This window comes from Hetaerina americana, unplaced genomic scaffold (assembly GCF_022747635.1).
Source record: "Hetaerina americana unplaced genomic scaffold, ioHetAmer1.1.p SCAF_135, whole genome shotgun sequence".
Taxonomy (NCBI): domain Eukaryota; kingdom Metazoa; phylum Arthropoda; class Insecta; order Odonata; family Calopterygidae; genus Hetaerina; species Hetaerina americana.
In genome coordinates this window covers 652,103-724,191 of record NW_027286459.1, presented here as the reverse complement: position 1 = coordinate 724,191, position 72,089 = coordinate 652,103, and the positions used below count along the sequence as shown (strand labels likewise).

The window sequence follows — 72,089 nt, the reverse complement described above, 5'->3', positions numbered from 1 at the left end:
TCTTGAAACTTTAAGACGTTATAGACCACTGATAATTTTATGAATGTTAACAGGAGTGAGATGAAAGACATGATGCACAATTCTGTGCACTAATGAATAAACCTCAAATAAATTTCTAGGATAACTGAATTTTTATATTATCTGTTTTTGGTGTTTTTCTTATCCTTAGCCTATTTATTTACAATTGCAGAATATTTCATTCACATATATAATAAATACACTTGATGGTCCAGGGAGTAGATAGAGATTTCTACTGTTACTTTTTGCAAAGATAATATGTTTATAATAACTTTTTTGAACTGAGCAAGATTGAAAACAATCCAGATAAAGTACGGACTCCTATATAAATTCCTGCTCACTCAAAGGCTTCCCAGGATTTAAAGAAAAAATCTTTTTTGAAAAATGTTTAGCTTTTTGCATTCACTAAAGCAAACTCTTTTCTTTGAGAGAGAGACGAAGGTAGCCACTAAATCAATATGTAAAGGTCTATTCTTTTATCTTATGTAACTTGTTTAATCTGCTACAGTCTATTCTTTTATCTTATGTAACTTGTTTAATCTGCTACAGTACATAAATAATAATATTTTTGATCTAGGTTATAAGCCTTAAGATTGTGTGTTGTTACATCTTGTCTTATTCATGAGAGTTGTAAATAAATGAAAGTATCATACCAATGAATGTTTGAAATGCATGATTAGCAAAAGTTATTACTGAAAATTTGAGTTTTATATGTACATGTCATGAAACTATAATTGTAACTATATTTCTACCCAAATGTCCTTTCTTCATAATTAATTTGGTTACTGTTAATAATATTGTCCTCTAATATCAAACATTTCTAAGTCTTTAAATCAGTAATCTCCTATCGGCCTCGATGCATCGATTATTCATTTTTTATTTCACTTGCATTCCAGAATCGCAAGATGGAAAGCATGAACTGTAATATGATATGATCTATGATAAACCAACTGCTTATCTATTTGTCCAAAATATTTAAATCCTTCCATTAAAGGTTACCTCCAGCAACAGAATCTAAATAGAATTACTTAGCCATTAAGAAATTGTCATATTTGAATCATTGCTCTGCTTTTTTGGGTGACTATTTTATAGTAAAATGTACATTGCAATACATTAATAAGTGTCTAGATTTGAAAGGTAGATTAACAACAAAACTGATTGGACTGACATTAAGGAAGAAGAATAAATCAATACAATTTTTGAGATTTGATTGATTTTCTTTCCCTCCTGTGCTTTCTATATATTACATAAAAATTGAAAACATAAAGATTGACAATCTTCTGATATAACTTCAGAAAGTATTTCTTCATGATATAATTTCTCATGTATTTCTTTTTGTATTATATTTCAGCAAATATTGGTACTTTAGATCAACTTTTACCATGGAGTATGTAAAGTCCACAATAGCAAGAGGTTTTTCCCTTTGCCTTCCCTTTGGTGTATTGCACTGTCAATTGGCTTATATCATGGATGCTGCTCTTTAGACAAACATTCATGTTGTCACTCAACCTTAAATCCATTAAATTGTTGCTAAAGGCATCTAAAACCTCTCTCATTTTCTTGCTCATAATGACTCTCAACATTTCCTTTCTGTTTCATTTTACAGTTCCTGAAGCATCCTTATCCATCATATTCAGAAATTTCTATAGCTCAGTACTGCTTTAATACTGGTCAAGGTCTATCAGGTAACCTTGGGTCAGCAAACCTTTCTGAAAGCAAGGTCAAGTAAAATGTCCCTTATCACTCCTGCTATAAAATACCGGCATGAGATTTATATCCCTCCCTGAGTTCATAAAAATATTCTAAAGATATGCATTCTTTGCTTCAAAACGTTTGCATGATTAAATGCGAATACTTGACATTTTTCAATGTAGACCTTCTGGCCTTGATGACCTTTACAAAGCAATAACCTACATCAAGAGAAATATCTTTTGTGAGATTAGCTCTCAGATAATTTTTCATATATTAGTGAATAAAAGGCTTTATTTGGAATAACTTTTGGGAATACTGGTCAGCTGTTGCTATATAATTCAAATGTTTATGGTATTTTGTTGCATGTATTAATGGTACATTCTAGTGAATTAACAAAAAAAAGTCATAAGTCTTACTAATTTTCAAAAATAAATCAATTCAAATGGTCCTTTTATTAAAATTACATTAAAAATGGGTTTTTAAAAATGTACTTTGATGCACTTGTTTCAAATAAAAATGAATCAATGAATGAATAAAAGCAGTCAATCACTAACTAGTACTTGGGCCATTAATTAAAATTATTAAATATTGAAAATAGAAGGCCTGCAATCATAAAGAATAGGCTCAAAATAAAAAAATTCTAAAGCCCCACAGAATTCAGTAATTTAATGAAAATGTTTTAGGTAGACTGGAAGGTCTTCAAAATTGTGCATTAAGTCTTTGATCAAATTACTCCTAAAATTCAGAAAACTATTACATTGGTCCATAAAGTGCCAAACAATTTTAGTAATAACTAAGAAATCAATAAAAATACAGAATTTCAGACATCAATTCTGGACCAAAATCATCATTTCTATTGTCAGTCTCTCAGAGTTACTTTGGCAACAAAAAAAATATAACTTTTTAGTATATCACTATTTTTTTTAATTTTTTTTATTTTGTTCTTCGTGATTCTTGGAATATTGTCAGTGGGAAAAAGGTTTAATCTAACAATGGTAAGTGGAATAAACTCCAAGGTATGAAAATATTTTCCAAAATAATGCCATACCTATTATTTAATTTAATCATTGTTTGCATCTAGCAATGAAGAAAGAGATCATGAAAACATAAAACAGAGCTTTACTCAGCAGGAAGGTATAATATGATGTTTTACTTAAGTGAGTATATTTTAATTATCCACTTTCCCTGCCTTTCACCCATTTCCCTTTACCTGAAAATTTGATAGCTGTAAAAGATCATTTCATCATATTCTTATCAGTGCCCAATTACAACCTGAATGTGGTTACAAATGAAGAAACAATTCTTCAGTCCTCGGTGAAAATTTTGAATTTCTTTAATGCCTCTTAATCACTAACATAGAAAAGAGAAACAATCATTTAGCATTTCTTTGTTTAACCATTTGATTTTACTTCATTCATGCCGATAACATTAAAGTTACTGAATGTACATGTATTACTGTAAAATATTGAAAAGATAAGGGGCACTGTGTTTTACATATCAGAGGTGTACAAAAGTCGATAATATCAATGACTCCCTATTCTAATTTTTCATTATCTGTTCAGGGAGACAGCTTCTATTCTTTCCTTCTCTTTAGAATGTAAGTGGTTTGCTTCAATAGGAAAAACTGGATTTTGTATGTTAACCTTTCCGCCAGACTATGGGATTGTACTAAATCACAAGTAGATGATGATAGCATATCCCATGAGGCATATCCATCTGTATGATTTCAACGCTAATAACCTGATCTCTTTATAATAGCCCACCTGCTTTTCTGCTTAGGAAGGTTAAACCAAGGACCTCAGCATGTATATTTTCTTGGACACAAAACTCATAAAAGTCTTGTGAATTACTGTGTGAGGTTTTGAAAGCTTTAAAAACCTATTAAGAGCCTTAAAGTAATATTCTCTTCCCACCAATTTCTAGGTGAGATCAGATAGTATCAACTTTATGCTCAGCACTTCTAAGTTACAGCAATGTATTCACCTCAATATAAATTATGTTTTCCAAGCAGTTTATAGTTGGCCGCCCAAATTTTAGTCATTCATAAAATCAGACACCCCATGCAGACTTGAATGGGTAAATTTCTTCGTTAATTCCTTCATTTGTGCTCAAGTGAATGCCATATTTGATGGATGATAAGATAAATCTCAATTTGAGTAGTGTACACAAGAGAAACATTGTTAAAGTTTACACTGATGCGTGTTCCTCCAGCAATTTATGTTTAGTTTTTTATAGAACGAATTGCTCAAAAAGCTTGCTACAAAAGCAACATAATTAATTAATGTAAAAACAATTTCCATTCCCATTACAAGAGAGGGGTAATTGAATTTATACCTGTTTAAGTTGTCCTAGATATAGAATGGCTCCCTTGAAACCATCCAATTGCATTAGAATAAACTTTTCATATGTTTTAATATTTTAAACTGCGAGATCGCGTAAACACTCGAAGAACGGTATCATAGTGCCGCTCATATCCGCTCTACGACTAAATTCATGGCTATCGTCATTATAGGATAGAATATAAGCGAAGTAGAGCTAAAAATATTATAATGTTATTAAATAGATAATGCCGACAATTCATTAGTGAATGAATGATTATTCTACCGTGTAGACAACGTTTAGAAGGCATTTCTGAATCTTGCGAACCGGATCTTCAGAAAGAATGAACTGAATTTTGGCGAGTTGATTCATTTTGAGTTCTAAGGATACCTGATGCCATTCCAAATCTTTCCTCACATTATGAGTTATCGAATATTCTTTTATCCGCAATATGAGTGTATGTGTTTGATTGCGAGGGATCTGTGTACCTGTGTGAGTAATATTGTGATCATCTCTCACCAAATGATTCGTTCATATTAGTTAACCGAACACCATACGTATCGAACTACTGGAAAAACATAAGAAGATCGAAACCCATATTCCAGATATCCGATTGCGTGTGTTATGGACTGATCCCCTCATCATTATATTTCAGGTGCTTTTTCACGTAATACGTGTAAGAGATAATAATTTTTCAACCAAAGTTGTATGGTTAATCATCCAGAGATAATTAAAACTTTGATAATGGATGATAAAGTTGATTATGAAGTTTGCAGACTTTGTTTAAAAAATGACGAGCAGTCGATCGATATATTGGATGAAAATAATAGATTGGATGACTCGCTGAAAAATACTGTTGAGGATTTAATAAGTGTCCAAGTAGGTATAATCGTAATGTGTGGCATCCTATTTTTAATTATTTCTGGTGGGGGATTTTCGAGCATTTTGTTATTAATATATGTTTTTTTCAATATGTTTCAGGTTTTCAAGTCTTCAGCTTTTCCGTGGTTGGTGTGTTCTACTTGCCGGGAGAAGCTTATGAGTTTTCAGGAATTCAAGCGTCGAAGTGCCGTGTGTGTATATTTTGTCTACAATCGCATCCAAAAGATCTCCCCCCGACTTGCAACAAAAGACAGGATAACTAAAATAGATGAGGTCAGTTGTATTATTTAAATTAAACGATGTGATTGAACGTAAAATCTTTCTCCAAAATTATATGGTAAAAACCATTGTCGTACTTATATCTTCATGGTTATTCATTCGAAATGGTTTGGCCAGAATACTAATTCATGAAGTATGGAAAGAGGCATTGTGATTTTGCTATTTAACGCCTCGCGTGAAAGAGGCCGACATTTAGAATGGCTTCAGGCGTCAATTTATGGAAGTGTTTCATTTAAGGAAATGAATACTTGCAAATATCACATATATTTTTCATTGAACACGACCCGAGTTTCGCCCTGATGATGACTTTTTAAGTCGAAAACCCTGGTCGTGTTTAATAAAAAAAAGATATGTGGAATAACCAATTATTTATTTTCTGTTCTGAGAGGCCTCTCATTTCCACAGTCTTTTGAAGCCTCTCATTTCCACAGTTGTTTTCTGCCATCTCCAATTATTTGCTTGTACACTCCTGGCCTTCTTGCATCAAAGAGGCATGCCATTCCCTACAAAAACCCAGAAAACTTTCTTATATTCCCAAAAGACCTCTTTCTTTATTCAACCCAGTTTCTATAATCCCTCCCTATGACCTGTTGCTAGATTTCAAACTTGCTCCATCGGTGCCATGGATTCCCTTCTGTGTCCAACACCTTATTAAATGACTACCTTCCTATACTTTTTCCTGCATTTTTACAGGTAATGGTTTGTTGCAACAAATGTGCCGTGAATGCTGAATATGTGAGCATCACAACTTAGCTCTAATGCTATAAAATACTCACTGGTTTCTGGTGTACTGGGTAAAAGGGCAATGTATGGCTGGTCTAATAGTAATGGGATAGTCCTAAACAGAAGTAAAACTCAAAGATGTTGTTTTCTCCAAGGAAATGTGTTACTTATTATTTTGACTTAAATGTAAGGTGTTTGATATCCTTTTGGTAAAGAATTGAAAATATATCTTCTTTTAAGGCATCATCTTGACTTTTTTTTAAGTTGGATGAAAAAAATCATGCAGGTATTTGAAAACTAATATCAGTTGAACACCAGATATCAGGTTTAAAACACACTTTCAGTTCAGATGTCTAAAAACTGTTATATTGCTAGAGCAAGTTTCACTCAGTAACTTCTTATTAAAATATAAGCTCAGGTACATTATTTTCATTTAATTTAAGTATTTTCATTGCAGGAATGTCATAAGATTATGAAATATGTTATCAATGTAATTGTGTGCATTGCATACCTTGTATTTAACATTTTTCAATATTAATTGTGCATTGTGTATATAATATACTTATCTGTCAGTGAGTTTTGCTAGGAATAACCACAGAAGCTTCAATTGATAAGTAAGAGTTCATGTTTTCAAAATAGTAAAAATGTTAAAATATCCATGTACAATCATGAAAAATGTCTATGGTAGCTAAATGACCAACAAACGCCAATGTGTACCAAAGTGTAATTAATGCATGCATAGTTTTTCATCAAGCACATAAAAGAAATAATTTCTATCTCATGTTTCAGAAATGGCATAAACCTTGTTCAAGATTATTTTATGCTTTTCAGTAAAAACAAAGTACCCAACTCTAGTGCTTCTTTTCCATCTTTGGTGTAATGAAATTATTCAAATAATTCAGGATCAGTTTTAATATAAACATTTTGCACTGCTGACAAGAGGGTCTGATTCCCAGGACATCTCTTTTGGCAATTTCTCTGATTCACCTAAGATATGTCATTCTTAAGAGGATGACAAATGTCTTTCTTGGAGATTGCAGGTGGCACAAGAAAAGAATCTGACCCCCTTCTCTGTACAATACCCTGCTAATGGCTGAAATTTACATGACGCATCAAAGACACTTGCTTATGGCTTACACATGGGGCTTAGCATTACTTGAACTCTACCATGAATTACTAAACTGACCTTACTTGTGAATGCTGTTTTTATGGTTATAAGGAGGAGAATGATGTCCCAGCTCTTGATGAAAAGAATGCAAAAAGTCCAGGAAAGGATGTGATAGATGATGCATCAATTAGTTTGTTGGCCTTGAGTTGTGCTGTGGATTCTGTTGATCATTCAGTGCAAATGGTTGAGCTGAAAGACACCTGTGAAGACAGCAGTCTGCTGAATTGCACATCTAATAATAATTATAATGAACAGAAAATACAGGTGAGTGAATTAAGCAATGATGAATTTCAGTCATCATCAATGTTGTTTCATTAAGTTGAATATTATTGTTTTTAAATTTAACACTTATTTCTCAGGCAAGGTTATAAATTGCATCTTTATTCTGTTTGTGTCCTTTCAAATGAATCTGTTAAAGTGTTGGACTTCTTTATAATAATCTGTATTCAATGAAATATAAATAGTAAATGCTCAATAATTTACTACTGTCAATGACAAGTGTTATGAGCATCATGCAATAATTGACTCTCAAATGGTTCTCTTGCTAGAATGACATTAAAAAACTGGCCTGATGGATTTTATGCACTGATACTTTTATTATGAAATGTTTACCATCAGCTACAGTCTTAATGTGTTTGTTTTGCATTAGATTGCTGAAGATATCAAGGAAGAGGTTAATGACAATGCAGTCACTAGTTATGCCACTGACATGATGGCTGTGGATGTACAAGAAAATATGATCTTTGAAAAAGAGGAGGTCGACATTGCAAATGGATTTTCTCTTGTTCCTGAATCAGATGTAAATTTGTCAAACATTGCTTCAGCACAGGAATGTGGCAATCATTGGTCTGACAATGAAGATTCAGGGAATTCTGTGAGTCAACATACTTGTGTTGTTTGTGTTTTTAGCCATCTTGGGCATTGAATTCAGTGTCATTCTCAAAGTTACTTTGATACTAATTGATAATTTACTTATAATATGATATGGCTTGAAAGCATTCTCTGAAACAAGGAGTTAAGATGATTCATTTTATTATTTATAAAGGACCGATTTTAAAATTTACTTGATGAGGAAAGATGTTTTAAACAATTACTTGGGTCAGTTAAATCATAAATTAATTTGTGATGTCATTTAATTGCAAAAGGATATGATTTATGAATACTCAAGTATTATATAAATAGGCATACATTAGTTTAGTTTTCTAACCATTTTGCCTAGATCATTTGGCTCTACCTTCCATTTTCTTACGCTATCAAATGAATACACAAACTTAGGCCATAATAACTTTATTTTGCAAAATTTAGATTACATTGATTTTGTCTCCATTGAAGTACTATCCTTTCCTTGCTTATATCTTCTGTTTAATTTTCTATGGTTTCAAGTACCCTTGGAAATTCTCCTAAGTCAGGTTTTTTGCTTTTCTGGTCTTTTCTTGCCTTATTGTGTCTGTATCTTCCCATTGATGCCCCTCATGACATTTTTGCCTTTGAAAAATAAGAAAATGTTGCAGGAAAAGAGATGTGGCAAATATGGAAGATAATCATGGTTGGCGATTCATTGTTTTGCCAGGGAATTGTGAACTATCAATGCTGAATTTGCAGGTGCATTGTCAAGATGAAAGATCCATCTCTGAGATTTGTTTAAATAGTGTGCACTGTTGATGTACATACATTCAGTTCATCAGCTATCGTTTGGACAGTTTTTTAGCAATGGGTAATGGCAGTGAAATACACATTATCAATATTTTCATCAACACAGATAGTTGAAGGTTGTTCTGGACTTGCATCATCTGTTGTATCTAGTCTGCCATTTGAAAATGTTAACCCTCTTAGTGCGGCGGGGATTCCAGGGGTACTAGTTAAAGGTGCAAAGGGTAATTTGAGAACATACTACCTTGATCAAAAAGTTCCCGGAATAACCACCGTGTGGCGCTCCCATCGTTCCGATTTGAGTTCTGTTTTTTTTGTTAAATTGGTACATCTGTTGTTGATATTCCCTTTAAATCTTAGTGTCATAACTTGACATTTGCCAAAGTTACGTAGCCAAGAGTACATCTATCATTGTGTGTGTTGGCGATTTTTTACAATTTCAGAAATGGATTTAAATTTGCAAAAACGAACTTGTATTAAATTTTGCGTAAAAAACGGATTTAGTGGCGCACGGACGTTGGAAATGTTGGAAAAGTGTTTCGGCAACGATTCTCTAAAAAAAACGGTCGTTTACCAGTGGCACGAGCGGTTCAGAAGTGGTCGTGAGTCAATCGAAGATGATGAACGCAGTGGCAGACCATCGACATCGAAAGTCGGTGAAAAAATTGATAAAGTAAAAGAAATGTTGGTCAATAACCGCAAATTAACCATCAGAGAAATAGCGGAGGACTTGAACATTGCCTATGGATCCGCCCAAGACATTGTGGTTAATGATTTGGGTTTCCGTCGTGTAGCAGCAAAGTTGGTGCCAAAAGACCTCAATTTCATGCAAAAAAGAGACCGTGTTGACGTCGCAAAAGACATGATTTGCGAGGCTGAATCCGATCCCACATTCATCAAAAGGATCATTACTGGAGACGAGACGTGGGTTTATGAGTACGAGACGCAATCCAGACATCAGGCAAGTGAATGGCGTTCACCAAATGAGCCGAGACCAAAAAAACCACGTCGTTTTCAGTCAAAAAAGAAGGCAATGCTGACGGTTTTCATGGATTACAACGGTGTAGTGCATCATGAATTTTTGCCAGAAGGCCAGACAGTAAACAAAGAGTATTATTTGGGCGTTATGAGACGTTTGCGTGAAGCAATTCGCCGAAAGAGACCAGAAATGTGGGCAGAAAACTCGTGGATTTTGCACCATGATAACGCACCGTCGCACAGTGCTATCATTATTCGTAATTTTTTGACGAAAAATGCAACAAATACCATCCAACAGCCACCGAATTCACCTGATTTGGCTCCCTGTGACTTCTTTCTGTTCAATCGAGTTAAAAAACCATTACGGGGAACGCGTTTTAGCAGCCGAGAGGAAGTAATGGAAAAATCGCAGGAAGCACTGATGGACATACCGAAAACCGACCGTAACTTTTGCAAATGTCAAGTTATGACACTAAGATTTAAAGAGAATATCAACAACAGATGTACCAATTTAACAAAAAAAACAGAACTCGAATCGGAACGATGGGAGCGCCACACGGTGGTTATTCCGGGAACTTTTTGATCAAGGTAGTATATCACCTTAGGAATTATGAAGTTATTTGTTAAATATCCATATTTAGTTTTTTTATTTTAAAAGAAAATATTGTAGTTAATAATGATGTAATACATTTACATCATCTGAAAAATAAATGTAAATATTAAAGTATTACAAATTTGAAGAATATTTTTTTAGCAATAATATTTCGATTTATAGACCCAATACTAATATTTTTTTTCAAACATCTTTCAATAAAACTACAATATTTAAATATAATAAAGAGTCAAAAAGACATGTAGAAAATATTATAAATAAATAAAGAAAAACCAGTGAATTGTAAATTTTTTTTCAGCCTCTGCATAGTTCGATTTTGTTGAAAAGGCTGATCTCACCTGAGTCAAATTCGGACTTTTCCCCTTTCCTTGAGACTGCGGCAATGTGCTTACAATCTAAGGCCGAAAAAACAAAGTTCTAACTTACAGAGAACTGCTGACAATGTAATCCAACACACAATTGATTAGATAAGATGGACGGCAAGAGAAATCAAAATGATTACAAAGCGGTGCTCTTATTTCCATCGTCTCAACAAAGTCTGAATAAGCAGGTATATATCAACACCACGACACCATAACACATTCAAGAGATTACAGATGAAAACAGATTTGTAGCCTTTCAGTGGCTTTTCATAGTGGAAAGATTGCTCAGAAAAAAAACAAGCAAACAATTAGGCTGAGCTTCCCGACATATACAAAACTGAATGAAAAATTATAGTAATAAATATACTTTTTGAAAAGCGTTTAAAATTGCTAATAAAAAATTAAAAAAATACTTATGTAATTCTATGAAATTCAACCTATGGATAGCACAAAAACCATAGATTATCAAAGAAAAAACTATAAGTTGCAGTGATTTTAACAATAGCCTATGCAAGAGCTGATATATCAGCCCACCACACTAAGAGGGTTAAATATACTGAAAAATGGATATTTCATTCAGGGAATCATTGCTGTAAATAGCTGTAAACATGTTGTCTGGTTTAGTCTGTAATTTCAACAGATTCAGGCTTGAGGTCGTGGAAGTTCATCATAATGAAATAAGGACAATTTGCACTTTTCCACAGTTTATATCACATAAACTGTGGAAAAGTGCAAATTGTCCTTATTTCATTAGTCTGTAATTTGTTGATAACTTATACTACACTACAACAAAAAACCTGATTTTGATTCATTGCTGGATGATTTTCTTAGTTTCTATTTCTGACAAACAGTATAAATGAAGATATCAGAAAGGAACATAACTGGCACCATACACACAGCTTGATGGTATGCCAAGCACCCACAGATTATTGTCTCTCAGGCAACTAGCCCTGCTAGTGGGTGGGCCTATAGTCTACCTCATCTCTGCCAAATTGTACCAGTTCACCATTTATTGTAAAACCAACATATTTGATTTTTTCAGTGAAAAGAATAAAGAGTTTTGCAATTTGTTGCAACATTAAACTACTAGCCTCTTCAAACAGATTTGAACCTGACATTTAACTGAACTGTAAGCCCCTGTCAATCTCTGCTACTTCAGCCCTCCTTTCATCCAATCCAATATTCCTATCTTCCATATTCATATCATTACTTTCATAGAATTTATCCCAGTTCATACCACAGTCTTTAACCTTCCATTGCCCATTAATGTACTCTGGATTATTTTATATTCCTTTTTTCCTCATTTGGATTCCTTACCACTATCCCCTCCTCCCCTTCTCATATCTTTAACACATTGTAGTTTTTCACCCCTCATTCCACTTTATCTGAAGAAACCCTCAAAAGGCCTGCTTTATCAATTATCTGATTATAGTGTTGGTGAAAAGAATGTAAATACTTCTATCAAACATTGTTAATCTATAAAAATGCCTAGTTTTTATTTCATTTTCATGGTTGAACTCTATCATGCCCAAACTCTTGTTTAGTTAACTTTAAATATGGGCAAAGTTAATTTCAGTTGTTGCTATGTTCAATTCATGAGAGTTAAATTTTTGATGATAAAAATCAATTGGTTTTAATAAAGTAAATTAAAATTGAATGTATATTATTTAATATAATGTTATTATTAAGTAAATGAATGCAAAATTATTATTTCAGAATTATATATGAAATATGCTGCTTTTAAAAATATAAATTATTAAAGTTGTTAGAGCATTTGCTTGATATTTTGCAATGTCTTTAATGTCTTTATTATTTGTCTTTGATCTTCCAGGATGATTGGAAATTACACTTGTCCTCTGATGAGGAAGTAAACCTTAAAGAAGAGTGTGATGGTGACATTCCTCAGGAAAAAGGAGGTTTGGGAGGAGAAATGTTGGAGGTACAAGGTAAGGATGGCTCAGAACTCTGCTGTGTATTCGCTTTTGATACTTTGCGGTGATATTGAAATGTTGGGGATAAAGTGTTGGCTTGCCACAGAAAAGTGGTGGCAATATCTTGGTTACTCATAAAACTCAGTGAAGTGAAACAAGGAGTCTTCCAAAACTGCTGTTACAATCAAACAATGATTCAGTGAAACCTCACAATGCAGAATACTGCAATCTGATCTGATAATTTTTACCACTACAGTCAGTGCAATCTTTTTTCTGTCCTGCCTGGAAGTTTTTATTGTAAATATTTTAAATAAATTGAATCATTGATGAGCAGGTATTGTTATTTTCCTCTGTTTTCTCAATGCATTACAATATGAGGATCTTGTTTATGCTCAATGTCAGGTGAAGCATTAACATTTATCTGCTAAGCTTTTCTCTTTACAGATAGACTATTATGATTGAGGTGAATATGTAGTGTCACTCATAAAATTACCTTTTCTCAAAACTTTATTATATGCCTTTAACCAAAGGAAGGATAAATCATCATGCCAGAGGTGTCAATAGAACCCATGTATACTTACTTTTTCTTTAGATCTATTATGTGTCATCTATTTGTCATTTGTCTTATATATTTTTAGTTTTACTATGTCTATTGTTTGTCAGGGACTTTTTACCTTTTGTATTTGGGTCAAGTAGCAGCATTTTATTTCTATTAATTTTCTTCTTTGCCCAAAAAAAAGAATTTCCCATTTATGATATTTTTCCCTTAAAGTCTCTTCTATATTCCTCTTTCAATGCTCTGCAATATAAGTATGAAGGTGGTTTAATAAGTACCATGTTATAAATGAAGTAACCATTACTTCATAAACATTTTTTTTCTTTTTCAAAATAGTCCCCTTTTAGAAAGATACACTTCTATCAATGTTCTGGCCATTTTTTTAATCCTATAAAAATAGGATTTGTCAAACTTCAAAATATGCCTCTGTCTTGGTGATGACTAACTTGTTTGAGCTAACTCTTTTTCCCATGAGCCATTCCTTCATGTTTAAGGAATACGAAAAGGTTGAAGGGAGCCAGATTGGATGAATATAGGGTATGCGGACGAAATTCATAATGTAATTCATGTAGTTTGGTGTCGACAACTCTGGATGAATATACTGGTGCATTATCATGATAAAACAGCACCTTCTTTTTTGCCAAATGCATCCATGTCTCCATTTTTTTGTTAAAGTGGTCCAATTACTCACTGTAGTATTTCCTAGTGATTGTTGTTCCTTTTTCTAAAAAATCCAAGAGGATGACACCATTTGAAACCTAAAAAGCCATCGCCACAACCTTTCCAGCCAATCGGACCATCTTTGCCTTCTTTGGAGTAGATTCACCGAGAAAAATCCATTGTTTTCATTGTTGCTTAATTTCTGGTGTGTAAAAATGAATCCAGGTTTCATCAACAGTGATAATTCAATGCAAAAACACCTTAGGATCTTGCTGAAATTGCTGCAAACACTGATTTGAAGTATGGCAGCCAGATCAGCTAGTTGTCCCCCGTGAGAAATCGCGGCATCTATTAGGCGAACAATTTTTTCATTACCAACAAATATAAAGTGTTAATTGTTGTTCCGGTTGTCATACCCGTGGCCCCTGCTACTACAGCAGGTGCATAGGGTGGCATCAGGTAGATAGATGGAAAAAAGATGATTTGCATATTTATTTGAAATTAAGGACCAGGATTTTATCTTTCATTTCATGTGCATAATAGCTGTGAATTATCAGTGAAAAAAATTTCAAGTTTTCAAAACTGATACATTAAAACCATTTTTAAAAACTAGAGTGGAACAACAATTATCTGCCTATTATCAAACAATGTATGGACTTTCAGCGAAGAACATTTCCAGTAAAAGATCAAAAAATGCCTTGATTTTAATTTGTCAAATTTACTGCCTCACAATAGATCTTGGTGATAATATGCTTCTGAAAGTAAACCAGTTAAGAGAACACCTGTTTGTTTTCTGTGCAATGATATTAAACAGACTACAAAAAGAAATTTAATGAATCAATAAGATCAGCATTAGATAGTAGATTTGCTTGGTCCTGGGATTTCAGTGCACCTAAATTTGGTGCAACAATGATTACTACTTCTGTACTTGTACTGCTTCCTGCTGATTTCCAGTGACATCACATATCACTATTTATCATTATAAGGTTTCTCATCTTTATCACAGTTAAACTTCTTCGGATTGAGAAAATATAATGATTCCTTCAAAAACATTGTCTTCATTTTGCTTTTATTGATACTGGGCCAAATTTTCATCTATCTTTCCATCTTAAGTAGTTATTGTTGCCATTTTAGGAAATAAAAGGGATGCAACAATTTCAGAGCGTAAAAATCATTCGCCTTGACTGGGACTCGAACCCAGATCCCTCAATATCCGGTCGAGTGCTTACGTGTTTAAAGCACTCGACCGGATATTGAGGGATCTGGGTTCGAGTCCCAGTCAAGGCGAATGATTTTTACGCTCTGAAATTGTTGCATTAAAATGCACATTAGCGGATGACTCCGTTAAAAGTTACTGTTGCGGCATCTCCCGCAGTTTCTTTGGAATTTGTCAAAGGGAAAACACCATACGTGTTTAAGGTTGGCTTTTAACCTCGTGGACAGTGGCGCCTCGCGCACGACTACGAATGCATGTGACATTGTATGTACGGTATTTCGTCATAACATCTAGTTCCTTTAAAAGCCCCAAAATTTCAGAGTTTAAGAGGACGCCTCGGTAGCTTAAGTGGCAAAGCACTCGACCGGATATTGAGGGATCTGGGTTCGAGTCCCAGTCAAGGCGAATGATTTTTACGCTCTGAAATTGTTGCATTAAAATGCACATTAGCGGATGACTCCGTTAAAAGTTACTGTTGCGGCATCTCCCGCAGTTTCTTTGGAATTTAATAAAAGGGATATTTTCCATTCATCTCTAATATTTTCAATCCTGATATCAATGCACAAGTTAAATCATAGAGGAAGTACCAAACTTAGATCTGTTGAAAAAAACCAGGCATTGCATGTACAATAAATTGCAACATTTGCCTTGTCTAAAAAACAATATGAACTTAGTAATTTTCTAAGTTATAATCCCTGATGATGTCTCCAAATATATATAGTTACTTACGAATATGCAATCTCCAACAGAAAGTGATTTTTGAGATGTCTCCTGAGTTTCATTTCAGGTTTCACAGAGCCTGTCCAGTTCCGTGCAAGGCATGTGGACAGGTATTGTAGTGTTCTGAAATTATTTGCATTGAAGGCTTTTCTTAGCTCACAATAATAAAATATTACTGCCCATTGGTTTACAGGAGACCTATCAACAGCATTAAAAGCCTTTAAATGATGATAAATCTTAGGTGAGGCCCCTTTTTAAGAAGCTAAAAAGTCAATAACTACAAGATGTTTGACATGCATTAGCATGGCACTAGAACACATATCCATATTTCAGCTTCTTGAAAAACACTGGATGAATAAGGAGACCTCCAACCTCCATATGACTGTTGAAAGGGAATGTTTTTTCCACATGCCCCCAGGAATGCTTCTGAAGGCCATTTTGTTTGTGCCTTGTACACTTCTGTGCTTTTTCGTAGTCAATTCTTGTAAATAATTTTATATATACAAATATTTATATGGGAAAGGAACTGGCCTCCCTACTCTGACGTGTGAATTTCACTTGCTTTAAAATAGGGTTTAGTACTGAGGGAACTCTACTATCACCTACTTAACCAAACTTTGGGTCAATTACTGTGTTTATGGTTTCTTAAATATTCATATACTATCTGATGAAGACAAAAGTTATTCATTCCAGGACTAACCCATATCATTGCCTGACTCTTTCAGATGGTTGCCAAGTACAAGATGATGAGTGGACAGATGATGTAGGAAATCAGCATTTATGTCAAATTTGCAAGAAGTTATTTGCAAAAAGAGAACTTCTCAAAGCTCACATGATGTCTGTCCATGTTAAGGAGGAGAATCGACTCAGTTGTGACATTTGCTCAAAGATATTTAAGTGTGTAAGTGACCTCCGTGGGCATGTTACATCAGCACACATCATGAGAAAGGATCACCATTGCCAACAGTGTTCCAGAAACTTCAAAAAACTGAGTGAACTAAGAACCCATAGGTTGACACACAAAGATAAAAGGCTGTACAAATGTGGATTTTGTTCAAAGGGTTATACTCAAAATGGTAATTTAAAAAGGCACATGATGTCTCATACTGGTGAGAGGCCATATATATGTAATCTATGTTCCAAGGCATTTTCTCAGAAACAACACCTTGACATTCATTCCTTGACACACACAGGTCAAAGGCCATTCAAGTGTGAGTCGTGTCCAAAATCATTTATCCAAAAGTGTGATCTTCAGAGGCACATATGGACACATATTGGTAACAGGCCATTTAAGTGTCAATTGTGTACAAAATCATTTACTCTGAAACAAAACTTGAACAGCCACATGCGGACACACGCTCAGGAGAAGCCCTACAAATGTTCCATGTGTCCAAAGGCATTCAGTCAACATGGAGTTCTTACGAGACACATCTGGACACACACTGGTGAAAGACCATACAAATGTGGGCTGTGTCCAAAATCATTCACTCGCAGACATCTGCTAAAGAATCATTCTTTGACACACACTAGTGATGTCACCGATGATCAAAAGTATTTAAATGTATAAGCAACCTCACAAGACCAAGAAGCTACAATAAATAATTGATGTTCTTTATCTCCACATTAATTTCCATCTTTCAAAAACTGCTAAGAAGACATAAATGACTTTCGATAGAATTCTGAAGATTGATTAAAATACTCTTTTACTCTTCCCACTAATTCTCTCATTATGTCAAGAAGCCTTAAATATGTGCTTGTTTTAATTATAAATGAAAATGTAACCATTCACAGCAATTATTACATATTTACATGTAAATATGTCATACAAAAAAATTCAGTCTATGTAATTGGAAAAGTTGATATTCAGGCCAAGGTTTGGTTAAGTAGGCAAGGAGAGAGTTCACTCAGTAATAATGCCTGACTGTGAAATTTCCTTGTCAGGGATGGGAGGGCAGTTCTTTTTCCTGTGCCAGTTATGGTTTCCCATGATTATCTGGTGCATAAAAAATCATATAGCTTGCATGGAGCTTCAGATACCAAGAGTGGCTTCCTTGGGAATTGAGCCAAGGCCCTCCAGTCAGTATTTCAATCCTCTATCTCCTATTCTCTCAAAAAGTACTTAGAAGACAAATGATGTTTACTAATATGCTGAGAATTGATTGAAATACTCTTAAACTACTCTGACCAATTCCCTGACTATATCAACAAGCCATAAATATGGACCTGTCGTAATTTTGAATGAAAATGTAAACATTTGCAATAATTACTTCATATTTCCATGTAAATATTTCATAAAATAAGGGATTAATATTGAAATTTCTTTATTGATAAGACTTAATTCAGGCCAAAGTTTGGTTATGTAGGCAATATAAGAGTTCACTCAGTAATAATGCCTGTCTGTGAAATTTACATGTCAAGGATGAGTGTACATTTCATTTGCTTGTACCTGTTTATGGTTTCCAAGGTCACATAGCTTGTGTGGAGCTTCAGGAACTAAGAGTGGCTTCCCTGGGAATTCAGCCAAGGCCCTCCAGTCAGTAGTCCAACCTACTGTCTCCTAGACTTCCAGGATCTGCATTATTGGATGTAAAATGATAATATAATGAAAAATTAAACTACTATCACTTAAGAGTAAGACTTTTACAAATGTTTTAGATCCTCTATTTCATTTTTAAATTGTTCCCTATGTCAATGATTACCATATTGTATCATTCTATGGACATTCAGCATATGAGGTTTCCACTGACAGGTTGAAACTGTGGAAATTTTGGCAATGGCTTTAGAATTAATAATAAAATGCCAATTTCAATGTGGCATGAATTCAGTTCTTTTTCAATAATGTAAAAAGTGCTGCAAGCAAGTTATGAAGCAAATTTAATCTTATTGTGTAGCAACTCATCAAAATAAAAGTTCAAGAAGATCTAATTGAGTGAATTCATTTAATTTCAAATAATTATAAAAATAAATAAAATCACTTACAAGCATTTAAATTATGTCTATATAAAATTAGTATACCAGACTACATAAATCAGAATGAAATTTATTTTATAATGACAATATCTACAGTATTTTGAAATTGGTTTTTCCAAAATATTAATTCTGAAATTAATTCTAAATCAATTTGGTAGTTTCACACATAAATGCAGACTGTCAAAATGTCATTTTTATATAAACCCATTTAAAATAAGTCAGAGATATATGGCCTTGCATGGAAATTCTTAGCATAAATAAAGACCGGGAATAATGATATCATTGAAGTTTAATTTTTAAGATTGTTTTTTATAAACTAATAAGTGGTGAGGACATGGTTGAGTCCACCAGATCTAGCCAAGAAATTGCCAGGAGAAGAATTTTACTTGGAGGCTCTTAATGGGCAAGGAATGCCATTAGTGAATCATGTGATTATTCAAGGACCTTCTGGGATTTTTATTTTTCAATGCTTCCTATGTTTTCCAGAGCAAAAAGGAATTCCCTGCAATGCATCCAAACCTTCTTTATCAGGTGGCCTATGACAACAAGGTCAAGTTCTTCCTCTTCTTAATAATGCAGATAAATTTATCAAATAAGATAAAAAGCAATTTTCTTCTTAAAATTTTCTACCATTTCATAGTATGTTGGAAATATTTTTACCAGTTCATAACAGCCTCCTACCAGAACAGATGAAAAATGAGAAAATAGGATTAATATTCTTTTGATTGCTAGCTATTTGTAACCTATGGCATGCTAAACTACATTCAGATTTCCTTAACTCTGCATAATTGTATGATTATATATTCAAAAGCTCTTAATTTCATGCCTCAGCAAGAAAAAAGCAAAGATTTGTTATATAACAAGATGTACCATTGAGATTTGTTTTTCTTTTCCTTGTTGGTAACTAATAGGTATTTAAGCAATTCATATTTCAACATGAAGGAGTAGAGAATTGTGTCTTGATCTAATAAAATATTTGGGGTATGATTGTGAGCACTGTTGCAAGGGTGATTGCCAGATGATGAAATTTTTGATCACAGACATCTGGAAGAGACATGTGAATTAGTTAACTTTCACTCACACAGAAGTATATCAAGTTAGCATACCTATATGCTGAATAAAACTTTATTTTGCATTTTCATGATCTCTTTTTTCTTTATTAATTGTAAGCAAGAGTTAGATTAAATCATACTTCTTGTACACAATAGGGGGAACATTTAAACAATTAATGTTTTTCCACCTAACATTTCTCGATTAGACATAAATTTGTTGAAAGAAAAACTATGCAAAGTGGTTTTACTTGAAAAGTCTAAAATATTTATTCTTAAAAATAATTATAATATGAATAATATTGAAAAATAAAATAAAACCGTAATGGTTAGTGAAGTAAAATCTGTTTTCCTTTAATCTGTCAGCTCTCAAAACAGCTGATTCTCCAAACCCAAGTCTATGACTTATTTCTTTTTAAGATAGACAAAAATGATTCTCCCTGAAAGAAGATGAATCAGTCAACCAGTCTACCTTGAGAATCATTTTTCAGGAGAATAACTATAAAATCTGCCATGTCAATCAACAGAAGGGGATCCTTAAAAATATCTTCTTCATTGGAATTCATATTTTAAGGGTGAAATATCAATTATTTTTAAAATGATAAGGCAACATATAAACCTTTGTAATTAATAATACATTTTCAGAATAGTTGGATAATAGTTTCATTGCCGCACCCGCCCTATTCTCCCAATCTGGAACCACAAGACTTCTGGACCCTGTATTTCTCTTATCACAATGAACAATATAATATTTTTCATATGCAGAGCCTGATTACTTACAGTTGTAAAAATGTCCAATTTATATTAGGTATAATTTATGTCCAAGCCATGAGTTATTAATTAATTAAATTATTAATTGAAGTAAAAATGATCATAATATCTAGGATGCAATCATCCAAGATTCCATCAATCTAGATGAAGTATAGGTTTTATAAAATAAAATTCCTATCTTAAAGGTAATCCAGGCTATAAGGCAAAAACCTTGGGGATAAAATGATTAGCTTTGTACATGCATTGAAATAAAGTATTTTCCTGCATAAAATTTGGTTTATATTGAGTTACTTTGCTGGCATTAATCATAGCCCTTTCTAATTTGAGATTGAGACAAAGGCAAACACTGCCGGGCTATGCAAAAGTGACTTCTTTCATTGAATCTGACATCTTAAGTCTGTTGCAGTATCTAAATAATAGATAATATTTCATTGAACCATTAGATAATAGGTTCTTTGTTGCAAAAAGTTGCTTTAGAAATCATTAAAGGATAATTTTTAATGTAATGATCCCATTTTTTGTTACTTTTCATCTATTTCATTTCGTCATCAGCACTTTTTTCTCTTGAAAGCTTATATTCTAATACATCAGATTCTATTGCTAACTTTAACAGTGGGATATATAAATCAGATAGTCTATCAAGAATATAACCTTTATTTTGGACTAACCTTGTGGTAATGGATAGGTGAGTCAACAACTTGGGGTTTAAATACCCTTACACCTTGAGGATAATTTCTGAAATTAATGCAATAATACTCTTAAGTAATTTATGGAACAAATATGTATAAATACTTAAAATTACCATTGTTTAAACCATTGTTTACCATAGTTTACCACTTAAAATACTCTTGGTACAAATACTAAAAGAACTGTTGTTGAGACATTACAAAATATTCTCAGTGACTTTATCATGACTGGCATATACCCGGAAGGCAATTTAATATATATATATATATATATATATATATATATATATATATATATATATATATATATATATATATATATATATATATATATATATATATATATATATATATATTTATATATATATATATATATACACGAGGGTCATCCGGAAAGTAGTACCCGTTCGTGCCGCATGAAGTGCTGACGACGCGAGTAGCCACTGGACGAGGTCAGATAGCTTCAGTGGCTTGTCTGCCTTCTCTGAGCCAAGTTGCGTGACGCTAGCATTGCCTGTGTTGTTTCTGTGATTGTTTACAATGTTTAAAAAAATTGAGAACGCCGCCAGTTGTGAAGTGAGGGCAGTGATTAAATTCCTCAATGCAAGAAACGTTCGCCCATGTGATATTCATCGCCAATTAAAGGAGGTGTATGGAGACAATGTAATGGACGAGTCGTCTGTTCGGCGGTGGTGTCGCAACTTCAACATGGGGAGGGGGAACACACACGACGATGAGCGTTCGGGGAGACCGTCTGTCATTACAGACCAACTGGTGAGCTCAGTTGACGAATTCGTGAGGAACGATCGGCGCGTCACAATTGATGACATCTGTGAGCATTTTCCCAATGTTTCTCGAACAATTGTTCATGAAATTGTTAAACACCATCTGCATTATGCAAAAATTTGTGCAAGATGGGTCCCTCGCGTATCTCAATGAGCTGGCGGCGAAGGACTATGCAGCAGGAATACAGAAACTTGTCACACGTTATGACAAATGCCTTAATTTGCTTGGAGATTATGTTGAGAAGTAGTTTAAAGTATCCTCTTTCAAATAAAATTTTTTATGTTTGTTAATATTTACTTTTGTGTCTTTATTTCACGAACGGGTACTACTTTCCGGATGACCCTCGTATGTATATATATATATATATATGAGTTTCTAATAAACATGCAAACAGGTCTAATCTGGTAGCCATGATACAGATTATAGCCCAGCCAAATAATGGTGCTAGGGGCATGAGATCCAATGAGTCATCTGTACTTTGAAGATAGTCTAGCTGTATGCATGGATCCCATTATCTTAGTGTGTATTATCCGTATCTTACCTGTTCTTAAAAAATTTAAATTCACAATATTGAAAAGTAATATATCAACATCGTTTTTTATTGTGAAGTACAGTAAAATTGATTAAGAAATTACTTAAACATTGATAGCTGTTTACAATAGTAAGAAATAATGAACTCTATGGCCACTCAATTAAAAAAGAAAGAAGAAGAAATCTCCAATGGCTGTAAAAATTAGTTGCCAATCTCTCATCAGACCAATTGTTGGGTTGGTTTAACGGGGATCACATCAGGGACCAACCACAACCTCTCGACCAGAATACCCTCTGTGGTGGTTTACGGGAAATTAATCCACGTCAGGGACCAACACACAGCCACATGCACACTATCCTGACTGAAATCCTTCACGAGGCTGTGAGACCCTGTTAAAGAATTTCAGATGGAGATGGAATCCTTCACAAGGCTGTGGAGTAGACCCGTTAAAGTTTCCAGGATATTCTCAAGCACACGCTTTGTGACTGGTATAGACCAATCATACACACTCAAGAAACACACACTCAAAAGGGCCCAACTTCTGGGAGAATCTGGACACAGGTATAGAGCGCACACAAGGATATGCATCTAACATGCATGTTTTGGCCACAAAATGGTCCTCTTCAGCAAACCGAAGGGAAAACACCTCCAACACAAGGTTGACAGTCTTTTCCTTTCTTATTGAGCTGTTTACAATGATAATGCTGTGAATAAATCATTTATTTTCAAGTGAAGTAAGCCTTTTGAAGAAAGCTAACAAGATACAATGCTTGATATAAGTCTGGGAAACCTTCAACCAGCTGTGTTGATGACAACATTCATCATATGCAGTCTCTTGTTCCCACTGATTGTCTAAAACCTGTCTGAATGATAGCCAAAGGACTGAACTAAGAAAAATTAACAGTGCACATTATATAACCAAACATAATAGATGGATTCTTTATCATTGCAATGCACCTGCCATTCAACATTGATTGATTCAAGTTTTTACGGCCTAAGTTTGTGAAAGAAATTGGCAGATGTTGTATTCAACAGATTAAGGTGAGATGTAGGGGAAGTTCCTCATTTTGATAAACAAATTTTCATTTTAAAGCAAACAGCAATATCCTCTCTTTCATACTGATTCTATCCTTTGGCATATATTGCATCTAACCATCCCTTATTCTCCACTCTCAGTATGTTGAACTACCCTTCCCCCAAAATGTCCTTAAAATCACACATATATCATCCCTCAAGCTATCCATATTCCCTTCCCATCCATCCATATTCCCTTCTCAATTAACCTTTCTTTATTCTTCTCACCTCCTAACCACCAGGATACCAGCTACTATCTTCCCAAATGATGACCACAAGTCTTACTTTTCCCCCCTCGTTTTACATCTCAATTTCATCATATACTCTGCTTCTTTAGGTTTAGTATATTTTCCCTTTTTTCCTGCTGACCTAACTCCTTTCCCTTTTTCTTTTTCCTATTCCTAAAACAGGTATAAATATGATGTATCACAATTTCAATCTTGTCTTGTACCTCAAGATAGTTTGATGAAATGAAATGCATTGGAATAGAAATAATTTTGAAAGTACAATTTGGAAGTTTTTTTATTTCTGTTAGCAAGAGTATCCATAAAGCAGGTTTTTGTGGAAAAGAGTACAATTAATCATGTAATTGTTCATCTCCCATCTTCAATAACCCTGGAATTTAACTTATCATAAATTTTTAACACTTAAGATTATATTTAGTTATTTGCCCTCATATATTCCAAAGATGGCATGAATAATGTTGGCATGTAATTAATTGCTATTTATAACCTAGTGCTGTTTTTCTTATTGCTCAGGTTCTACCTACTAATCTATTATAAACCTTTTAGTTTCTACATAGATTTTCCTATGAAAAAAGAATACTACAAAGCAGTTAACCTCCTGGCTGACAATAGAATATAAGGCAATAAAATTTGTTCCTTAAAATGTTTTTATAATTTAACCTTCTTAAATAACTTTTCTGATAATTACAATAGTCATAATTAGGCTTCTCATATAACTTTTATTGATTAAATATCATCTACATTCCTTAAAGTAAGACATTTTCTCTCACTATACCGCAAATCTAATCAAATTCTTTTACTTTCTTGCACATTAACCCTCTTAGTGTGGTGGGGATTCCAGGGGTACTTAGTGAGAAGTGCGAGGTGTAATTTAAGAAAATGTATCACCTTAGGAAAAAAAACATTATGAAGTTATTTGTTTGGATATCCATATGCAGTTTTTTTATTTTAAAATATAATATTGTAGTTAATAATGATGTAATACATTTACATCATCTGAATAATAAATGTAATTATTAAAGTATAATAAATTTGAAGAATATTTTTTTAGCAATAATATTTCGATTTTTAGACACAAAACTAATATTTTTTTAAACATTTTTCAATTAAACTATGATATTTAAATATAATTAAGAATCAAAAAGACATGTAGAAAATATTATAAATAAATAAAGAATAACCAGTGAGTTACAATTTTTTGTCAGCCTCTTCGATAGTTTGATTTTGTTGAAAAGGCTGATCACACTGAGTCAAACTGGGACTCTTCCCCTTTCCTTGAGACTGCGGCAATGTGCTTACAATCTAAAGGCAGAAAAAAAATAAAGTTCTAACTCACAGAGAACTGCTGACAATGTAATACATTACACAGGGTGCAATTGATTAGATACGACAGACGGCAAGAGAAACCAAAATGATTACAAAGCAGTGCTCTCATTTCCATCGTCTCAAAAAGTCTGAATAAGCAGGTATATATCAACACCACAACACATTCAAGAGATTACAGATGAAAACAGATTAGTAGCCTTTCAGTGGCTTTTCATAGTGGAAAGACTACTCAGAAAAAAAAATGAGCAAACAATTAGGCAGAGCTTCCCGACATGTACAAAACTGAATGAAAAATTATGATAAGAATTATACTTTTTTAAAAGCATTTAAAATTGCTAATAAAAATTTTATAAAATAGTAACGTAACTCTATGGAATTCAACCTATTGATAGCACAAAACCATAAATTATTAAAGAAAAAACCATAAGTTACAACGATTTAAACAAAAGCCTACACAAGAGCCGATATATTGGCCCGCCGCACTTTTTGCCTGGGATACGAAAGCCGATATATCGGCCTGCCGCACTAAGAGGGTTAACAAGGAAAAATCTTTGGAAGATTTAAATACTGCCAATAAAAATGTTACATTCATTTTGCTTAATTTTTTGTGATGTTATACATTAAAATTTGTGGCATCTCCTGCAGTTTCTCAGGAATTAAAATTTGAGGTCAATGTTTTTTAATATACAATTTTTTAACAATTATTCTCTTATATGGCAAACTTCCATGTGTCGACATGTGGTTATGAAGGTGTTGCTTCAGACGGAAACCTTTTGAACACACTTCACATTTATGAGGTTTTTCATCAGTGTGGGTCAATAAGTGATCTTTAAGGTTGAAGGTTGTACGGAAACATTTTGAACAAATCTCACATTTGAATGGCCTCTCGTCTGTATGTGTCAACATATGTCCTTTAAGAGAAACCTTTTGAGAAAAACTTTTCAAACAAATCTCACACTTGTAAGGCCTTTCACCAGTATGTACCAAATGGTGCTTCTTCAGATTACCACTGACCTTGAAACCTTTCAAACAAATCTCACACTTGTACGGCTTCTCATCACTGTGTATCACCATGTGCTTATTGAGATGACCATTTTTAGCAAAGCCTTTTGAACAAATCTTACATTTGATGGGCTTCTCTCCAGTATGTCTCATCATATGAGTTCTGAGTTCACTCTGATTTTTGAAGTATTTTGAGCATTCTTGGCATTGGTGCTTCTTTTTCATAGTATGCACTGATTTCACATGCTTATTGAGTTCGTTTTGGTATCCAAATGTCATGGAACAAACATCACAATTCACTTGCTTCCCCTCCTTAAGGTGCTCACACATCCTGTGGGCTTCGAGAAGTTCTAATTGCTTAAAAACTTGGTTGCAAATTTGACACGTGTGCAAAAGATTTCCTACAACATCCTTATCTTCACCAACTTGTCCTTGGGCACCATCTGAAAGAGTTGGATCACACAGTGCTGTAGTCCTGCAATGTAAATCTGTATGCTCATCTAAATATCACTAACATTAATTTATATATTAATATTGAGTTCATCTGCATGTCTATCTATTAATTTCATCATTTTATTTTCACCTCTAATGGTATAACTTTTCTTCATATATGTTATCCAAACAATTAAGACAATCAATGCAACGTAGATTTACAGGCAAACCTTATCAAATATCATAGTGATATTTGAAGGGTTGAAATTGATAATATATAATGATAATAGAGATTAAATATTGATTAATGGAATATTAATCTTCTTCCTGTTAAGCCAGTCAGCTCTGGCTTGACAGCAGGTAACATGTAAACAAAAATGATAGCTTAAAGAGTTATAATTATAAGCTATATTTGTATAATTTATTGTGTTTTATACTATGCCTTAATTCACTTCTCAAAATAGCCACTCTTTTGATCTTTCTTGCACAGCATTTACTGACTGTGATATCTTATATCTCTAGGTATTCCATGAAAAGTTAGAGGAACACTAACCTTAATTTTTTCCCGCCTAGATTTTTATGATTTTTTGTTATATACTTGATTAAATCCATCATTGATAATTCTTTTTAATCAAATCAGGTATTTATTTTATGTATAATTAAGTAATATCCTGATTAAGGTTGTTTTAGATGGAAACAACTACCATATTAATAATATATTTATCTTATTAAAATATAACTTAACATTCTCTTTTCAAACAGGCCCCTCTACTTCTTTATGCTTCTCTCTTCTCTTCATTCCAACCAAAGTCTCAATCTATCCTATTCCTGTGCCTACTTATTCATTCAACCTACATTCTCCTTTTTCTTGCAGTCTTTAAATTTTCCCAATATGCTTTCATTCCTATTTTCATGCATCTTAATATTTTTTCAAACAATATTTACCTTTCCTCACCATACACAGATTTTTATTTTCACTTTGGTCCATTTGCCATTTTGCATCCTTCTTGCAAAAATAAATGGTCCAAAACACTACCTAGATTCAGAAACAGTTTCCCCTTGCTTTAGGTTTTGCACTTTTATTATAATGTTAACCTCAGACTCAACCATTATATTTTTTGCTAATATTGATTCTCATCCCATATCTATGACACTGATTTTCTGACTCACCCAGTACTGATAAGAAACTCTTGCCAAACCAACAAATTAAAGCTTGGCCATCAGCAAACCTTACTGATTGTATGGATTCCTAACCAACTGACATTTCTGTCATCAGTTCATCAAATCCCTCTCTAATCATTTCCCTAAAATTATATTACATAGCACCAGTTATAATAGACAAACCATGTCCTACACCTCTTCTTAACACTGCTAATCTAGACTTTATATCTCTCACTGATAAGACTCAAAAAAATGAACAGGTTTAATCTCTTATCCCTCAAATCTATTCCATTTTTCTGCAGTATATTGATCAATTTCTTCCATTTCACTTCATGCAAAGCCTTTGTAGATCATTGCTCATTTGTGAACCTTTTCCTGGTCTTACTTTAAGGCCTTTAACTACATCAAAACTTATGAGTAGGTCAGAGTAGACTCCCTGTAAGCCTCAGGAATCAGTTTTGCTGATCTCCTGAAGACATAGTAATTGAAGAGCATTGCTTGATGATTAATTCCATTTTTTTCCTGATATAGTAGGCATGCAGAGGTTGACAATAACTCTACTAACTAATGTCCTGCTGCTTTTGAAGTATGGAGAGCACTGGGACTGGTTTTACAGCAATACTAAGCATCTCTAACCCCTATTTTAAGTGGTTTGTCTCACTCTGATCAATAGCATCCGCTTAAGAAATTCAATACTTCTGGAAAGAATCCTTTAATATAAACAATAGAGGCAATTACATAATGATTGCATTTATCAAGACAATGCATGGCAAAATGACCTATTCCTCTGAATTTAATGACTTTTTCACATAATTACAGGTAATTCCTTATGATTAAATAGATAAGTCATTTGTGTTCTTTTCTGCCCATTACCTATTCTTCACACCTATATTCCTCAGCCTGAAATCCATACCTCTTTAGCTCTCACTTCAAAAATCACATTTTCAAAGTGCATATAATTATTCAACAATTTCAGAGTCTAAAAATTAGTTTCCTTGACCCAGGGTCTAACTCAGATCCCTTAAATGCCCAACTCAAATACCTCATCTCAGCTAAGGATGCATTCCTTTAAACTCTGAATTTTTAAGGGCTTTTAAGGAACAAGATTTTGTGGCTAAATGCCATATATACAATGTCACGGGCACTCGTAGTCATGTGTGATGTATCACCCACCACGAGGGTTATATTTCAGAGTTGAAGAGGATACCTCAATAGCTTACCCAGCAAAAGCACTTGGCTGCAGATTGAGAGTTCCAGGTTTGAACCCTGCTCAAGGTGAATGATATTCATACTCTAAAAATGTTGCAATGAAATGAATATTAAGGGATTAATCCAATTAAAGCTATAGTTACAGCAATTCCTAGTTTTTTCATACATAATCATACTCAATGACCAGTTTTAAGACCAATCAATAAAACTCTCTACACTTATTTGTGACCATAGGTGAAACTTGGATAGAATACTATATCTCAGAGATTAAACAGCAGGTAGGGCAGTGAAACAATGTTGATTCACCATAACCAAATGAAGCAAAAGCTGAGCAGTTGGCTGGAAACTCAAAGTTTTAGTTTTATGGGATGCAGAAGGGATTCTGTAGAATGATTATCTTCTTAATGCTAAACCAACCAATTGGCAATATTACACTTACATTCTGGACCAACTATATGCAGTCTGTGCAAAAAATCTTCCAACTGATGTAACCTGGTGGCCATGACATAGACTTTATCCCCTCTTACTGGCAAAACCAGTTCTCTGAGATCCAATAAGCCATTGACTACTTGATAATAATAATAATAATACTTTATTCATTTTAAAAATGGTACAACCATATTAAATGTCGTCAATCATAATATTACTTAATATATAAACATAAGTTCTTAAATGTGAAGAAGATTGTCACAAAAGAATTCATCCAATGAGTAAAGTGGGTGAGCAAGTAACCAGGTATATACCCTTTTCTTGAAACTCTGGATACCATCTGATTTCAACTGAGTAGGCAGATAGTTGTCATGCAGTCGTATGTTCATATTGTGAAATGTGTTGTAAGTTGATGACAATCTACAATAAGTAGTATTTAGATTCGATTTACCTCTTGTGGAATAGTTATGGGTCATTAGATAGATCATTGAGCTGTGCTTATGGTGCTTGTTCTATTAGTTACTGTTATTTTTACCCCTTGTTGTTAATGGAAATTGATTGAAAAGCAACAAATCAACATCAAGTTTTTGTTAAAGTGCCATAAAAATAACCAAGAAATTACTTAATTTTTGACAGCTATTTACGGTAATGATGCTCTGAAGAAAAAAACCATTTTCAAGTTAATCAAGCATCTTGAAGATGACTGGCAAGATGCCACGGATGATGCAAGGCCAGGAAGACTTTCAGTTTCCAGTCTTGATCACAACATTGACCATGTATTTTACTGTAAATTACTTTGTCCCTATCAATCATTGATATATTGTCCAAATAATGGCTGATGACCTGAATTTAAGAAAATCTATCATGATCACTAGTATTTTAACCAAACATGATGGATGCGTACTTTCTCATGACAATGTACCTGCAAGGTCAGTGTTGACTTTTCACCTATTCCTGGCAAAATATTTCATCAACATCCTTGATCATCCTTTTTGTTTGCCAGATCTTGACATTCTGTGACTTATTCGTATCCTCAAAATGCAAAAAATTCATGAAAGGGCATCACTGGGAAGATGACTGAGGATTTCCCAGGATACTTTAAATAAATTCAGAGTACTTTGAAATGGGGCAAACTTGATGTAGACTAAATTTTCCACAATAATGTTTTTATGGCCTCATTTTGATTATTTATTGTATAAAGTAGCACAACCAAAGAAGCAAGAACAAATGCCTCATTTGCATTAAAAAATTGCATCTTTTATCAAGAGAATAGAGATTATCTTACTTGTATTGCTGCCATAGCAATAATACATAAACAAAGTAAAATACAACTAATTGGTACATTATCATATCATCTGATTTGGTAAAATCAGATTTCTATTTCTTTCCCAGCTTTAAAAATTCCCTAGATTGATAGAGATACTCTTTGAACAAATAACTAAGATTTGTAGTGGTAAAATATTGTTATGGCCCACTGAACACTTATTCATTCTATCTAATAATAAGGTTACTTCTTATCCCCACAAAGATATCTGGTAGTGATGATTACGGACTGAGCATGCAACCTCAAAAAATTAGGATTCTTTTTGATTTGCAGTTCAAATAAAGTCAGCGATAACATAGGTTTCATTTTACAGTGGGAACACAGTCATTGAAGCAAGATGAATTGGAGGGTGAAGGGTGAATTGAAGGCTTTTGAAAGTTTAGCTTGGATAATATGAATTTAAGAGAGGAAAACAAGAAAGTTTTATTGGAATGGTCAGAAAGAAGAGGAGAATTCTAAGAATATCGCAAAGAAGGCAGGAAGAACAGACTCAGAGTGCTCCCCAATCAAACACAAATAAAATCAAAAACTAACCAACTGCCCTTGCAGGAGGCATTTTGAAAGTATTTTTATTTTCAAAATGCCCCCTGTAAGGACAGGTTTTTAAATAAAAATAATTTTTAAAGTAATTTTTGACAAATTTGCAAAAATACTTAAAATGCTTTAAAGTACTGTCCTTGCGACCCCACATATTTTTCCCTGTGAATATGCCGTGAATGGAATATACCCTGGAAGATATCTTTGGGGACCTCTCACAAGGTTTTTATCATGGCTAATATGATCTCTTCCATGGATGAAAACTGGGATCCTTTCAGCTGAACCTTTACTGTAAGGTACTAAAAGAAGTCTGCTGGGGTGATATCAGGATTATAAGAAGGCTGCGGCAGGATTGGCACATGGTACTTGTTGAGGAACTTAAATACCTCGGGTAAGAGCTGGGTATACACTTTCCTTATAACTTGACCATTAGTAACAATGCAAAACGCAACAGTCGATGTAAATATCAGTTTGCCAACAATGATTTGGGTACTTAATTCATGGTCAGAGGGCTACAGTTGTCAAACATGAGCCAAATTGTGGTTGGTTTTGCTGGTAAATGGACACCTAGAGCATTCTTTGCTGTGAACCTATTTCTGGCCCTACTTAAAGGCCTTTAAACACCTGAAAACGTTTGAGTAAGACACAGTGATGTTCACATATGCTTCATGAATTATTACTTAACTTTCCTTGCTTCTGTTTAGAACAAAACATAGTTAAGGGATAGCATCGTTTGATTGTTGATTCTATTTAATTTGGCATAAGTTGGCACTCAAAGGTTTTATATTATATTTACAGTAACTGTCATCCTGCTACTTTTATTCCTTCAAAATTACTGAGACCTGTTTCCTGGCCAAGCTTAATATTTTCTTTACCTACTCCAAGTAATTTCATCCCACTCCAACCAAATAGTGGTGCAGGAAATCTAATTTTTTATTTCTTTCAGATTACTCTTTAAATCACAATTTATGTTTATATAAGTGAATATTAGGTTAATGACAGGCACTCAGATGATAGTTGCAAATTACCAACCATATCAAGGTACTTGCATTTAAGACTTGTGTATATTTTTATGGTTAATTCTACTGCAGATCTATATAACCATAAATTAGCCAAAGTAATAATAGAGTAGATTCCTGAGCAGTCCTTACCTTGCAACTTCAACACATCTCCTACCATGCATCCTTCTTTCTGAGGATCATCAACGTCCCTTTCCACCTTAATTATCACTTCTTCATTAAAGGATAAGTGTGATTCATCAACTTGTGGATTGGCCTAAAAAATCACAGACAAACATTTAACACTTGGAGCATATCCAGGTAAAAAATTTCAGCAAATGCTAATCCAATCATCAAACTTTGAATTAAAAAATGTGCAAAGCTCCATATGAATGCAAATTGGTTGGCAGAAATATTGACATTTTCCTAATAACTAACAAAATCAGAAGAATAGGATTGGCAGGCCTTAAGTGGTCACCAGTGGAAAGGAAAATAGGAAAGGCATGATAAATGAGGAGAAGGGAGGGGATCGTTGGGAGAAATAGAAAGGTATCAGGATAAGATAAATGTAGATAGAAAGAGAATATTGATTGGTAATGAGATGATCAAGTCTGTGAGATATTAAGGAGAGAATTTTATGAAGGTCAAGAAGTATGAGCAGAAATACATAAAAAAGCACAGCTAGAGATGTTGAAAAAGATAAAGGAAAATGAAATGATACACAGATAATGGCAAGCTTGTCCCAGATTCCTAGATTTTAATGTCAGGCTCCATTTTGTAAGGAGAGGAAAGTTACTTTTAATTTCTCAACACAGTTCAAAATACTGTAAAACCTCTAGCAGGAGAAATTGAAAAGAGCTGATACAGATAAAAACTAACTCAAGACTCAATATGTCAGTGACCATATCTCTCTTTAAGAAAGTACAAGGATAGGCTGAAAACTAATGCACAGATGCCTGTAGATCACAGAGAAAATGACCTTCAGAAGCATTCCAGGTCGCATACAGAAGTAGCATTTCCCATTAACATACATAGACAGGTTTGAGGTTTTTACATTAATTCAGTGTATCTTGAGAAGCAGATATATTAAGATGTTATCTTGTGCTATGTCAACACAAGTTAAACACCATGCTACTATTGACTGCTGCATTCACCTTATAGCCTTAGGTGTAATGTTATACCTTGAGGATTGTTGGGCGGAGGAAGAACAAAAAAATTGCAAGGCACAAGATTGCAGGAATAATGAGTTGCTGGCAACATTACAATCCAAGCAAGTAATTGTTGTCTGTGAGATGGCTTGGACTCCATCGTTCACAAATTATATATCATCTTAATTGCTTATTAATGAAGCCAAAAGGTTTCTTGGGTATTTCAATATGGTTTGAGATACCTTTTGAGCTATTTTAAGTCATTTTGAATCAAATCTCTGATGAGTGATATGCATTTTTGATGCTATGTTTATTGTGTGTGACAGTGATCAGATATCTGCTGCATGTTTCATCAATAATTAAGGCTTTTCCAGGCTATTAATCATTGTATTTTATTATCCATTGATTAACAGTTGACATATCAATAGCATTATCATCATCAATAGGATTTAACCGATGATAAATCTCAGTACATGACACTTTTTCAGCAATTAAAAAGTTGAAAACAGCATGCTGTTTCTTTTGCATTGACATGGCAATAGAACATGGCTCAATTCTTCCACTATTCAAAATAATCAGTATGAATATAAAAACCTCCAACCTTAATAAGACTTCCACATGCCACGAAGAGGTCTCCTTAAGGTCATTTAGTTTCTGGTCTACAAGCATGTGTCCATTTGTTTTCAGCCAATCATCATACATGAAGTTATCAACCGTGGCTAGAGATATTTAAAATCTTTGAATTCATTGAAATCTATGAGACTTAAGGGAAAATATTTCTTAACGGGACAACCATTTCCTTATAAATTAGAAATGTTTTGTTGAGAACATGCGGCTGAATATTTCATTTTCTCATTATTTTAAATATACAGTCCATTACATATGTCTGTAAATATTTCTATACTTAAACACACAAGCAATTCACTGCATATTATAGTTTTAAGAAAATGATAGGTTTTGCCATATTACCTTCGAATAGAGCCAAAGAAACAAACCCTTATGCATTAAATTCACAACAATCTACTGTTTACAGACATGAGAATATGGTCTCAATGCTAACATTTTTATTATAAGGTAATCTACTAATTAACGTAGGTTTTTAGATGAAAATAGCTATGAAATAAACATTTTAAACAAAATATAAATATAGTATCCTACTTTACATCAGAACCCTCTTCAACTCTAAGTACTTTTTTCTTCCTTTCATCCCGTCCAACATCCTTATTCTGTTCCTTCCCTTTCCTCATTTGCCAAACATTCTCTCCTCTATTACAGTCTTCAACATCCCACTGTCGGTAAAAACCTCTTTCCTGCCTCTAAAGGATTTCTCCCAACAAACCCTTTTCTTTGCCCAACATACCAAGTACTTCCTTATTTGTTTTCTTCTCTGTCCATTTAACCTTCTTAATTCTTCTTCACATCCATATTTCAAAAGCCTTCAATGTATGTCTATCTTCCTGCTTCAATGGCCACGTTTCCGCACCGTACATAGCTACGCTCCATATCAAAGTTTTTACGAGTCTTTTCTTAATATCCTTACTCAATGTCATCAACTCCTTCCTTGTGAAAGCCTCTTTGCCTAGCGCAATTCTTTTCCATATATCCCTACTACCTTTACCATATTGGTCCAATATACTTCCAAGATACGTACATTGTTTTACCTGCTCAGGTTTTTGCCCTCCTATTTTTATGCTTAGCTTAGCTTTTTCTTTCTAGAAAACTGCATAACCTTTGTTTTATTAATATTGATTCTTATCCCATACCTGTCACACTGAATTTCCAATTTGCTCAGCAATGCCTGCAACCCCTTGGCTGACTGACAAACTAAAGCTAGGTCATCAGAAAACTTAACTGATTTTACAATTTCCCTGCCCAATTTCATTCCTACCTCCAGTTCTTCCCATGCCTCTTTAATCATTTCTTTTGCATGCAGGTTGAACAGCACTGGTGATAATTGGCAATCCTACCTAATATATTTTCCTACCTAATACTGCCCACTTTTGGACCCACTATTGGACTTCTTATTCTTCACTCTCACCTGAGCAGTCTGAGACATGTACAGGTCACGGATTAGCCTCATTTCCTTCCAATCTATTCTTATTTTCTGCAATATACTCATTAGTTTTTCCCAATTCACTCTATCAAATGATTTTTCAAAATCTACAAAACAGGCAAATACCTCCTGGTTGTGTTTTATATTCCTCTTAATTAATACTCTCATTATTGCAATGGCATCACGTGTACCTCTCCCTTCCTAAACCAAAACTGATCATCCCATAAGTAAACAGTTGCCCTATTCTCTATCCTTTTGTTTATGATTCTGAGAACTACTTTTGCTGGGTGAGATATCAAACTTATGGTCCTGTAGTCCTAACAAGATATAACCTTTACCTTTTTTGGAATGGGAAATAAAACAGATCTCACAGTCTTACGGCCAGATTCCTTCCTCATAAATACTGCAAATGAGTGTACCTAGCCTCTTTCTCCCACATTTTTGTAAACATTTCAATAGTTCTATGGGAATTTTATCTACCCTCACGGCCTTATTTAGTTTTCTCTCCCTTAATGCCCTTTCCATCTCTCTGTCTAGTATGCCTGGACCTAAGCTGTCTGCCTTTACGTCATATTCTTTTGCAATGTCTAACTTTGTTGGTCTAAGTTCTTTACTATACTGTTCTTGTATATACTCCTTTCCTGCATCAACTATTACCTTACCCGCCTTATCTGTAACTGCTAGCATAGATCTCCCTTTTTACTTCCCGATAAAGATTTAACTTTGCTGTACAGCACACCAATTTCTCCCTTCCTCTGCAGACTTTCCATATCCTTGCACTGCATCTTCCACCAAGGTTCTTTTGCTTTATTTGTTGCCCACCTCAAATTATTGTTCAACTCTTTGTACTTCATTTTGCCTAATTCTGTATTGACATTCTTCCATTTTCTCCTTTAATCCATCTTTGTAATCATCTCATCTGTGATCTATGGTTACCTTTCCTTTTTGCATTAACGGTTCCAATAATGTCTTTTGCAGCTTTCCATAATTCTTTCTTGATACTTTCTCATTTTTCTTCAATAGTACTTAGCTCTTTACCATCCTCCATGATTTCCTTTATAGCCTGTTAGTATTCCTTCCTTTTCAAACCATTTAATGCATTTATATTTTATTTTCTAACTTGCCACCCTAGCCTTATCTTTTTGAAATGGATGCTACATTTCATAACAACTAAATTGTGGTCGGAGTCTGCATCTGCTATGAGATTGTGGGAATTTATCACACTGTTCCTAAACCTGTGTCTAACCAGAATATAATCTAGCTGATACCTTTCTGAGTCACCTGGTATTTTCCATGTATACCAGCATCTTTTGTCGTGTCTGAACCAAGTATTAGTTTATGAGTTATCCCTGTCTCCTGCAGAACTTGACCGCTTTCTCACCACATTCATACCTCATGCCCCAAGTGTAGTCTCCCACCTCATCACCATCTATTCTTTTTCCTATCATCCCATTCCAATCCCCCATCACTATCAAATGTTTCCCTGCGGGAATACACGTGATTGTCTTCTAACTGATCATCCTATCAACCTTTTTTTCTTTATGGTTGCTCAGTGACATATATACCTGAAGAATAAGCAAGTTTGTCAGTTCTGCTTTTATCTCTACTAGTAATAATCTATACGTTACCTGCTTTATGTTGACTATGCTTCTTTCTACCTCTTTATTTAATACTATGGTAATCCCTTGTTGGTTCTCGTCCCTGCTGCTGTATATTATTCTGCAATTATCACTCTATTAATCCTCTTTATCCTTCCATCTCACCTCGCATAGACCTAGAATATATCTATGTTTTTCCTTTCCATCTCTCGCTTAATATCCTTCAGTTTCTTTGCCCTCATCATTGTCATAACATTCCAAGTTCCTATTCTAACTAATATGGTCTTCTTTTCCTGTGTCTTCTGCCCTATTGCTGCTGGTTTTCTCTGGCAAGGGTTTCATGGGATAAAGACTGTGGAAGCCTGGCTTTCCCTGCTGCCGGGCAGGACACATGGCTGATTGGGCTGAGCCCCGTAGTTGCCAGGACTCAAAATCTCTGTATTGTACATCATATTTATCTTGGGAACAATAATTGAGGTGGTTTCCCATTGCCTTCCTCAATAGTGTTTTTAATGTGACACTATCACTTACTGGCCGCCCCACTGGGGTCAGATGCCATTGAAGCTGCCTTACTGAGGAACAGACGCTGCGTGGACTACCTTTCATCTGTCTCCTAACCTTCGACCTATCTGGCATGGGTGACCCTACCAGGAGCAATATTTGTTACTCCATGCCAGCACAGCTCTAGCAGTCATCGGAATGCACAAGCCCTTTCGCCACATCACGGTTGTAGTCCGGGGAGGGCATTGCTAACATAGCATATCTTAAATAGAGAGTGGCATTGAACAACATTTGACTTAGAATGAGACTGGAATAAAAGTACAGGTGGCAAATTACACTTATGAAGAGAATATGTGCACTTACCAAACTCACTTCTTCTTTATTATCTGAAGAAAGACTACAACCTTCCTGCATTGATGGGACCATTGATGAACCAATATCATTTATGGAAGAAGCAGAAAATCCACTGGAAGCATCAACCTCCATTTTGACAATGATCATGTCATCTCGGACATCCACAGCGCTACTGTCAACAGCATCATTAATGATTGTGTCATCATCAATATCTTTCTTGATCTCACTGGGAAACTAATGCAATGCATAAACATGTTACAATTTAATAATGGCAGAGGGTCTACATTTCAAAATAAGAACATCAGGGCAACAAATCCTTCAGGTTAAGCTGTTTTATATAGTAGCAGTAGTATTAAAGGGAGGCGACCAACTGTTAAGGTCATTTGCACCATAGGGGATGGACAGGAAAGGATAAAAGGTGGAGATAAACCCGGCATCGGCATTAGCCTACTCTCTACGAAAGGCAACAAGGGGTCCGTAGGTTAATGTCCCATCCAACGGACGGCGTACTCACTCAGAGTGCCCTCCTCAAAGCACCTCAAGTAGGGATACCACTGAAAAATGTTCAACAACTCTGTGATTTGAACCCAAGCCCTCTGGGTGAGAAGCCAGTACCATAGCCACTGCATTAATCTCGATTCCCTGTTTTATATAATCCTGGCACCAGAACCATCCTGGAATTACTTATTATGCAAATAAAAATAACACAAAAGACAAATGGCTATTGCTTGAATCAACTATTCATTAAATGGATGACACATTATAATATGTCAACCATTAGGTGTAAGTTTTGGTAGGTACACAAAAAATTAATTATGAATGTTACTTAATCCTGCTTAAAAAGAAATAAAACCTCACACCATCGACACACCTTAAATGGTCAACTTAGGGAAAATTATCGTTAATGACTGCAGTGCAAAATTGCTGAAAAACTACTGAATTCCCTCCCCTGAATCTCTACCTCATTGCTATTATTATCAGACATAAAATTTAGCAGATTGCCAGCTCTATCAGTGTCCTCCCTCTGAAGTGTTCCAGTTGGAACTGAAGGATCAACCGCTTCTGTGACACTACTCAATGACCAAACTTTGATCAATGTTCCTTCAACAAACTTTTCTCCAGGGATCTCTGCACCAAGGTTCTCGTGGCTTAGGACATCATTCTCTTCCTTATAAATCATAAGCACATGGATGAAGCATGGTCAGTTTCATAAATGATAATAGGGTTTAACAAACACAAATCCTAATATGGAATGATATTTACCTCTTAGCAGAGTATTAAAAAGGGGAGAAGGACCTATCTTTAGCAATTGGGGTGGCAATAATATTGCATAAAATTTTAATTCACTGAGACCTTGCAAGGGATATATTATTTATAGATGGATAGTTTGATAGAGGTCTTTATTTGAGCAAATTCAGACCTAATTGTCCCTTCCACCATTTCGTGCATCGTTGCACACGTGCTATAATGGCCATGATATTTTTATTTACATGCGCATATACACAAAAATACTTATTTATATGCTTCATTAAGCACATCAGTATAAGTATACAGACAGCCGATAGACTTGGTCATTGTTCAGGTCTATATGCCATCAAGCAAACATAAGGAGGCATTTAAAAAACTAAAAAAAATCCTCTCGCAATAAATTCCCGGAGAAATTAAATATCAGAATTTCAATAAATCAATCGTTTTCTTTCGGAGGAAATACTCAACTCGCTCACCTTTAATATAATTACCATTGATCACAATGATAGTACTGACACGAAAATAGATTTTCTACACATTAATAAAGGAACATATGACGAAATAGTAGTTTTTGGCCAAATATGCCCTCGCTACTGAAATGGTTCCTTTTAATGTACTAACTGACCTCATGTCGATTGGGTATGACGTCTTTCCTCTCCGGATAGCACTCCTTTTGGATGCGATTATAGAACTCACACAAACACTCGGCACATCGACGCTTAAATAGCCGGAATTCCGTAAGCTTCTCCATGCAGTTAGAACACACCAACCAGGGGTAACTTGCATCCTCCACCACCTAATATATATATAATTTCGTCACAATTATAGCAACATAAGGCACGGAACTTCTTCATCCCAAATAAAAACGTACATTTTGACAAAAGTGAACGGAATATATAAACCATCTACTAAATCTTTAACTAAAGATTTATTACAAACATAATTTTTTAAACCCGTCACACAAACAATTAAACTTACTTTAACATCTATTAAATCCTCTATAGTCTTTTCCAGCTTGAATTGTAATTTACTATTCTCGCCGAAAACATTCATCAACAATCCGCGACTGTTTAAACACAATCTACAGACTTCAAATTCGGCTTCATCGCACATTCTGACCGTTTTGAAGTAATCCGAATGATTTATTGGGCAACCTAGAACTATAAGTATATTGGTATCTTTCTCAATTTACTTGACGGAGTATCTTAAGTTATTAAAACACCAATTCCACACAACATCAACAATTTATCAGCTGGCCACTTGCATTTCGAACTTCATCTGTTCCTTTCTTTTGAGAAGGTCCTTTGAAAGCAATGGATTGATTTGAATAGAAAGGAACTTAATACGCGTCAGAAGTATGATCACATTTCTCGGAATAATTTGACTTATCCGCCAAACTGGATGAACAAAAATTACTTTCATTGCTTTTTGATGTGTAAATGAGCTAATGGCGAGTCACGAAAAACGTTTAATTTTAACTTTACTCAATTTCAACGAGAATAGCAAATCGCTAAATGAATCTTTTCGAAATGCAGTTTTCGAGAGAAGCAAATAGGAGACTTTAGCACTTAGAAGGTATTACCATGGAATAAACTAAATATTATAAATCCACATTATATTCCAGCACATTTCCATATTACCGTAATGCTATTTCAGCGGCTACATGATTAAATCAATACTTATTCTTACATCCTGGCATCGTAAACAATTTGAATCTTTTGACCTGGATCTTCGAACAGAATGAACGGAATATAAACGAATTGATTCATTTAGGTTCGATGCCAATGAAAGTTATTAGGATACCTATGATTCTCAATCAGCTCAAATATATCAACAAAAAGGCTAATTCCGCCTTATTTTTACTTTATTACAGAATTAGATATAAGTCTCCGGGTGGAATTCCACTACATACGTATTAATATTGGATTATGATCCTCTCCCTCCAAATGAGTCGGTCATATTTATTTACATTTCTGCTGCTACCCATGAACTGTTTTGATCAATAAAAAATAAGAAGAATCAATAGCGACTGTTGTTCGTCGTTACCTTGGTGATGTCGTGTTGCTTTCATTATTAAACTTCTTAGTGTAGTATGTAAAAGAGATCCTAATATTTAACTTTATATTGTCCAGTAAATCATCCCGCGTTGTCTTGAACGTTCAGAATGTGTGATAATATAGATTTTGTAGTGTGCAGGTTGTGTTTAAACAGTGGTGGACTATTAATAAATATATTCGATAAAAATAATAAATCGGAATTTATGTTGGAAAGGACTATAGAGGATTTGATAAGTGTAAAAGTAAGTGAGTTTTATGTGTGACGTATTATTTAAACTTTTTTTTAGATGTTTTCGGTGAACATTTTAACGAAATGCTTGTAGATTACGTAAGGGGGAAAAAGGTATTAGCGATAAGTAGGCACGAAGAGGTTTGAGCATTGATGTCAATATCTATCTATGAAATGTTTTATTAGGTGGTGGAGGATGCAAGTTACCCCTGGTTGGTTTGTTCTGCCTGTAAGCAGAAGCTAACGGAATTTCGTCTATTTAAGCGTCGATGTGCGGAGTGTTTGTTTGTTTTCTACAACCGTATCCAGAAGGGGTGCAATCCTGCTGCGAAAGACTGGATAACCATTCGAGAGCAAGTAAGTTGTATCAATCAAATTGAACTATATCTGTAACCAAGTCATCTTTTGCCCAAAAGGAATTTCTCATTGTATCTTATTTGATTAATATACTGAAAAATCCATTCCCGTATACCATAACTTTTAGTAGTTTCTCGTAAGTATTCACTCATCCTGTAAGGAAACATGGAAAAGTAAAATATTTTCTATATTGTGCATTTCACATTTCCCACAATTACATTTCAAAAGTGCTATCAATCATCCTGTCTTCAATGACCGTGTTTCCGCACCACTCCAGACTGCGCTCCATATCAAAGTTAATGTAAACATTTTCTTAAAATCCTCAATATACGTCCCTGTCATATCTACGTCAAAAATAATTAAAACCAATCAAGGTAAATTTTTATATCATCTCTTCAAGCTACTGACCAGAAGGTTGGGGTTCGATTCCCATGTTCTTCTTTATGGGGAATGTGGTATTGGGTGACTGTAACATAATGCTGTATTCGGTCAACTCTACCATCACCTACCAAGCCAACCTTCCGTTCAATTATTGGATTTCTTTTTACAATGTGCAGACTGATGTCCTGAGCCATGACAACAAAGGTTTGGAGAGGACAGGAGAAGATATGGTCGATGGTACACCAAGTATTGTGTGGGCGTTAAGTAGTACAGTGGAATCTGTTGAAAATTCGACGGGAACCACAATGGTTGAGAGGGAGAACACTTATTCACCAGTCCATGGAGTCAATTTGATGGCCAATAATGAATACAATGATCTGGAGACTCCGGTGAGTGGATTAAACAGATTTGCATATCAGTCATAACAATGCTGTTTCACAATTATTATTGTTATATTGTCTTAAAAGTGTGATATCATTTTTCCAAGGTTTAGTTATAAGCTAAAAAGCTTTCTTTACCAGTGCTCATTTAAAAAACTACATTGATATAGTGAACCATCATATAGTAATATGTATTCTAATTGATAAATGATAGAGGCATGCAATTCAACTACTGTTAGTAACTTGAATGGGTTAATGACTGACTCCCAAACTGTTCGTATGCCAGAATTATGTGAAAAAGTTCGGCCCCTAGGATTCGGTGCTGTGATTTTGAACTGTTAATAGACTGGCGTTATTGTATTGTAATGTTTACATGCTTTGAATTAGTTTCCTGGTGAGATCAAGAGAGAGACTGATGACGACGCCATTGCCAGTGGCAATGTTGATAATACTGCTGTGGATGTCCAAGACGACATGATCATTGTCAAAGAGGAAATTGACACTGCCAGTAGATGCTCGGTTGCTCCAGAAAAGGAGTTAGATTTGCCAATTGTCACATCAATGCAGGGAGTTGCCAGTCATTCATCTGGCATTGATGAAACGGGGACTTTGGTGAGTGAGCATATTCAGGTCTTGTGCACAATTAGCACATTTCTAGTGTCTTCTAAAGTACAACATTGCTGTTTGAACTTATTTCAGATATATTGTGTTATTCCACCAGAGCTCATTATCTGACCCAAAGCTTGTAGGTATTGGATTCTATAATATAATATAAATATGCTGGATGAGTGGAGCTTGCAAATCAGTTGTTTGGCCTGTGTCTAGAGTTGCAATTTTAAATGAATTTATTAAATAACTGATAAAATTACAAGTGGCATGATTAATGAGCACTTGCCTTTTTGTATCAATTCTTTATCTTTTTGGTGAGAACATGTGGCAGAAACTTTGATTTTTTTTTAAATTATATATATGCAGTGGATTATGTATGTGTATTAGTGTACATGTACGTGCTTACACATATCCATGTACTGTTTAATTATAATTAGAACAGGAAAGCTTTAGCTCCATGTTTTCAGCCAAACACAAAATATTTATCATGAAAACCTTGCACTGTTATAAGATATGTATTCCAATGTCACAGCAATTGCTATTTAATTATATATTAGAATTAAAACTAGCCACAGTTGATGGCTCCTCATACTCTCTGGAAGATTGCTATGGCAATTGAAATGCTAAGTTGATGTCTTTCAGTTTAACAAATCTCTTTTGCTTTTCTTCCATTAAAGATTTAAAAGTGATTTGTACAAATTAACCTGTATGTATCACAATCCCTGCAGTCATGTAATTGCAAGTTATGTCTGTCATGCATTAGTTCTCCAGAATAAACAAGAAAGAGATTTTTGATGACCAGATCACCAAAGATACTATTGACAGTGTTGCTGTAGATCTCCCAGATGACATGATTGAAGTTGTCAAAGAAGAGGTTGACATTACCAGAGGATGCATAGCTGCTTCAGAAAGGAATGCAGATTTGCCAGTGTTCCCATTAACACTCGAAGGAGACAGTCATTGTTCGGACAATGATGAAGCAGAGAATTTGGTAAGTGTGAATCTTCATTTCGTCTCTCTGTCCAATGTGGAACTCAGCAAATTGCCACCTTATAAAAACCATTATTCCGCGTCTTAAATGACATCTTTTTCACTACAATTTAATAAGAATTGAGGTCTCATTTGGTGAGATAAAAAGAATAAGAAATAACATGATTAAATTTGAGAAAAAAGGGACATTATTTTGATTACAGGTTGCACTGTGTTTTCTTTTGATAAGAAGTCCATAATTATGTAAACCAGCATGCTGGTACTTTCAACATGTTCAGTTTTTAAATAATTCTCCACGCACTGCTTGCTGTAATTAATAAGATCAGTCCCATTTGTGAGATTGTTCCGTTGGTTTGTTGTCCTTTATGTTCAGGGCATACTTTAATTTGTCGAGTAAGTAGGTAGATGGTCCTGTTGCACTGGTTTGGTCACCATCATCTGTGATATTGACATTATTTGGCAGTCAGTTTGAACATGTCTTCTCCGCATTTGCCCAACTGCGTCAAATACTGCCGACTGCCAATCATTTCCGTAAACAAACATTATTTAATCAATCTGTGCTCTGTTCAACCTTTCAAATATTAAAGAAAGGGTCTTCATCATACTGCACAAGACCTAACATCTCCATACTGTGAGTTACTTCTATCCACAACTTCCTGGTACAAAACTGATGAAAATTTATAATTTGAATTGAAAACATTAAGCCCATGCAGATCAATCAATTCTCAAGGGCATGCATTGGTGATACCCTTGTGACAAGTGCCTTATATCATCTAATTCATGGAAACTAGATGCCAGGCAAAACTCCGCAGAGGCATGACTAGTTTCCCATATCAGTACCGATGCCAGTGACGTAGGCCGGGAAAGCCAAAAGCCTTGCTTCCCTGAGCATGAATTAAGGCTACTTCCTTTGATAGTTTTGTTACTTACTTGGTGAGGTAGAAAGCATGCATGGTTGTCGGTTCATCGTTTCATCAAATTTCTCTGAGTCCTACTAAGTGCTGATACCAAGTGCGGTCATACCTCAAGATATCGTCGAGGTAAACTGAACACCCGTTATTTATTAGATCCCCTAGAACTGATGACATTAACCTCATGAACGTTGATGGCGCATTGGCTAACCCGAAGCTCATGCGGGTAAGTATGCTCATGCTAAAGTATGCTCATGCGGTTGCAGTGAAAGTGTCTGTCAGGTGTATTGAAGGCTGTCAATTCTTTACTTTGTTCGTCCATAGCAATCGGCCAATAACCACTGCACAGGTCCATTGTGGAAAAAAAAGAGGCACCCCCCAGCTGATCAAAGGCTTCATCCATGTTGGGAATGGGGAATACTTCCTTCTTTGTGACGTTGTTGAGCGCTCGATAATCTATGCAAGGCCTCTATTCTACCCTGCCATCTTCCGTCGGTTTCTTTTTCACTAAAATTAAGGGCGCCGACCACGAGCTGTTCGAGGGCGAAATAACTCCGTGTTCTAGCATATTTTGGATTGCGTTCTTCAACGCACTACGCTGCGAGTGTGGTACGCGGTAGGGCCGTTGCTTTATGGGCGCCGTTTCCCCAACATGTATTTCATGTTTCACTAAATTAGTGTACCCCAATGGAGCATTTTCATGTAAGAATATGTCCCTAAATTCTTTAATAAGTTGCACGAGAGGCTCAAGGGCATTTGGTGGAACATCGCTAAAATCAAAAAGGTTAGCTAATTCTTCTCTAATTGGCTCCGGCCAAAAGTTGTCATCGTCTCCCTCCACGCCGTGGATGCGAATTTCATTCGTCGGCTCATAAATAGATTCTAACTTTATGCCGCATCCTTGTTTCACGACTTGCGTATCAGATTTACAATTGCATATCAGAATGGGGATCTTGTTTTCCTTGTTCACTGCCGTAAGAATTGGGAGTACCATTAGATCTTTTTCTCTCCCCGCTACAAATACGATGCTTCCGGTTACTCCGTTACATTTAACACCTTCTAGCACGATTGAAAATGGAGGTACGCTAACCGATTTTTCGAACACAATTTCAGCCGTCACGCCACTAGCCATCACTACATCGGAGCCTTCTTCTTCCCGCTCAGAGCCTGCGGTCTGTCTTTCCTTTACACCGACGCCTGGCGGTGTCATGTCACACTCCTCGATAGTGGACGACGGGACCCTTTCATCCTCCTTTCGAAGCCCGGAGTCGGCGGCATTCCCGATATCCCTGCTATCATAAAACGTTCCGTGACAAAAATCTGCAACTGGCGGTAAGACATCACGCTCTCCAGATTCCTCTATGCTCGCCCCAAATATATCTTCTGTTGAGAACGCGGCCGTTTCTTTGAGCGAAAGTCCCTCATTTTCCATCCCAAACGTTATCAAATCATGAGAGTTACCGGTAACATAACTAGGCTGTAAAACGGGTTGCACCACCGTTACGTCATCGAGTGTCGGAAGATGGGATTCCCATTGATCTATCACATTCGGAGTATTACTTTCATTCTGACGAGATACAACCTCCGTGGAAATAGGTTGATCCTTCCCATGCGAATTAGGTTTACATATGTCACCAGGAGAGTCCTCGATCAACGCAGAGTTTACGTCCTTCCTCACGATTGACATCAAGTCTTCCCCTTGGTTAATGTTACTTATCGGTTGATTCGTTTGCAAACGACTTTCCTGGCCATCGCTTATTTTTAGTGTTCTATCCTGAAAGGATAGACTACCACCAAAACGTACCATGAAGTCTAGTCCTAAAATTCCATCGTATATCGTCTCTCCTAGGTCTGCAATGAGAGTATCATGAGTGTACTCCTTATTGTTTATCAGGAATGGGATTTGACATTGCCCGTATATAGGTATTAGGTGACCCGATGCACTTCGTACACGAGAGTAATATCCGGAAAGTTGCAAAGCGTTTAACGGGAGTTTTTCCCCATGCAATATGGTGAGAGCTGCTCCTGTGTCAACCAACAAACGGAATACTCGTCCTAGAATTATTACAGGGAGCGTCCACCCAGCTTCCGGAGCTACGGATAGCACTACTTCGTCCCCGACCGATTGGTCGGGGTCGGAGCGTTTCCCAAATTTTTTGATGACTCTCGCGAGGGGCACTGTATAGGTAAATGCCCCGTCTTCCCACATAACCCGCAAAGTATCCAAGGGCAGTCCCTAGGTAAATGATTGCGCTCTCCGCATCTGTAACAAGTGCGGGAAGACTCCTCTCCGGCTCGACAGTTGCACGCTATATGACCCGGTTTATCACAGCGGAAACATTTACGTGGAGAGGCATCATTTCGCTTCTCCCCATAAGGAGCGTAAGGCCCCTTGTTCACAGCAGCACCGGAACTCTGACCTGGAATTCCCCGAAATAATGGTCGTGGTTGGGCGTTTGAATTTTGGGACATGTTCTCTGGCCACATATTACTCTCTGACAGACATGATTGTATCAAAGGTTGGTGACTATGGTAATTGCGGACGCATCCTTCCTCAATCGCAGCATAGTTTTCTGCTTCGACAATTCCTTTAGGATTCCGTACCATCACGAATCGGCCAATTTCTTCCCTTAGTCCAATGAGGAATTGAGCAAGTAACCTATCCTGAATCATTCGTGTAGCATGTTCTGATTGTGGATCGTTCCATGATTCTTGGAGTTTCCGAGCTATGATCCTCAGTCTGGTAGAGAATTCCGCAACGGTTTCTAGTGGCTTCTGAGTGCAGGTACTGAACATTCTCTCAATCATTATGGGGGATATTTTGACCGTAAACCTTCTTTTTAATCCCAATGAAAAATTCTCATAAGAATGTAAAATGTGTGGGTTGGCGGAAATGAAGTCGGCGGCTAGGCCACTAAGCCTAAGACGGGCGACACCTAACGTCTGAACTTCATTCCATCCACTCAGGTGGCTCACAATGCGCACGCTCTCTAAGAACTTATCCACGCTGGTGCCATCCTCTCCACTGAAATTTGGGATGAGATGAATCTGACCACTCATGGGTGCGTAAGGCGGTTCTGGCCGTGCGATTCCATTACTGCGTAAATGGCTGCTAGGGTTCCCTTCCCCTTGCTGCTCTAAGACATTCACTGAATGATAGAAGTCCATTAAATTTGGGTTGTTGGTGGCTCGACTAGAGTTAGTTTCCCAAGGCCGAGTCCATGAGCTGTCCTTCCCTACGGAATGTGTGGTTAACCAATCCATTATAGATAAGTGTTGTATCGCATAGGAAACTTAAATAAGGGAAATTGGTAAGAAATGGACGTAAGTTAAATGAGATGCATCCTTGGGTTTAGTTTAATACGCGGGAGATGAACGGGTGGTAGGGTAGCATGACGCGTACGCATAGGGAAGCGCACAATTGATAGACTCCTATCGCCTGAATTTAGGGCGTGTATGGAAGACATTAAATTAAAATGAAAGTGGTATTTTTCTGATTCGACATTACTGTTATAGCTTCAGGAGTTTGATGCAATGGAAAACATACAGGGTATTCATGCAAATATTATTTTGCAGCTTATGTCCCTATGCCGGGTGTGCGTGGTGGTGGTAACAGATGAACAATTGATGACTTCAATAAATGAGTTGCACAGAAGGCGCCACGTTGATAGATACATATCCCTTCGACAACTGACCAAATTATTATTAACACCTGACATCATTATGTCGTAGGGGCCGAGACGGCCTGGGGAGCATTGAAACCATACCAGTGGATCAGTGGCGAAAGAGACATTTATTAACCCTAAGTTTCTATGGATTGGCATTGCCATCGTACTCACTTGTAGCGCAAGAGAGAGAGCGAGAGACTGGTACGCTGGGATCCACGAGCAGGCGGCGGTGGGGAGAGTCAGCAGGCGCGGTCACGGCAAGCGTATCCTAGTCGTCTGTCGAGGGGCCTTCGGATCGTCTTGCACGCAGTCACGGCGAGCGTAACTAAATCGTACAAGACGCGGTCACGGCAAGCATAACCCGGCGAATCCCTCCTGACCGCGGCAGTGCATCCCTTTAAGTATGGTTTTCGGGCCGACCCTTGCCCTCCGCCGTGCGCCATCCTGGTCCATTCTGTACGGGACCTCCCCCGCCACCCGTGTGCGTCAGGGCGGCCATTGCCCCCTTATCTGCGCTAGTCATACCCCCGCTCTTCCTGGTATTGAAGACCGAATGAGTAGGAGCGGGTGGGTATCGGAATATCGAGGGGGTGTCTAGCATCCCCTCGACATCACAGTGTTGCTGTAGATGTCCCAGATAACATGATCACAGTTGTCAGAGAAGAGATTCACATCACCAGTAGATGCACTATTGCTGCAGAAAAGGATGCAGATTTGCCAATTGTTCCATTAATGCTGAAAGGAGACAGTCATTCGTGGGAAAATGAAGAAGCAAGGAATTTTGTAAGTGTAAGTCTTCATATTGCCTGTCTGTCCAATGTAGAACTCAGCAAATTGTCATTTTAAAAACCATTATTCCGCATCTTAAATGACATCTTTTTGAGTACAATTTAATAAGAATTAATATCTCATTTGGTGAGATAAAAAGAATAAGAAATAACAAGATTAAATTTGAGAAAAAAGGCACATTACTTTGATTACAGGTTGCACTGTGTTTTCTTCTGATAAGAAGTCCATAATTATATAACCCAGCATGCTGGAACTTTCAACATGTTCAGTTGTTAAATAATCCTCCACACACTGCTTGCTGTAATTAATAAGATCAGTCCCATTTGTGAGATTGTTCCGTTGGTTTGTTGTCCTTTATGTTCAGGGCATACTTTAATTTGTCGAGTAAGTAGGTAGATGGTCCTGTTGCACTGGTTTGGTCACCATCATCTGTGATATTGACATTATTTGGCAGTCAGTTTGAACATGTCTTATCTGCATTTGCCCAACTGCATCAAATCATGCCGACTGCCAATCATTTCCGTAAACAAACATTATTTAATCAATCTGTGCTCTGTTCAACCTTTTAAATATTAAAGAAAGGGTCTTCATCATACTGCACAAGACCTAACATCTCCATACTGTGAGTTACTTCTATCCACAACTTCCTGGTACAAAACTGATGAAAATTTATAATTTGAATTGAAAACATTAAGCCCATGAAGATCAATCAATTGTCAAGGGCATGCATTCGTGATACCCTTGTGACAAGTGCCTTATATCATCTAATTCATGGAAACTAGATACCAGGCAAAACTCCGCAGAGGCATGACTAGTTTCCGATATCAGTACCGATGCCAGTGACGTAGGCCGGGAAAGCCAAAAGCCTTGCTTCCCTAAGCATGACTTAAGGCTGTGTGGGTCAGAGAATGAGGGTTATGCCAAGAAGCAGGAATAAATTTGGCTGTTGGCAAGGCCCCAGGGTCAGTTAGGCCATGCATGTCATGACTGCATCTTGCACAGGGCTCGTTACTCTCGCTGTGACTTTGGCTAGATGATCAGACCCCCTATCATGTGTCCTCAAAAAATGAAGACTCCACCAGGGGACTCATTTGCTGTTCCCGTGTTTCTCACTCCCTCATCTCCACCTCCCGTCCTGCTGTGTACCATGGGTGACAATTAGGGTAATATTTGCAATGCCTGCATATACCACTGTTGCCCAGCCATACTATCTTCTAATAGTGATCCCAGTGCTCAGTTCTCTCCTTCTCTCTCTCTCATCATAGAATGTTGGTGATATCTTAGTTTGTACAATGTGCCTTGTTTTGGGAAGAATATATATATATATAATATTCCTGGGTTTATCAGCCTAATTATTTCCTAATTATCCTACCTCTCAAAGCTCCTTATGCTGCCAAGTGCCCACCGCAACATAACTGGTGTCAGGTGTGGGATGAGGCAGGGCAATACATTTTTCTTTATTATTCAATATAGATGCCTTGTTGACTAAATGTTTTCCGTACTCATATAGCTTGACTTATGAATTTCCCATAGGGAATGAGTCTCCTAGTTTATCCCACCCAGGAAGAGCATCTAGGGAAAGGTATCATAATAAGTAATTCATTATTATATATACACCCTCAAAATGGATTGGTTAGGCTCAAGTGTAGGGAGATGTAATGCTCAAGGGGCTTTACTATAGGAGTTTGACTATGGAAGTACGGAGAAATGTGGTAATTTAATTGATTTTACATATGCGGTAAATATATTGACTGGGTATGAGGAACCAAATGCCAGCAATTTTTGCACTCACAGTAATTTCATGTGTAATTCACCTGCTGTGCCGACCTATCCCTCTATAGGTGGCCAAAGTCATTGAATTCCTAACTTCAGCAGAGAGGACGAAGCTAGTGTGGACAAATTTTGTCCAATTCATAACGTGCATGACTGAATTAACAATATTCTCATTGTCCCTATCTATCATGTAGCAAAATCACAGCCAAGGAAACGGGCTTGGAATAATCAGCAGGGAAAGAAGACCCTGTTGAGCTTGAATATATTCTGGCACTGTGAGGAGACATAAGAGGTATAGCGTAACTGGGAGCTGTAGTTCCCTTGGGGACGACAGTTGACGGTGAAATACCACTACTTTGATAGTTTTGTTACTTACTTGGTGAGGTAGAAAGCATGCTCGGTTGTTGATTCATCATGACCACGTCACAGTGTTGTCGTTCCAAGGATGTCGGGGTCACGGGCAATACTGGGACATAGGCTATCGTAGGATAGCCGTCCAGGCCAGGGGATGACCTTTGGCCTGCAGTATCATCTTTCAGCTGCCTCAGCCCTAGACCATGTTTGTCTCACCCGATCCTAACCAAGGACGTCATCAGGCTGGTAGTTTGACTGAGTTGGTACATCTGTCAAGGGATAACATAGATGTCCTAAAAAAGCCAGCTTAGCCAGGACAGAAACCTTGGGTGGGGCATAAGGGCAAATGCTGGCTTGATCCGGATGCTTAGTATGCATTGGGTCTGAAAGCATGGTCTATCAATCCTTTTGGCTTGGAAAGTTTCCAGCAAGAGGTGTCAGAAAAGTTCCCATAGGAATAATTGGCTTGTGATGGCCAAGCAGTCATAGCGATGTCACTTTTTGATCCTTTAATGTTTGCTCTTCCTATCATTGCAAAGAAAAATTTGCCAAGCATTTGATTGTTCACCCACCAATAGGGAACGTGAGATGGGTTTAAACTGTTGTGAGATAGGTTTGTTTTACCATACTGATGACCAGCCGTTGCAATAGTAATCCTGCTCAGTACAAGAGAAACCAAAGGATCAGGCATTTGGTTCACATACTTAGTCGAGCGGCCGATGGTGCAACACTACCATCCTTGGAATTATGCCTGAACACCTCTAAAGCAGAATCCTCTCAAGCTGATGAGCAATGATAATTTGGGGAGACCCAAGAGCCAGGAGGCTCAAGACATTTGATTCTTGTTAGTCACTGCCCCATGCTTAAGGTGATGTCAGCATCTGAGCTCACTTGCCAAATCAGAAAACTGGGGCTCCCGGGGGGTATCCAGCCTTGACGGGATGCCTCCCCTGGCAGTCAAACTTGGGCGACCCAATCAGGACGGCATTGGGTCTCGGAATCGTCTGTAGACGACCTTGATAACAAGCAGAATGTTGTACTCGGCTACTGATTTGCAACCTCCACATTAGTGGAGGTTGCAAATCTGTGTCTAGAGTAGCAATCTGAGATGAATTTATTCTATTGTTTCAGGCTTCACTTCGTGGAAGTATTTAATATCCATACTAAAAAGAAAGACTTGTACTTTTCCTCAGATTTTATTGTACGCTACAATGCGTTTCACCAACTTGCGGCATCATCAGGTACAAATTTGCAAAAGAGACAGCAAGAATATATACCCTCAGGACAGAGTGAGGATGGGGAGGGTTGGAAGGATTTGAGAGGGATGGGGGCTCGCAGGTGCGTTGATGGGTTGTTTTGACCATTTCCAGGCTAGTTTCTCGGAGAGGAGTGGGGAGGAGGGGTATGGGAACAATTGCTCATTACAAAGTGTCGTGTTAGGGTTCACCAAGTGCCTTCTAATCTCTAATTGCTCGAGAGCATCCATTTTTAATCCTTTTAGGAGTGTGTGTAATATCTCTGGGACAAAGTCACTGCTGTGGTCAAATTCTAGTAAATGCTTGGCAAAGAGAGAGAGTTGTTATTCTGATTTTTGTGACACCTAGCGTGTTCCTTGACTCGTAACTTGATATTCCTGCCGGTCTGACCGACATAAACGCTGTTGCAATCCTCGCATTTCAGTTTATAAATGCCTGATTTGAGAAGGCTATCCTGGGTGTCTTTTCCATTGGCTAGAAGTTTGGAGAGGGTTATGGATGGGTAGAAGGCTGCTTTGAGTGAGGTGGGTGGGCAGTTGGAAATCCTATATGAAAGATCTCCCAGAAACGGGATCGATCACCACTTAAAATCTTTAGATACTGCAGGCTGTGATACGAAAATGCCTTTTATGGCCATTGATTTTTGTTTTTTCCGTAGTGATGTGTCAACTAGTTTGGGGTTGAAACCATTGTTGGTAGCTATATTAGTGATACTCACGAGGTCAATGTTGAAGTTTTTGGGGGAAAGGGGGATGTGTAGGAAGTGATGGATCATGGCCATACCATATAATAAAATCATTGGAAAAGTAAAAGTCTTTCTTTCTTTGCTGAGATGAATTAATGAAATAACTGATTAAATTGCATTTGACATGATTAATGAGTCCTTGACTTTCTTATCAAGTCATTGCCTTTTACTTACGGCAAAAATTAATTTTATTAACATTATATATATGCCATGATGAATGTTTATGCAATAGTAGAAATATATATATATATATATATATATATATATATAAAATATCTTCAAAATGGAACGCTCATCGGCGACACACAAATATATAAAAACACAGATGTAGATTTTTAGAATATAGAGATACAAAGAAAGGACACTCACAATTTGTTATTTTACGTTTCGACAGCACGGCTGTCGTCTTCAGAATGGCGTTCTCGGGGAAGAGCGGAAAGGATGTGCGGGTGAGAGGTGGGGGAAGGAGAGGTAAAGGGACCAATAGGAAATGAACAAGGGGGTGGGGGGGATATGTAGGCAGCCAATTGATGCATTCAGTGGGCTTGGTTCAGCCCGGGCGGTTTGAATGATTGGGCCACCCAGATATGCACCATCACGCAGGTTCTCACCTCTATTCTACTCGCAGATTTGGGAAGGATTTCAATCACCGAAACAGAGAAGCAGTCGTCAAAAGATTGGTTGTGGGAAGCGGTGTGAGTAGGGATGGGATAATTAAGAAAGGTGGGGGATTTGGTGGAATAACGGTGGTTATTCATGCGGAGGGAAAGTGCGGTCGTGCATTCGCCCACGTAGAAGGCAGGGCAGAAGTACAGGAGAGGCGATATATAATATTTTTTGAGGTACAGGTGGCGAGTGGTTGGGAGTTGGTACTGAGTGAGGGGGAGGGTCTTAAAAGATGACAGCATTTGCAGCGTGGGCGGTTGCACGGTGCGGATAGGGGCGGGGGAGAGACGGGGGTGCTTGAAGTTGGATTTGTGGACTTAAAGATGTCTCGCAGGTTCGACAGGCGTTTAAACGAAACAGAGGGACAGTGTGGGAATAAAAGTGATGTGGACTGAGTGTTATTGATAATTGGGAAGAGGTCACGGATTAGATGTTTAATTTTGTGGGTACCGGGGAAGAAAGTGGTGATAAGATTAGGGCATTTTGGGCGGTTTGGTTTGGGGAGGGGAGTGTATTGTGTTGACGGTTTGAGGATTTTACTGTTTAGCAGTTTTTCAGGGTACCCACATTTTCTGAGGGATTCATGCAGCTGGTCCAAGTATTTCTGTTGGGAGGGGATGTTGTTGCCGAGACGGAAGCCACGGATAGAGAGTGAGAATGGGATTGAGCGCTTTGTGTGAGGAGGATGGCAGCTGTCGAAATGAAGATATTGTTGCTTATTGGTTGGTTTAATGTGGACTGAAGTGTGAAACGCATTGTTTTGGAGGTGAATATCGATATCTAGGAAGGTAATATTCGAGTCGGATATAGAAGAAGTGAATGATACTGAGGAGGAGTTGAGAGAGGAAATGAAAGAGGATAAAGTTTCGCGTCCGTGGGACCAAAGGAGGAAAATTTCATCGATATAGCGGGCCCAGAAAAGTGGTTTCAGGGTTTGTTGTTGCAAAAAGTCGTGTTCTAGTTTACCCATAAAAAGATTGGCGTATGCAGGAGCCATACGCGTGCCCATTGCAGTGCCTTTTATTTGTAAATATATTTTGTCATTGAATTGAAAAGCATTTTTGGTAAGAACGATTTGGCTTAATTCGAGGAGGAAATCTGTGGATGGGGTGTGTGGTGTGGATCGTAGGGAGAGGTAATGTTTCAGGGCTTCTAAGCCTTCTTTGTAGGGAATGGAGGTGTACAGAGATGTGACGTCTATCGTGGCCATGAGAATGGTTATGTTGTGCGGAATTGGGATTGAGTGTAGACGTTCCAGAAAGTGGTGCGAGTCTTTAATGTAAGAAGGGAGTGAAGTGGCTATCGGTTGAAGGTGGTGGTCTATTAATGCGGAGATTCGTTCTGTGGGTGAGTTGATGCTGGAGACAATAGGGCGTCCGGGGTTATTGGTTTTGTGTATTTTGGGTAGCAAATAAAAATGGGGAGTCTTAGGATTAGGTGGTGAAAGAATGGATATGTCTGTGGGGGAGAGACCTTCTTTGGGACCGAAATTGGAAAGAAAAGAGAGAATATCCTTTTGATAAGAAGGGTTTGGGTCTTGGGGCAGGGGGGGCATAGCAGGAAATGTCATTTAATTGGCGCAATGCCTCGGCGTTATAGTCTACTTTGTTTAGCACGACAACGGATGACCCTTTGTCCGCCGTCGTGATTATGATATCTTTATTTGACGTTAAACGTCTGAGAGCTTGTCTCTCAGAGGGGGAAAGGTTGTCTGGTGGCTTAAGGGAATCTATGAATTTTTTGTCGGAAATCTTTGTCAGAAGGAGATTGATAAAGATTTCAATTGGGTGGTTTGTTGGGAGTGGTTTGGGTTCGTTTTCTGAGGCTGGACGGAATCGGGTAAGTGCTGGGTTAATGGAAGGGGAGTTCGAAGGGAAAGGCTGGGATTTCCAATGAGCATGCCACCGTAAATTTCGGCAGAAATTTAATGTGTCGGTGATGATGTTAACGTGGTTGGTTCTCGGGGTGGGGGAGAAGGAGAGGCCTTTACTTAGTAGCGAAAGCTCGCTATTGTCGAGGGTCACGGACGAAAGGTTCACTACTTTGTTTCCGTTTTCGGGTGTCGGGTGCTGGGTCGGGGACTCTTTCGGTTGACGCCTGGGGAAAACGGGTGCTTTGCACGGAGGATATGGCAGGTTGTAAAGGGTTGCTAGATCCGGTTTTGAAAGAAAAAGGGGTGGAGGTGCGGGTGGGGGCTGGAAAGACTGGGTGAGGGTAGAGAGCTTTTCCTGGGTGAGGGTAGAGAGAACCAAATCACCCACCTTTCTTAATTATCTCATCCCTACTCACACCGCTTCCCACAACCAATCTTTTGACGACTGCTTCTCTGTTTCGGTGATTGAAATCCTTCCCAAATCTGCGAGTATAATAGAGGTGAGAACCCGCGAGATGGCGCATATCTGGGTGGCCTAATCATTCAAACCGCCCGGGCTGAACCAAGCCCACTGACTGCATCAATTGGCTGCCTACATATCCCCCCCACCCCCTTGTTCATTTCCTATTGGTCCCTTTACCTCTCCTTCCCCCACCTCTCCCCCGCACATCCTCTCCGCTCTTCCCCGAGAACGCCATTCTGAAGACGACAGCCGTGCTGTCGAAACGTAAAATAACAAATTGTGAGTGTCCTTTCTTTGTGTCTCTATATTCTAAAAATCTACATCTGTGTTGTTATATATATGTATATATATATATATATATATATATATATATATATATATATATATATATATATATATATATATATATATATATATATACATATATATATAATTATATATATATATACATACATATATATATATAATTATATATATATATATATATATATATATATATATATATATATATATATATATGTATTGAAACACGAAATCCTGCCAAACGGCAAATAAATAGTCATATTAACAGAAACAGATATAAGGAAAAGGGATAGGAACACGTATAAAGGACGAACACAATAGAGGTGGGGAAGGCGGAATCGAACGGATCACAAGAGTAAAAATATTTCCTCAACCGGGACTCGAACACCGGATCTTTCCACTTGCCGGGCGGATGCTCTTAACCACTTGAGCTATCGAGGAAACGTAATTTACCCTGAGATCCGTGGGTCTAATATGTCGCCAAGCGCCCCGATTCTTTAGCCAAGAGATGGCGTCAGGGGTCTGTTTCACCCACCAAAGGAGATATAGACAATACACAAGGAAAGGAAAGGACAGTGGGTTAGAATTCATACAACATCATACTGGAAAGAAACAGCGAGTTTCGTGGCACGCATAGCCAGAAGAAAGAGATGAGCCACCTAGGCCAAATATACATTCAAACATGAAATCCTACCAAACGGCGAATAAATACTCATATATACAGAAACAGATATAAGGAAAAGGGATAGGAACACATATAATATCATATTTAAATATAATATCACATATAATATATAAATCATGGAAACCTTGCCCTGTAATAAAATGTCTGCTCACAAGTTGCAGTAACTGCTATTCAATTAAAGATCACAATTATAACTAGCCACTGTTGATGACTCCTTATACTCTCTGGAAGGTTGCTATTGTCATTGTAATGTTAAGTTGATGTCCTCCTGTTTAACAAATCTCTTTTGCTTTTCTTCTACTAAAGATTTAAAAGTGGTATGTACAGATGAACGCGTATGTATCACAATCTCTGCAATCATGTAATTGTAAGGTATGTATGCCATGCATTAGTTTCCCAGAAAGAACAAGAGAGAGATTGTTGATGACCAGATCACCGAAGATACTATTGACAGTGTTGCTGTAGATGTCCCAGATGACATGATTGAAGTTGTCAAAGAAGAGGTTGACATTACCAGAGGATGCATAGCTGCTTCAGAAAGGAATGCAGATTTGCCAGTGTTCCCATTAACACTCGAAGGAGACAGTCATTGGTCGGACAATGATGAAGCAGAGAATTTGGTAAGTGTGAATCTTCATTTCGTCTGTCTGTCCAATGTAGAACTCAGCAAATTGTCATTTTAAAAACCATTATTCCGCATCTTAAATGACATCTTTTTCACTACAATTTAATAAGAATTAATATCTCATTGGGTGAGATAAAAAGAATAGGAAATAACATGATTAAATTTGAGAAAAAAGGCACATTACTTGATTACAGGTTGCGTTATGTTTTCTTCTGGCAAGAAGTCCATAATTATGTAACCCAGCATGCTGATACTTTCAACATGTTCAGTTGTTAAATAATCCTCCATGCACTGCTTGTTGTAATTAATAAGATCAGGCCCATTTGTGAGATTGATTGAGTTTTTTTGGGGTCCTTTCTATTGATGATCTGATTAACCCTCTTGGTGCGGCGGGGATTCCAGGGGTACTTAGTGAGAAGTGCGCCTGGTAATTTAAGAAAATGTATCACCTTGAGAAAAAAAATTATGAAGTTATTTGTTTAGATATCCATATGCAGTTTTTTTATTTTAAAATATAATATTGTAGTTAATAATGATGTAATACATTTACATCATCTGAAAAATAAATGTAATTATTACAGTATTATAAATTTGAATAATATTTTTTTAGTAATAATATTTCGATTTTTAGACACAATACTAATATTATTTCAAAAATATTTTTCAATGAAACTACGATATTTAAATATAAGAAAGAATCAAAAAGACATGTAGAAAATATTATAAATAAATAAAGAAAAACCAGTGAATTGCAAATTTTTTTGTCAGCCTCTTCATAGTTTGATTTTGTTGAAAAGGCTGATCTTACCTGAGTCAAATTGGGACTCTTCCCCTTTCCTTGAGACTGCGGCAATGTGCTTACAATCTAAAGGCAGAAAAAAACCAAGTCCTAATTCACAGAGAACTGCTGACAATGTAATCCATTACACAGGGCGCAATTTATTAGATAGGATGGACGGCAATGAAACCAAAATGATTACAAAGCGGTGCTCTCATTTCCATCGTCTCAACAAAGTCTGAATAAGCAGCTATATATATCAACACCACGACACCATAACACATTCAAGAGATTACAGATGATCACAGATTAATTAGTAGCCTTTCAGTCGCTTTTCATAGCAGAAAGACCACTCAGAAAAAAACTAGCAAACAATTAGGCAGAGCTTCTAAACAGGTACAAAACTGAACGAAAAATTATAGTAAGGATTATACTCTTTGAAAAGCATTTAAAATTGCTAATAAAAAATTAAAAAATTAGTTATGTGATTCTATTGAATTCAACCTATCGATAGCACAAAAACCATAAATTATTAAAGAAAAAACCATGAGTTACAATGATTTAAACAATAGCCTATGCAAGAGCTGATATATCGGCCCGCCGCACTTTTTGCCAGGGATACGAAAGCCGATATATCGGCCGGCCGCACTAAGAGGGTTAAAGTAGAAGTGTTAAGAATGGCTCTCTCTACTTTGTTCTTCTCCCTTTTTGTGCAGGGCATACTTTAATTTGTTGAGTTTGTGCGTTGGTGTTTATATTGCACTTGTTTGGTTATCATCATCTGTGACATGGACATATTTGGCAGTCTGTTTGAACATTTGTCTTCCTCACGTTTGCAGAACTGCATCAAATACTGACAGCTGCCTATCATTCCTATAAACAGACGTCATTTAATCAATCTGTGCTCTGTTCAACCTTTGAAATATTAATGAAAGGATCTTTATCACACTGCACAAGACTTAATATCTGCATGTTGTGAGTTATTTCTATCTACAACTTTATGGTTTAAAACTTATCAAGATTAATAATGTAAAAATTGAAAACATTTAGCTCATTACAGATCAGTAATCATCATCATCAGGATTTTAACCCAAACATTGATGTACAATAGCCCTTTATTCTTCTGTATTTAGTGTTAATTCTCCCATCCTGTGTGTCGCAAGGGGCATTCCTTAATTTGTGCGACACAAAGGGGTATCGGGGAAAGTCAGAATTACTACACCGAGTCTTACCCAAACAATTGTTTATTATACAAAATACAGTTAAAATGCACCATTTACAAAGATATACGCAACTTATGGATGGCTAGACCCTCAGTACACCAACCCTCGTCCGCCGGGAAGGAAGGGAGTATGGCAGGGCGGACGCGGTCACGACACGCATAACCTGGGCAGAGCCCTCGTCCGCCGGGAAGGAAGGGAGTATGGCAGGGCGGACGAGGTCACGACACGCATAACCTGGGCAGGGCCCTCGTCCGCCAGGAAGGAAGGGAGTATGGCAGGGCGGACGAGGTCACGACACGCATAACCTGGGCAGGGCCCTCGTCCGCCGGGAAGGAAGGGGGTATGGCAGGGCGGACGTGGTCACGACACGCATAACCTGGGCAGAGCCCTCGTCCGAAGTTGAGTCAAAAATAGGACATGCTCTCGCGACAAGCGCAACATAGCCGAAGCATCGTGCCCTACCAGTCACCGCCAGATAACCAACTGACTGCTTTTCGCCCCGCGATCGGGGCTTTTATACCCAAGTTAGGAGCATTGTCGTTGGTCTCGTGGGAGTTTTGGGGAAAACCAGGGAGGGAATACCATTGTTGTTGATCGCTTAGAAACATTGTCGTTGGTCACGTGGACGTTTTGGGGAAAACCAGGGAAGGGATACCATGCTGCACACCTGCAACACTGCATCGTTGATCGCTTGGGGTGGGTATTCGGAGGAGCCAGGAAGGGAGAACCATGTCGCATACTTGCGATAGGTTCCCTGTTTTACATCCCCTCTTAATTTGCCCTATATAAATTTCTATTGGACTTGATCATGGGATCTTTTCATTGTTTTTTCCTTGTATTATATTTTAAACTAATGTTCTTGTACCTCAATGTATATCAAATTCATTATGGTCCTCTTTATTTTAGAGATTAATATTTTGTTCATATGTATTATACGTGGGTCGTGGTAGTCCAGTGGGTAGAGCGTTGGACTGCTGACCGGAGGGTCCCGGGTTCGATTCCCGGGCAAGGCACTCTGGGCACCTGCAGCTCCACCCAAGCTAAAGTGATTTTTTGGGTACCAGATCTTCCTGGGAAACCATAACCGGCACAGGGAAAGGAACTGGCCCCCCTACCCTGATGTGTGAATATTAGCACGCTGTATAGGGCTTAGTACTGGGTGAACTCTACCATCACCTACCAAACCGACTTTCGGGTTGATTACTGTGGTTATGGTTTTTTTTATGTATTATACATCATTTCTTAATTTATTTTCCATTAAATCCTAGGCATTCTGCACTACCATGTCTCAAATAATTCTATTCTTTGTAAGTTAGCTTTTCTTAAATTTCATTTCTCTGATCCGTAATGTTCCATGTACCACATGAACAATTTAACAAATTGCTTCCTTATTTGCAATCTTATGTTCTTTGAACATAATAATTGCCTCTTATATTTGGTTGCTTTTTTGCTTGGATTATTCTTTGCCTGATGTCTGCCAAGCTTCTTACATCCCATGCAATGAAGTAGATGAAGGACTTGACTTGCTCCAGTATCATTCCTCCAATTATTATATCTGCATTCAGCTACCCTCTTCCACAAACAAGGATATTCTTTTTCTTCTAGTGATGCTTATCTGATATTGCCAAGGTACTTGTTCGATACATTTCAGCTTTTCATGCAGGTCCTTTCATGTCATTGCTATTATTATATCTGTATACCAATGAAAGTTTATTTCTTTGCCATTCATCTTGATTCCTTTGAAGCCAAATACTTCTTATTTTTATTGCCTCTTGTAGATATATATCAAATAGTGCTGATAAAAGGTTGTTTCCTTGTCAAACTCTATGTTTATTTATGCTTCTACTTTCCTTCCATTTCATTTGCATGGTTCCTACATTATTCTCATAGAAATGATTCAGTATCTTTCCTCCGCTGTAGTATAATTCAGTAGCTGCTTCTAGGATCTTGAATATTTTGTTCAATTGACATTGTCAAAAGCCTACTCCAAGTCCACAAATGCCACAAACAATGGTTTGTTTATATGGGTCAATTATAGTGGAGTATAAATTTTATCATCATATCTTGGTTATATCTTTGTAATAATTACTGAGATAGCATAAAATCAAATATTAATTAAAAGTGATATTGAAAGCTTTGACTCCTAAGAAAAGAGAAAAATAATTAAAATGAAGTAATTATTACTGGAAATAATATTTTAAAATTTAAAATGCATTTTATAGCTTTGTAGACATTAAAAATTCAAGATGGTGGAAATTGGTGAGACTTTGATGGATATTATTGATTGTTATATGCCTGTGAATTGATGTTAAACTTGGTCCTTTCAGGACAATTTGGGAAGTGAAGAATTACATTCTTCTTCTGTTGAGGAAATGGACTCCATGAGAAGGATGTATCAATGCCAAAAGTGCTCCAGAACCTTCCAAAAGATGAATGAACTCAGAATCCACTTGTCAACACATACTTCAGAGAAGCCTTACAAATGCAAAATATGTTGTAAAACATTTACAGAAAAGGCATACTTTGAAAAACACGTATTGACACATTCACACGAAAAGGCACATAAATGTAAAATATGTTCAAAGGCATTCCATCGAAAAGGTCTTCAGAACCACTGCCTTATGCACACTGGTAATAAGCCACATAAATGTGAGATGTGTTCAAAAGCCTTCTCTCAATTAAATAATCTGAAGACGCACATGTTGACTCACACTGGTGAAAAGTCATTCAAGTGCAATACATGTTCTAGAGCTTTCTCACAAAAAACAACACTAAAGACTCACGTATTGACGCATACCGGTGAAAGGAGATACAATTGTGGTATATGCTCCAAAGCTTTCTCTCAAAAAGGTGTTCTTAACAGGCACATGTTGACTCACACTGGTGAAAAGCCTTTCAAGTGTTGTATATGTTCTAAAGGTTTTTCTCAGTCAGCTGCCCGAAAGAGGCACATGGAGATACACACTGCTAAAATTCAGTACAAGTGTGATTTATGTTCAAAAGCATTCTTACGAAATGGAGCTCTGAAGACACACATGTTCACTCACACTGTTGAGAAATCATTCAAGTGTGACATATGTTCTAGAGCTTTTTCTTTGTTGAGTGACCTAAGTACGCACATGATGACACACACTTGTGAAAGGCCGTACAAATGTCTTTTTTGTTCCAAAGCATTCTTACAAAGTGGAGAGCTGAAGACACACATTTTGACTCATACTGGTGAGAAATCTTTCAAGTGCAACACATGTTCTAAAGCTTTTTATCAGTCAAGTAGCCTAAGAAGGCACATACGGACACACACTGGTGAAAGGCCGTACAAATGTCATTTTTGTTCTAAAGCATTCTCACGAAATGAAACTCTAAAGATACACGTAATGATGCACACTGGTGAGAAATCCTTCAAGTGTGAAATATGTTCCAAATCTTTCTCCCTAAAAACATCTCTCAAGACTCACATATTGACTCACACTGTTGAGAAATCATTCAAGTGTGAAATATGTTCTAAAGCTTTTTCTTTGTTGAGTGACCTAAGGAGGCACATCAGCACACACACTGGTGAAAGGCCGTACAAATGTCATTTATGTTCCAAAGCATTCTTACGAAATGGAGCTCTGAAGACACACATGTTGACTCATACTGGTGAGAAATCATACAAGTGTGAAATATGTTCTAAAGCTTTTTCTTTGTTGGGTGACCTAAGGAGGCACATAAGGACACACACTGGTGAAAGGCCGTACAAATGTCATTTATGTTCCAAAGCATTCTTACGAAGTGGAGAGCTGAAGACACACATTTTGACTCATACTGGTGAGAAATCTTTCAAGTGCAACACATGTTCTAAAGCTTTTTATCAGTCAAGTAGCCTAAGAAGGCACATACGGACACACACTGGTGAAAGGCCGTACAAATGTAACTTTTGTTCTAAAGCATTCTCACGAAATGAAACTCTAAAGATACACGTAATGATGCACACTGGTGAGAAATCCTTCAAGTGTGAAATATGTTCCAAATCTTTCTCCCTAAAAACATCTCTTAAGACTCACATATTGACTCACACTGTTGAAAAGCGGGTAAAAGGTGGCAAATAGCAGGCAAAGAAGTAATTACCAACTGAGGTGCTAACACTGCAAATTCACATCCATTTCCCAAAGAATGAATGAGCAACATAATTTGATTGCACTAGAATGCTTCGGATTGATTGATATTCATTTACTTTTCCTGCTAATATATTTCCTTGCCAAGATGCAAATTATAGTTCACTTGATATCTTTTGCAGAAAAGTTAAAAATCACCAAAAAATAAGTCATATATTCTATGTTAATATTTCTAAGATAAGATTTAATGAGAACAAAGTATTGTATCTATTTATAATTGGCTGTACCATGACAATTTATATGTAATACATCAACTATGATTGTTAAATGTTACTGTTTTGTAAAAAAATAAAACCATTTTTCAAAATTATTCTCATTTTATATCCTTTACATTATTTGAAATGAAGAGTGAAACATACCTGGTTCATAATAAAAGTAATATCTATGATGTTTTGTGATGCAACTATCAATGGCAGCGTGGTGTATGAGTCTGGAGTTATATTGAGGGTTCTGCCCTTCCATCACAGTGTTTGCCAAATTGCACCAAGCAGTCTTGTGGTAAAATGACCTGCGTTCACATCGGTGTTTTCTTTGACTTAGTTAAATGGTCCAGGATGCATTTGAGCTCCCATAAAGAAACCATCACATACCATCAGTCACATGTGCTTCATTGCATTCCTGGACTTGAGGATGTGTTAATGCTTAAGACAATTATTTGACTTATCTACGGATGATATCTCTTGCATAATTATATAATTTTTTGATGAAAATATTTTTCAATTTGACCTTAAAACAATAAGCACTCACTTTAAAGTTTGCTACACAGTTAAGTAGTGAAATGTGTAGTATTTTATATGGATATCAATGAAAAAATATTATTCACAACTGGATAGTGAATAAAAATCAATTCAAATTCTTTTCATGCCTCCTTTAATGACCTCATCACCTCCATCAAACCTCATGGAGCTATTTTCTCTTTAATTGTCATTTCTAGCTCTTTCCTAGCTTCATCGTATTTACGGCACTTAAAGAAGACATGCTCTGTATTTTTGTCAAGTTCTACATGGAATGGGCACTCTGGGGACTCCTCTAGCTTGAATTTGTAGAGATAGGCTTGGCAGCATCCATGGCCTGATAGCATCTGTGTCAGGTAATGATTGACCTCACCGTGACTGCCATTCAGCCACTCGTCAACTTGAGGAATCAATCACTGCATTTATCTGCCCTTAGTTGACTCATCTTAACTTTTCTGCCACCGTTCTAAACTCCTTTTATATTCTTTGGTTTTCAGGTACTCTTCTTATTTCTTGCCTTTTGGGTCTTGTAGAGCTTTCCGTTGAAGATCTCCCTCCATTCTTCCTCCAATATCTTGATTGAGAGATGTCTTGAGGTAACTTCTATTCCTTCCTTGGACACTGTACAGAATCCACTTATTACTCATAGGGCACATAGTACTATATATGGAAGTAACTTTCATATGTATGCTCTGGGTTGCAAGTATGTTGGCCTAAATGGCAATGCCATACGTAATATGTATGTAGAGTCATTATGTGTGTGTGTTTTTCCGAAGAGTTGGAGAATGCTTTATGCACCATCGTGAGCTATCTGGACTCATAGTGTGTGAGACTCTTCCAGGATGGGCACTTTTTCCACCAGTGGCCCATCCCTTAGCCTACCCATTAAACTCCAAACTATTTTTTGTGTGTGCCCCACAGAAATCACCATTAGGCATTACTTGGGTGTGGCAGTCATGCATCTTAGGCCACGTCTGGTGTTGATTCAGGCCTTTAATAATGCTGCTGTGATTCTCCCGTCTTCAATGCACCTGATACAGCTCAGCTCCTCAGCTTCCTTTGGTCTCTTATTTTACCAGCATCTTTGGTAGTTCTCGGCATGTTCCTTTGCCAGGAGATCTATTGGAAGAATTCTCCCAATCATGGAAAGGGCAATGCCAGATACTGAGCAATAGGCTCATTTAACCCTGAGGGCTACCATCCTATAAGCTCAAAAGCAGGTTGCTTCATAACTTTTATTCTTGATCAGTGCACCAGGGTATTCTGGGATTTCATACAAAAGCACAGAAGTAACCACAGTAGTGAGTAATTGCCATCTAGGTTTGTTTGGCCCTCCAATGTTAGCCATAATTCCTGGCAATGCTCCAGCCATCTTTGATGCCATTTGAACCCACCTTCTGGAGATGCTCCTTGAATAAAAGCCTTCCATCAAGGGTCACCCCCAGATATCTTATTGTGTTTGCTGTTCGTATTGCCTTTCCTTCTACTAGGAAGGTGGCATTGCTTCTGTCCTTGGTTCATGTTATAAGTACCGCTTTGGTTTTTTCTGCTGCAAGACAAACCCTGGTCCTTTATCCAATTAAATTAGATATCTGTTCAATGGAGCAATCTACCAGGTTTTGAATCTCCTCCACACTCTTAGTGCTCACAACCAGTGTCACATCATCAGTGAAGGCCACAACTGACACAGTCTAAGCAAGCCATCATATATGATGATCTAGATCAGGGGTCCCAAAATGGAACCCTGTGGCACCACTCTTGTGATTTTGTACTAGTGTGCTCCATTGCCAATGCTTTAGATTATTTTCCAGTCACAAAGAGAGCCTGAGATAATCTTTTGCAGGTAGATTGGCACTTTGAGGTACTCCAAATGCCTCCATTATATCTTTCTATATAGCCAAGTTGAAGGCATTACAAATGTCCAACAAAATATTACCACCCATTTGTCTTTCACTTCTACTCTCCTTAATGGCATCCTTGGCCATAATTACAATGTTGTCTATAGTATCAATGGTTGATCTACATTTCCTAAAACCAAGCTGATTATTGGACAAGCTCCCAGCTTATGCAAGAGTCACCTACAGTCTAACAAATTATTTGCTCAAAAAGCTTTCCAGATATGTCCAGCATGCATAGTGGTTGATAAAAAGATGGCTCTCCAGATGGTTTATCTCCCTTTGGAAGGAGTATCATCCTCTCCCTCCTCTACATTATTAGAAAGTATCCTTCCCTCAGACACTCTCTAAGTGTTGCCCTGAATGGTTCCAGAGTTTTAAGAGCAGCTACCTTTATGGCCAGACCTGGCACACCATCAAGTCCTGGGCACTTGCCCACTGCTTATCTGGAAGCCATCACTCTCAGTTTGGCTAAACCTACCTTGGGTACCTCTTCTATATCCTGGAACCTTGTCAAGCCTGTTCCAATCACCTTTTCCTGCTGCTTTGGAAATAAGTGTTCAATGACCTGATTGAGGAAGTCTAGACTAGATGGGCTTGTTACACTCCTGGGCTTGATCTTGTTCAGGACCATTTTGCATGGTCTACCCCATGGATCGTGCTCACCTTCCTCACATAACTCAAGCCAATACTTTCTTTTGGCAGTTTTTATGGCTCTTTTTAGTTCTCTTTGATGTGTCTCGTAGATAGCATGAAATTCCTCAAATCATGGCCTGTTCTTTGCTCATTGCTGTTTCTTCCTGGATCACAGAGATGCCCGTCATAGGCTGGCATTATCCTCATTCCACGAGTAAACCAGAGGGCGACCATATGCGTTACTTTATATAGCCATCAAGGCATCACAGGCTGTTGTCAGTACCTGATTCAGATGTCAGGCTCTCTTCTGCAGTAGCATGGATCGTAGTTTCCCACAGTATATGAAGAAATACCTCCTTATCAAAAGTGTTCAAAGCACACTTTTTAATCCATCTTGGCTTCATCTCAACTTTTCCACTGCCACTCTGCAGCCTTTACACCAGAGCTTGTCAGTTGCTTCCTCTGTAATGATCGCTAACTATCCAGCCATAACCTTCCCCCATCAATTTATGATTGATGAAGGTCAAGTCAGCTATAGATAACTTTGCCAGCCTTGATGAACATAGGGGCTGCTCCTGTATTGGCAAGCTCCAACTCTAGCACTGTAACTGCTGTAGCCCCTGGCATTAGTATTTGCGCTTCCCTACTCTACCACCTATGAATTGAAATCTCCAGCAATGAGAACTAGTAGTCTAGATGACTGCCCACTGATGACAATAGCCTCCAGCGATCTTACAAATTGTTCCATGGTATCACTTGGTGGGAAGTAGCTGCTGTAGATATGTATACCAGCAACCTCCAACCAATTGAAGCCCCTCACTTGAACTGCTGCTTGACTAAATATGTGCAGATAGCCACACACCCAGAGAACTGCCATGTCAATGGAGTCTGTTACCCAGTTTGTATTGTCTAATCCCTCGTAGACCTCATTGATGATGGCTATATCTGCTCTCTCTTCTACTACAGATTGTAACAGCAGATCTTGGGCAACTGCACAATGATTTAGATAATTTGGAGCACCTTGACCATTTCCTTCTGTATTGTTGCCTCTTGGTCTGATCGTTATTCCTTACAGTTAGCTCCCTTATAGCCTTCCTGGCCACATTGGAAGCACTGGTTTGTTTGGTCTATGAGGGTGACACACTCTCAAGCAAAGTTTCCCACCTCCTGATACCTGTAGCACCGCCTGGGTACCTACCATAGTTGGACCCTACAGCTTACCTAACCAATTCAAATTTTCCCTCTTTGGAAAAGCTTCTTTGCTATCTCCACCAGGATTCGGATATTGGCAACCCATGTGCCACTGTATACTTCCTGCAATTTAACTCCCTCTACTCCTGGACCCACCTCTGTGGTTATGGCCTCCATGATATCATCTGCAGTAGTCATCTCATCCAAGGTCTTGATATTCAGGCTCTCCATGTGAGTAAGTAAGTGTACTTTTGCTACTCCACTCAGCACTCCAGCTTGCAGCTTGTTGGCTTCTCCCATCCGGCACCTCCCCAGCTTGCGGATAAGGGAATGCTTATTAGTAAGAGAGGGCACTGGGCAAATAAAATACCCGGGATGGACAGAAAAGCAAAATAGGGGAAAGAACCACAAAAATAACCCAAGTATTGCAAGTGTAGAGAAGGTAGAAGTTATGGTGCAGGGGAGGAATACCCCAGTACCAGGACCAATAGGGAGTGAGTAAACGGGCTCCCAGGCATTGTTATCCAATTTTTTGTTATTAAAAATCCAAATTACTGAAAACTGTATTTTTTGGTAAAATTCATTTGTAATTTTACTTATTTTATGGTTTTTTTTCATTTCTCTTTGTCTCTAGGGCAATTTCTTATTCAATTAATTCATTTGCAGTGTTTTTCTAGAATTTTGAATTAATCATACTGCTTGCTACATGACACGGAGTTAGGTACACGGAGTTATATTTTTCGTCACCAGAGGCAGCACATTCAGAGTTGAAATTTCAATGCTCCGGATGTCAGCGCTAGCGGTTTGCAAAAAAAACTGCGTTCACAAAGCTCGATTGAAGGGTTGCATAAAATAATAATAATATTCTAAGAAAATGCTGAAATAATCATTGCAAAGGTCCTTCAAGCACATTCCCCTCCTGCTCTTACCTCTGTAATGTAACCTCTTTGACATTTCTAGTTGGTTGAATAACCAGCTAAATTCGTCATTGTTTCTATTTTGATTAGTAGTATAATGTGTGGAACGTATTTATTTCGTTTTATGGTATTCCTCGTAAGCATTGTGACAAGCATCTTCATATGTATAATCATTAAATGCTCAAACTCGAATAAGCTGACGCTAATCATAAAACATAAACATGAACTATAAATGCTTTTTGGTAAGTTCTACTATCTTTGATGTAAGAAACCATATCCTTTTGTTTAAATACGTCATATGCATCTTACCTTAATCGTCTTACCTATTTTGAACAAAATTTATCGCCGTAGAATCAATTGACCATGAAATTCTACTTTAGCTTCTTAATAATAGATTTTTATATTTTAGAGTTCTCTCAGAAAATATCAAAATAAAATCCAGATTCGATATATTCTGAAAGAGGCAATCGGTTGACACATTACTGACAGTCTTAGAAGTATTTTTTTCGATTTCTGTACGATTAAACAGTAATTCTATCAGGTGAAAAAAATGGAAATTATCAAAACAAGCCACCGTATTGATTTCCTTCACATTCACGACATAAAAGCTGCATCTAGACTCGTTAGGTGTCAGCAAAGGATGCTTTTAGATGGATTCCTAAATTTTGGGAAGCTAATGAAAATTCAGCTTGAGTTTGAACATCTTACGTAGTAAAGCTAAGCTATTGCCAGCTAAGGATAAGGACAATGCATACGTCACCAGAATGAAAGTATTTTCATAATGTAGATTGAATATGGATGCATAAGTGTGTAGTTACAAATTAATGTAATACTTTTTACGTTACTCTGAGTTTACTTAAGAAATTGTTTGACGATCATTTATTAAATTTTCTATTTCCACCTTTTGATGTAGTAATTTGGTTGATATTCGGTATTAGCTTCGAACACAATCTTTCCTTTTGGATTATATTTAACTGAATAGGATTAACCTTTTCTACGTTTTGCTTTATCTACGAGGTAGATTAGTTTAATACTTTAATATTTTGTAAATTTTCTTCCTTATAATATGGTATTTTAGTCCAAGGTAATATTTCGGTCATTTCTCGTTTGGAGTAATTTACATTAAATATGACTAGTGTCGGGTGTAGTGCAATTTTTTATTCAAGGTTAATTTTCGAGCTAAACGCTTCGTGTTTTTAAGTAAATAGTGGCAGTATAAATCATTTAAATATCCTTCAATTAGTCTTTGTGTGAGTGTGTTTTTTTCGTTTCTGTTGGTTTTACTACTTTCTGGGCTTAAAAAAAAGAAGCGAATGCTCCTTTTGCAACCGGCCTTTTTGCTTTGGCGAACGACTTTTGATTACCTAGTTGGATTCAAACAGACAGTTAAAAGTTGTAGAAATGACATGCTTACACTCTCCAAACATAACATTACGCTAGAGGATTGTCTTCTGAATGATTAAATACCAAAATATGATTGAACAAGCACATAATGAAGGTATTTAAGAAAACGCGATAGCAAAGATGACGTTTTAGATGTGTCCAAACATAAATATCGCCCGCCATGACGATTAAAAATTTGTATGTTGGTACGCTTCCATTGATTGGAATTGTGGGGTGGCAAGCCTTACTTGGGATACACTTCCTCTGTCGTAAATTGGTGTATCAATTTGTTTCGTGACATTTAACTCCCTTCTAGTTTATATCCTCCCTAAATCTGCAATATTTAAAGATCTTTTGATGGAATCGGAGAAGAATACAATTCAATAGCTCAGGTGTAAAGTTGTATGTGACGTGTGTTTGTAATGTTTTGTATGACTGACTTCAATTAATATGTTGAGGATGCACTTATACTTATCGAATAAAGTTGTGCAGTAAATCATTTTTAGTACTTTCAAACGTTCAGAATGTGTGATAAAACCGATTTAGAACTCTGCAGATTGTGTTTAAATTGCGGTGGGCTGTTAATCAATATTTTCGACGAGGATAGTAAATTGGAATACATGTTGGAAAATACCATAGAGGATTTAATTGGTGTTAAAGTAAGTTAATCTGTATGAATGGCGTCCTTTTTTTTAATCAGATTTGTAGGAAATGTTCGATTAAATCAATAAGTAATTATGGTATAGCACATTCCGTGCACTGTTGTCAAAAAGTATGTTTACATTTTGGCAAAAGTAGTTTCGTTCATTCTGTTGTTAATATCTGTTAATGATACATGCAATTAGGTTGTGGAGGATGCAAGTT

At 36.9% G+C, this 72,089-nt stretch overlaps 5 protein-coding genes across 8 annotated transcripts in view; 3 read left to right on the top strand and 2 right to left on the bottom strand.

The window, feature by feature from the left end:
- Positions 1-5,886: 5,886 nt before the first annotated feature.
- Positions 5,887-18,410, top strand: LOC139686238 (uncharacterized). Its single transcript, XM_071583400.1, has 5 exons — positions 5,887-5,925; positions 7,133-7,345; positions 7,731-7,955; positions 12,516-12,630; positions 18,232-18,410. Exons 1-5 carry the CDS (start codon positions 5,887-5,889, stop codon positions 18,306-18,308), a joined length of 669 nt encoding a protein of 222 aa, XP_071439501.1. The 3' UTR covers positions 18,309-18,410.
- A 6,620-nt stretch (positions 18,411-25,030) lies between these two features.
- Positions 25,031-40,469, bottom strand: LOC139686243 (uncharacterized). The gene is made up of 5 exons (XM_071583404.1): positions 40,179-40,469; positions 39,826-39,996; positions 37,962-38,186; positions 32,452-32,575; positions 25,031-26,651 (listed from the first exon to the last, which is right to left on the bottom strand). The coding sequence occupies exons 1-5, from the start codon at positions 40,311-40,313 to the stop codon at positions 25,876-25,878; spliced, it is 1,431 nt and encodes a 476-aa protein (XP_071439505.1). The 5' UTR covers positions 40,314-40,469; the 3' UTR covers positions 25,031-25,875.
- A 771-nt stretch (positions 40,470-41,240) lies between these two features.
- On the top strand, positions 41,241-64,688 carry LOC139686234 (zinc finger protein 665-like). Of its 3 annotated transcripts, XM_071583393.1 has the most exons (8): positions 41,241-41,499; positions 41,673-41,843; positions 42,401-42,613; positions 42,992-43,216; positions 43,977-44,204; positions 58,082-58,309; positions 61,584-61,622; positions 62,643-64,688. In XM_071583393.1, the coding sequence occupies exons 1-8, from the start codon at positions 41,365-41,367 to the stop codon at positions 64,401-64,403; spliced, it is 3,000 nt and encodes a 999-aa protein (XP_071439494.1). In that variant the 5' UTR covers positions 41,241-41,364; the 3' UTR covers positions 64,404-64,688. The 3 variants fall into 3 exon arrangements, with proteins under 3 accessions (XP_071439494.1, XP_071439497.1, XP_071439496.1); XM_071583396.1 differs by lacking the exon at positions 43,977-44,204; XM_071583395.1 differs by lacking the exon at positions 61,584-61,622.
- A 3,701-nt stretch (positions 64,689-68,389) lies between these two features.
- On the bottom strand, positions 68,390-68,935 carry LOC139686237 (uncharacterized). The gene is made up of 2 exons (XM_071583399.1): positions 68,899-68,935; positions 68,390-68,724 (listed from the first exon to the last, which is right to left on the bottom strand). Exons 1-2 carry the CDS (start codon positions 68,933-68,935, stop codon positions 68,390-68,392), a joined length of 372 nt encoding a protein of 123 aa, XP_071439500.1.
- Positions 68,936-71,500: 2,565 nt separating this feature from the next.
- LOC139686242 (gastrula zinc finger protein XlCGF57.1-like) overlaps positions 71,501-72,089 on the top strand; it is a 17,680-nt gene continuing 17,091 nt past the window's right edge. For both annotated transcript variants that reach the window (XM_071583403.1, XM_071583402.1), the window contains exons 1-2: positions 71,501-71,884; positions 72,071-72,089. The exon at positions 72,071-72,089 is cut by the window's right edge and continues 152 nt beyond it. In XM_071583403.1, coding sequence (XP_071439504.1) covers positions 71,750-71,884; positions 72,071-72,089 — 154 coding nt within the window. In that variant the 5' untranslated portion in view covers positions 71,501-71,749. The remainder of the gene's footprint in view (positions 71,885-72,070) is intronic.

What these genes read in the sequence shown, in the direction of transcription:
- LOC139686238 (XM_071583400.1), top strand. Translation starts at nt 5,887, where the DNA reads ATGGTTTGTTGCAACAAATGTGCCGTGAATGCTGAATAT. An exon ending in ATGAAGATTCAGGGAATTCT is followed by an intron (nt 7,956 to 12,515) that starts GTGAGTCAACAT and finishes TTGATCTTCCAG; the next exon opens with GATGATTGGAAATTACACTT. An exon ending in AGAAATGTTGGAGGTACAAG is followed by an intron (nt 12,631 to 18,231) that starts GTAAGGATGGCT and finishes ATGGTTTCCAAG; the next exon opens with GTCACATAGCTTGTGTGGAG.
- LOC139686243 (XM_071583404.1), bottom strand. Translation starts at nt 40,313, where the DNA reads ATGTGCGATGAAGCCGAATTTGAAGTCTGTAGATTGTGTTTAAACAGT. An exon ending in TCATACCCAATCGACATGAG is followed by an intron (nt 38,187 to 39,825) that starts GTCAGTTAGTAC and finishes GCATTGCATTAG; the next exon opens with TTTCCCAGTGAGATCAAGAA. An exon ending in ATAAAGAAGAAGTGAGTTTG is followed by an intron (nt 32,576 to 37,961) that starts GTAAGTGCACAT and finishes GTGATTTTTTAG; the next exon opens with GCCAATCCACAAGTTGATGA.
- LOC139686234 (XM_071583393.1), top strand. Translation starts at nt 41,365, where the DNA reads ATGTGTGATAATATAGATTTTGTAGTGTGCAGGTTGTGTTTAAACAGT. An exon ending in AGGATTTGATAAGTGTAAAA is followed by an intron (nt 41,500 to 41,672) that starts GTAAGTGAGTTT and finishes ATGTTTTATTAG; the next exon opens with GTGGTGGAGGATGCAAGTTA. An exon ending in TTGATGAAACGGGGACTTTG is followed by an intron (nt 43,217 to 43,976) that starts GTGAGTGAGCAT and finishes GTCATGCATTAG; the next exon opens with TTCTCCAGAATAAACAAGAA.
- LOC139686237 (XM_071583399.1), bottom strand. Translation starts at nt 68,935, where the DNA reads ATGGTAGGTACCCAGGCGGTGCTACAGGTATCAGGAG. An exon ending in GGTGCTACAGGTATCAGGAG is followed by an intron (nt 68,725 to 68,898) that starts GTGGGAAACTTT and finishes ATCATTGTGCAG; the next exon opens with TTGCCCAAGATCTGCTGTTA.